This window comes from Schistocerca piceifrons, chromosome 4 (genome assembly GCF_021461385.2).
Source record: "Schistocerca piceifrons isolate TAMUIC-IGC-003096 chromosome 4, iqSchPice1.1, whole genome shotgun sequence".
Lineage (NCBI taxonomy): Eukaryota > Metazoa > Arthropoda > Insecta > Orthoptera > Acrididae > Schistocerca > Schistocerca piceifrons.
In genome coordinates this window covers 531,007,615-531,079,703 of record NC_060141.1, presented here as the reverse complement: position 1 = coordinate 531,079,703, position 72,089 = coordinate 531,007,615, and positions in this window count along the sequence as shown.

Genomic DNA, 72,089 nt, shown 5'->3' with positions numbered 1-72,089 from the left:
TTGCTATAAAACGAACACATCAGAGGTAATACCCTAATTAGCCAGGTGAGGCTTGTCATACAACAAAGGCTGAAAAAACGATCTGAAGACATCACAAGTAAATATTATTTCGTGGCTACCGCTTTAGACCCACGCTTTAAAATGAATGGTTTCGCCAATCAGCTCCAAAGAGAAAAACTGAGACAGTATATTTTGATCTATAGCCTAAAGATGAACTGTGAAATAAGCAGTGACGATAGCGCCAATTCGTCTCCTATTCGGGCCAAGAGGATGAGAACCGAAGAGCAGAGTTTAAGGCAGATTATCCACACATGTTTTATGGATTACTTCGAAGAGGTGGTTGCAGAAAAAAAAAACACAGCTCACATCGCGACACCGAAAGAAAAAAAAAATGCAGTGTAGCTGAAATAGACCTCCATTTATCACGTTATGACAATCCATAAGATAAATTTCCGTGTTTAGCAAATCTTGCAGCAAAATATTTGTCGCCGCCAGGAAGTACGGTTTAGAGTGTCTTTTTTCTGAAGCTGGGATGTCCACGAGAGGAAAAGGAGTAAACTACTGCCTAAAAATGAAGAGAGAGTAGCCTTCCTGCATCATAATCTTACACTTCTAAATTTTAATAACGAGAATTCAAGTGTATAGGTATTTATTTTGTTTTAAAATGTACCCGCAGAATACATGAATTTATTTTATTTGATACTTAGCTTACTTACGTACATAATCTATAAACCGATGTTTTCATTTTACCAATACCTGACTATTCGGGCCAATAGCAGACAGATATTCAGTATTCGGCCGAATAGGACAAAAGTAACTGAACAGACCCAATACCGAATAATAGACGTGTATCCGTCTCAAGCCTACTAATTAAGTTCAGCGACCTGTTAATTAATTAACTGAGCGGTCTGAGTTTAGTATCGGATAACTCGGAATTTCATCAGGTTTCGAATTTGCGTCAGAAATTAAATAACAAATTTTATTTCTCTCTCTTTCTTTGTGGCAGGGACTGGCCTGGACAGCGGACTCGCCTTGTGTGATATCTGCGCCCCTGTCAATCATGGCGCTACAAGACCTTTCAGAAGATGTTGATTTTACGTCACACGGTTTCCTTGTTTGCTGCCTTTGAAACTTAACTCTTGCATTTTGTTCGACCGTGTTCATACCGACGAATCTATTTTGCAGGGAAGGTGTTTGAAAGGAATTCATGACTTTCTGCTGCATTTGTATTTTAATAGTTGCTAGAAACTGTGTGACATTTTCCTCTATGCGATGGTCCTCCACCTGTTTCGGAATTTGTCTGTCACTGCAGTCTGTGTCTGTTGAACAATAGTATTTATTTTTCGCTCATTGGTTTGCGTACGTTCGGTACTGGCCACAATCTGTTCGATCTCTTTCTCTCTGCCTTAACATTTGGTAAGTTAGGCATTTATTTTCCAAGAGTCTGACATGTTTTCCTTGTGGGTGTACATGGGCTGCACTTCGGCGGTTTATCCAATTTCGTGCAGTTTCCCTTTTGGTAAGTGTGCTCACATCAGTGTACTCCCGCTGCTGCTCATTGTCTGCAGTTTCAGATTCGTCCTCAATTTTGTAAATAAGTTTAAACAGCCGGTAAGAATATTTCACTACCACAAGAAGGACCTAAGCTCGACTTCCGTTGTCGCTAACAATATTCACTTCATGGGAAGACTGAAGTTGGGCACAATCAAAATTGACAGTACCATTGCAGTACAACTTAAAGAGGTGTCCATTCCGATTAGAGGAAGCTGACATTAACGGTTGCGCTAGCCTCCACACCGACGGTCCACCATTTCCAGAGCGAGTGATAGGAGTGCGCGAACTCGAGACCTGTCCTTAGAGCACCCCTTTCATTATTCCCATAACATTCAATGTATGGGAGATTCATGAAGAAGGCAAGTTCTGCAAGGTTCGCAGGAGAGCTTCTGTAAAGTTTGGAAGGTAGGAGACGAGGTACTGGCAGAAGTAAAGCTGTGAGTAGCGGCGTGAGTCGTGCTTCGGTAGCTCAGATGGTAGAGCACTTGCCCGCGAAAGGCAAAGGTCCCGAGTTCGAGTCTCGGTCGGGCACACAGTTTTAATCTGCCAGGAAGTTTCATATCAGCGCACACTCCGCTGCAGAGTGAAAATCTCATTCTGGAAACATCCCTCAGGCTCTGGCTAAGCCATGTCTCCGCAATATCCTTTCTTTCAGGAGTGCTAGTTCTGCAAGGTTCGCAGGAGAGCTTCTGTAAAGTTTGGAAGGTAGGAGACGAGGTACTGGCAGAAGTACAGCTGCGAGTACCGGGCGTGAGTCGTGCTTCGGTAGCGCAGATGGTAGAGCACTTGCCCGCGAAAGGCAAAGGTCCCGAGTTCGAGTCTCGGTCGGGCGCACAGTTTTAATCTGCCAGGAAGTTTCACAGTTTTATTTTAGTTATAATGTCTCCTATCTCCAAGCGAAGGATATCGATACGGTGAGTTCCGCAGGTCCGCGATGAGTGGCAGTAAAGGCATACGAGGTCAGTTAGAAAAGTATCCGACCTTTGTTGAGGGGAAAAAAACTGGATTACCGAGAGTACTGGACACCTAATCACCCTGAAAGTAGTTCCCTTGGGACTGCACACACTTCTCCCAGCGATGCTACCATTGTTGGAAGCATGCAGAAAAAGCCTATTTTGGAATGGAGTTTAGCTCGGTGGTCGTTGGTGCCTTAATGTCCTTTTTTGTCTGAAGTGACGTTCCTGTCAATGGTTTCTTGAGTTTGTGGAATAGCCAGAAGTCGTAGGGTGCCAAATCAGGAGCGTAAGGAGCCTGTTGAAGTTTAGGAATCTGATTTTTCGCCAAAAGGAGTCTGAATAGAGTGCGAGGAATGTGCTGAAGCATTGTCGTGATGGAGGCGCCAATTTCCTTTTGACCGCAAGCCCGGTCTTTTACGCCACACAGCATCACGTAGGCGATGAAAGACACACTGTAGTATTCTTTGGTGATTGACACTGTGATGCTTACTCATGGTCTACGATACCAAGGGAGTCAGAAAGCAATCAGCATCACTGTGGCATTGATACATACTTGGTAGGCTTTCTTTGGCCTTTATGACGAGGAATGGTTCCACTGTGACAACTGGAATTTCGTTTCCAGGTCGTACCCCTACACCCAGGACTCGTCATCAGTGATTATGGTGTTGACAAAGTCAGGGTCACGGTTTGTGGAGTCCAGCATGTCCTGTGACACTTCAACAGGAAGTTGCTTTTGCTCCGTCGATAGCAGCTTCGGCACGAATTTCACCGACGCTCACCTTCGGTCACAATAGAGTTGCCGAAATAATGCTGATGCCCACCTCTTCCACTGAAAGTCACACTATGGTTCCGCTCCACCACGGCCTTCACTTTGGCAGTGACTTGGTCTTTCGACATGTTGGTAGCCGACCAGAGCGTGGCTCAATCTCCACCAAGGTGCAGCTGTCTTTAAACCGGTTGTACCACTCCTTAATCTGTGTGATGCCCATAGCATCGTCACTGAAAGCCGTCTGCATCATCCAAATGGTTTCCACCCGGCTGTCGCCCAGTTTCTGGCAAAATTTGATGCAGTAGCGCTGCTCCGATCGTTCCGTCACTTCCCTCGCAATGGAAAACCGACCCCAGCATTACGCAGCACCTCACTCAACTGCTGCTTGCCAGCAACTGACGCTGTCGAAAGATGAAAAGAAATTCACATATGAACATGAAGGTTCAATGTCGGCCCATGCAAGCGCATTAGATTCAGATCCATCACGTGTTCCCCCTCCCCCTCAAAAAATAAATAAAAAATAATAATAAAAATAAAGAAATAAAATTAAAAAAATAAAATAAAGTCAAGCACTTTTGTAACAGACTTCGTATCTTTACCACTGGCGACATCAACTGGCTGCAAGGAAAACTACAGAAGGACAATGTAACAATCTGCTGAAATGAGCTAAGAGATTTAATTACGCGCGGTCCCTCCCGCCGGAGGTTCGAGTCCTCCCTCGGCAGTGGGTGTGTGTGTTGTTCTTAGCGTAAGTTAGTTTAAATAGTGTGTAAGTGTAGGGGCCGATGACCTCAGCAGTTTCATCCCTTAGGAATTCCCACACATTTGAACATTTGATTTAGTTACAGCAGCAGGAAGTCAGATTTTATTGTCGTTGGGTGTTCTGTTTTTCCCGTTCTGGACGTACGCTCGGGATACTTCTGGCACTAGGTTTCTGAGGCACATTGTGCACTTAATTTTGAGGTTATACGATGCTGAAATCGGATGTACATGAATCGCACACCAAAATAAATTCCGTGCTTCCGCTGAATGAAGAAACTGTAATTGTTACCGAAACTAATTAAATACGAGTATTATCAAGACTTGATGCACATTGTGCACTTAATTGTGAGGTTATACGATGGTGACGTACATGAATCGCACACCAAAATAAATTCCGTGCTTCCGCTGAATAAAGAAACTGTAATTGTTACCGGAACTAATTAAATACGAGTATTATCAAGACTAGATGCAAAGGTTGAGAGCTAACTTTAAAAACAGCCAAATGTAATGTAAGGCGGACAAAAAGACGAACACAACTTTAATTGAAACTTCTTGTCAATGAACACCATGTACCCAAAAAGGAATTCGAATCCATGCCTCTGACTTTCACAATGATCTTTCGGACGAAATATGAGATACGACTTACGATCCATCTTCGGCATTTTAATTCCGGCAATAGGTCTCTCCAATTTACCAAACATACATTCTACATACTAAATGGTTTAACAATACAAATACCTTAAGTAATTTGCCTAGCACTGCACTGCACTGCAACGTCGGACGAAGCGACAACCTAAACGTCTTTCCACATTACAGGGTACTCATTAGCAGCATTAACGTAAGAGACAAGGGAGAATTAAATACGAGAACACAATTTCGGTGTAACACAGTAAAGCAAAGACAATGTGCCAGAAGGAGACGAGATACTGGCAGAAGTAAAGCTGTGAGTACCGGGCGTGAGTCGTGCTTCGGTAGCTCAGATGGTAGAGCACTTGCCCGCGAAAGGCAAAGGTCCCGAGTTCGAGTCTCGGTCGGGCACACAGTTTTAATTTGCCAGGAAGTTTCAAAGACAATGTGCATCAGGCAAAAAGGGCCTGCTCTTAAAATTAGGGGATTCTGAGAGGTGTAAGTGAATCTACCACTCATATACAAAGAATTAAAGGATTACATCTAAAGCTCTTCACATCATATGAGTCTGGTACTGACATAGGACACGTGCAGCCATATAAGTCGGAAAAATATATTAACGTTGTAAACAGACGAATGACTCTTTACTTGTTTATTATTTTTGACCGACGGACTTGTGAAATAGGGAGGCACAGCCAGTCAACATGTTTCCCAAATGCTTGTTTCAGGCTCACGGTACATTAAATGCTGTTGTCGCAAGTTGAAATCGTTTTACTTCCGTTCCTTGAAAGTGTATGGCGTTGTCATAAAGTTTGAGACGCATTTCGAGACGATAGGTACGTGTATATATTAAAAGTTTTCTTGATTCTTTATTTTAATATTGTTATTATTATTATTATTATTATTATTATTATTAGTATTGTTACAGGGTTAATTATTACAAAGGTCAATTAACAACAACATTCTGCTGTAGTCCCGTTATCTTTATATTTAATTAAGAAACAAAATGCTTTGAAATATAAATTTACTATACCATCTGATTTCTACATAATTAGCAATGAATATTTTTCAAAAGTCCTCTACAGTGGTACGAATAAATTCAAAATTTTGTCTATAACACTTCGTAAGGAGCTTTCAAAAGTAAAAATATATACGTAGAAACAGTTTTATACATGCACGGTTAAAATGGGTTCAATCCATTTCTTGATGTTCCCCTATTAACCATTCAGGAATTGAATGACGCTCACTTCCCAGATAAATTTGCTATGATGATTAAAAGTGTACGAGCCCTTACACAGGTGAAACATGAACTTTTTATTCACTCATTGAAGAATTGTCTTTTACTGTCTTCAGTGTTTGGAAATATCGGGTCGATATAACGAATTGGCTGTGGGAAATTTTTGCTGCAGACGATTGTCAGCTAAGCAGTTTATAGGATGGCAACGCCATTAACAAAATTTTCTGAAGGGAAAGTAAGAACAGGTTTGGGGGCTAACAGTAAGAAACGCATTTATGAGAGCACGATTAAAGCGGCGGTCGGAACTTTAAGCCTATCACATCGGCGAAGCCAAGAGCAAACTCTCTAAGAAAACTGCAAGAAGTTTAGCCCCTCGTGAAAGACGCTGGCAATCTTAAAAAGTAGCTGGAAGACGGTAGACGAAAGAAAGCTAACACTTTATGTTATGTTTTCTCAAGTTCATTGTAACTCAAGTCGGCAGCAGAAATCCCCGTAACGCAGCAGTCTCTGGCTAAGGGGCTCACACCAGAAAGACACATTTCTAAGAAGAGTAAAATCCTGGATCAGACTAAAGTAAGAAGTGACTAAATGGTAAAGTTTCCTTTTTCCAAAAAAAACAAAAAAAAAAAACAAAAAAAAAGAAAGTTGACAGCGCCACTGCGATGTAGCGATAGCAATACTTTTTTCTTTGGTCTGTCCAGCTGAGTACCACATGAAATATGTTATGTCTTCTGTCTCTTCGTCTCTTCTCTTTTCTTTCTTTCCAGTAGTTCTTCATTCTTTCATTTGGTTTTTATCTTCTTTCTTCTGTCCATGCTGTGCCTGTCTCTTTTCTCCTGAAAGCCCTTGAAACTTATTAATTTTGTTCTGAGCTTTTCTCTTTCTGCTATTTCATTTTCCGTTACTTCCATTTCCTAAGGTCTGCTTTAACTTCTTTGATCCACGTCACTGACGTTTCTGGGTATTTGTCAAAAAAAGTTAAAAATGAGTTTTGTTATTCTTCTTTCATCTAGCCTCTTTAACTATCCACTGAATAGGTCCACAACTCTTCTTTTCATGAATGTGTATAATATTCTCTCTATTATTTCAGAAACTAATTTATTACATCTCTTTTTCCATTTCCCATTGTATTTTAGTCCCAAAGTTTTCCTCATATTTTACTTTATTCCTTTTTCCATATCAAGCAGTTGTTTGGCTGTATTCAACGAAAGGTATTCTGAAGTATTATGGTAGATCTAACGACAGTGTTGTAGTGCCGAAGATTTAAGTTTATGTAAATAGATTTCTTCTTGCAGAGATCTTTGGCGAAAGACACTACCATTTTCATTTCACTTGCTGAGTAAGCTTGTTTGTCTAAAGAACTTAGTTGTGTAATTTCGGCTTTCTTTATTCTTCCATGGTCAGTTTCCGTCTATTTCGGTGCCTCTCTCGCATCTATCATGTGCTCTGTTTGTTTTTATTTTTTCCAAGATATACAGGGTGAGTCACCTAACGTTACCGCTGGATATATTTCGTAAACCACATCAAATACTGACGAACCGATTCCACAGACCGAACGTGAGGAGAGGGGCTAGTGTAATTGTTTAATACAAACCATACAAAAATGCATGTTTTTTAACACAAACCTAAGTTTTTTTTTTAATGGAACCACGTTAGTTTTGTTAGCACATCTGAACATATAAACAAATACGTAATCAGTGCCGTTTGTTGCATTGAAAATGTTAATTACATCCGGAGATATTGTAACCTAAAGTTGGCGCTTGAAACATTGTCCTCACTTCATTGCAGGGGCCCAAACAGCTGCAATATACATCGCGTTTCTACAGAATGATCTGCCAACGTTGCTCGAAAATGTCCCACTGGAAACGCGTCGACGTATGTGGTATCAGTATGATGGTGCGCCTGCACATTCCGCAATTAACACTAGGCTGACCCTTGACAGGATGTTCGACGGGCGTTTCATAGGACGTGGAGGACGCATAAATTGACCAGCCCGTTCTCCTGATCTTACACCTCTGGACTTCTTTCTGTGGGGTATGTTAAAGGAGAATGTGTACCGTGATGTGCCTACAACCCCAGAGGATATGAAACAACGTATTGTGGCAGCCTGCGGCGACATTACACCAGATGTACTGCAGCGTGTACGACATTCATTACGCCAGAGATTGCAGTTGTGTGCAGCAAATGATGGCCACCACATTGAACATCTATTGGCCTGACATGTCAGGACACACTCTATTCCACTCCGTAATTGAAAACGGAAACCACGTGTGTACGTGTACCTCACCCCTCATGGTAATGTACATGTGCGTCAGTGAAAAAGACCAATAAAAATGTGTTAGCATGTGGACGTAATGTGCTGTTCCAGTCTCTTCTGTACCTAAGGTCCATCACCGTTCCCTTTGGATCCCTACGTAATTCGGTGCTCTCCGATACACACGATCGAACAGCGGAGGAGTGGTACTCAAGCGTCAACTTTAGGTTACAATATCTCCGGATGTAATTAACGTTTTACAATGCAACAAACGGCACTGATTACGTATTTGTTTATATGTTCAGATGTGCTAACAAAACTAACGGGGTTCCATTTAAAAAAACGTAGGTTTGTGTTAAAAAACATACTTCCGTGCATTTTTTGTGGTTTGTAGTAACCAATTACACTAGCCCCTATCCTCACGTAAGGTCTGTGGAATCGATTCGTCAGTATTTGATGTTGTTTACGAAATATATCCAGCGGTAACGTTAGGTGACTCACCCTGTATACATACGCCTGCTTTTGAATCTGTCAGTTGGAGAAGATTTATCCGCATTTTGCGTCTTCTGAAGATTCAGCTAGGATGATAAGATCTTCCGCAAAAGCCAAACAATCAGTTCTCAGATTATTCAGTTACCTCGCAAAAATGAGTTTTAAAAATTACTTCTCTTCCGTTATTTTCCTCCATTCCCTGATTACTTTTTCTAGTACACAATTGAACAGCACTGGTGACAATCCATCACCTTATCTTACAATAGTTTTGATCTCAAAAAAAGTTGGAAATTTCAACTAAAAATTTAATTTTGCATTTTGTACTTATTAGAATATTTTATATGATTACCACTGATTTTTTGTCAGTTCCAGACTCTTTTAACGTGTTGAATAACATTTCCCTGCAAGAACTCATAAGCTTTTATGAATTCTACAAATGTTATATAAATGCTTTGGCTTCTCATTCTTCTATGTCTGATTATAAATTTCAGATTAAAAAATTGCTCCACGCAGGGTCGTTGTTTTATAAACTATTATTGGTACACTTTCTCAATGCCTTATGTATTGTCATCAGTTATAAAATTGAGGAACACGCAATGAAAAAACAAATAATATTTATCAAAGTGTGAAACACAACTATACGTCTGACTTTGCAAGAGTGAACATTGTATTGCTCACATAAAATGTTTGGCTACCAATAGCAAACTGCAAAATTTGGTATTGATTAGTGTTTCACACGGTTGTAAGGGTTTTTCATTTTCTTGTCGGGCCTACTCCTATTCTTCGTTTTTTCTTTTTTTTTAGATTTGATGATGGTACGCTAGGCACTGAAACCGTGATCGGTGTTATTAAAGCCAGCGGCCTGGCCGCAGTGATAACACCGCTTCCTGTGAGATCACAGAAGTTAGGTGCTGTCGGGCTTGGCTAGCACTTGGATGGGTGACAGTCTGGGTCCGCCAAGTACTATTGGCAAGTGGGGTGCACTCAAACCCTGTGACGCCACTTGAGGAGCTACTTGATTGAGAAGTCATGAAAACTGATAACGGCCGAGGGAGTGGTGTGCTGACCACACGCTCTTCCATAACTGCACCCAGTTAAGCATATCGGCTGAGGTTGACACGGCTGTCGGTCGGTACCGTTGGGCTTTCCGAGACCTGTTCAGACGGATAGGAAGAAAGAAACAGAGAGAGATATGTTAAAAATTAATGTAGACTGGAGACAGAAAAAAATGCATGTCTAGAAATTTCTTTGATTCGAATACAAGCGTGCGTGGAATTTTGTACCCGACAACGATGCAAGCAAAAGGTGTAAAACGGCAATACTGAGAAAAGATTAAACAGAACAACCTGTGTTCGAAACCACTTTCCGCTAAATACGGTTTTTAAAAATGCTGTTCGTACTACAGAAATAAATTTTAACAGGGGACCATTTTGTTACTAGGCTCAGAAAGTACCTGGAAAGAAAATATCTGGGAAGAAAACTCCTGAATTTAAATACGTTATATCGTTCTTTGGGGCATGATAATTTAGCCAACAGTACATATAACTTCGTTTTCTGCAGGCAATTTTCTACCAACTGCTAGTAGATCTTTTCACTGCAATACAATGTTTCAGTTTCTGGGGCAGAGTTAGTACTAACTTTAAATCTCTAAAGAGGTTTCATAACAGCGTGCTCTCCACTATAGACTGTAAGTTTAATCCGTATTTCATCGACGTCAAGAAATCTGTGTTTTAGGCCTAATCGAAGTAGCTTTCCTGCCTTCATCTAAGGTTTTCATTTTGTATGTCAAAGAATAATAGTAATACAAAGAAGAAAGCGTTATTACAGCACAAGTCCAATAGGCATTTCGTAGTAGCTGTCACTATGCTCTCAGTATAAATAACTTTGAAAGAACTGTATGTCAACAGTGCAAGTATCCTACAGGTGCGAGTCAGGAACTGGAGATAATCGCTTGAGCAAAAAACCTAAAACAATCGTTTCAAGCATTAAAATACTATTTATGCATATGTTTGTTTAGCCTGGTGACTTTAGAGAACTCAGGACATCTTTTAATGCAAACCGAGGACTTTTGCCTTAAAGTTTGCTTAATTAACTGGTGATCATGAGAGTAATGTCATAAATAATAACATCATTACAATAACATTTGTGCAAAGATTGTTTGAACCTTTTTTGACATATCCAAAGCAGAGACAATTCTAATAACTGTCATACTAAAAGCTCAGGTACGAAATAAGTGTTCACCTTTAATGGGGATCAAGGGTGAGTTCACTGTCAAGGGAAGACTTTATTGTCTTTTTAGGAGATAAGCATCAACTGTCCTTTAAAGTCAATCATGTAACAGTTGCATAATATTCTGAGGTAAAGGGCTTAAAAAAGTGGCTATATGATGAAATGGTACAGAAAGGGCTCTTCTCTGACAAACGTGTGTTACTGCAGAGCTTTCTAGGTAAGAGTGTTGTTTAGCAGATGTAGAAGAAGTTGATTATACGATAAAGAAGGCAGATTTTATGGAAATCTCACTGAATGGATGGAAAAACTAGTTCGTAGAACATTGTCACTAACAGAGGTGAACCAAGTTGTTGACGTGCAGTACCAGGTCCATGAATTCATCATCATCTTCGTTGCCCCTCCATCCAACATCTGGTCAGGTTGGGGTATCAATGGTACTTCGCCACTTTTCTCGGTCTTTCCACCATTCTTCTTCCACAATTTGGTTCCATAGCAGCTTCCCGCCAGAGCCAGTCCCAAACCTCGGGCTTCATCTTGCAAGTGGTGAGGAAGGAGGAGGGGGAGGAGTAGCAACCTCGTTAGAAAACCTGGGTCCATCTGGCTACGAATGGTAGTACCCCGTAAGGGCGCCTCGCCTGGGTAACAGGTGAAGACAGACAACGGCTGGAAAGCGAAAGAGGATTTTACAAGTCCCAACGGTGGAAAAGCGGAAGAATTGTCTTCGTATCTTACTTCTCGTAGCGTCTGTATTCCAGAGGGGCGGCTACAAACGGCGTCTGTTCTCCATGTTAGGAGCAGTCTAAACATACGCTGGCAGCAGCTCTAAAATGCCTTTGGGAGTGGCGACCCAATCGTAATAATAGCCTATATATGAAATGGTACTTCAAAACCAGGTCCATGAACTTAGCTGAGTTGATTAGCGAGATAATAAACTACCAGTCCCAGTAAAACCGAATACAGATACGTTTAAAATGTCACTCTTCCTGCTCTCCGTACATTGTGACGGCTTAGAACACAGCCACAGGTCAGAATCTTAACCAGTCTGCAGGCAACACCAGCAGCTGCGGTCAGTGAGCTGCCTGCACAACAACCCCAACAGTAGAGAGAAGTTTCCATGCCAAACTTACACGACTTAGGGGCCGGGCCTGGATACTGACCAACTTTCAGGAAGCTTCTGTGATTTCACCCACCACCGTGTGGCAACCACTGGACCTCAGTCGCTGGCCCTATTCGAGATGCTCCTGCGTGATATAGAAACCTGACACCTCCCACATAGTCATCACCCTATAGCTGTATCTAAACCCCTAGAGCCAGTCAGTCATCGTTCCAGGCAATTGTAATGTCATGGCGCCCAGTCTGTGCTGGACGCAGTTATGAGGCTGACACCACACTTTTGATGCAGCCACTATCGCCGCCACCAGACTCTCAACTTCTGACCGATGCCTGCCCGCACAGGAAGTAAATAGGAATATAGAAAAAGGGAGGAAGGCTTATCTGTTGAGCAAGAGTAATAGGAGGCAGATTTCAGACTACTACCTAACAGATCTAAACGAAAATTACTGTTCCGACACTGACAATGTTGAGTGTTTATGGAAAAAGTTCAAGGCAATTGTAAAATGCGTTCTAGACAGGTACGTGCCGAGTAAAACTGTGAGGGACGGGAAAAACCCACCGTGGTTCAACATCAAAGTTAGGAAATTACTGCGAAAACAAAGAGAGCTTCACTGCAAATTTAAACGCAGCCACAACCTCTCAGACAAACAGAAGATGTCAAAGTTAGCGTAAGGAGGGCTATGCGTGAAGCGTTCAGTAAATTCGAAGGTAAAATTCTATGTAGCGACTTGACAGAAAATCCTAGGAAATTCTGGTCTTACGTTAAATCAGTAAGTGGTTCGAAACAGCATATCCAGACACTCTGTGATGATAATGGCATTGAAACAGAGGATGACACGCGTAAAGCTGAAATACTAAACTCCTTTTTCCAAAGCTGTTTCACAGAGGAAGACCACTCTGCTGTTCCTTCTCTAAATCCTCGCACAAACGAAAAAATGGCTGACATCGAAATGAGTATTCAAGGAGTAGAAAAGCAACTGGAATCACTCAACAGAGGAAAGTCCATTGGATCTGACGGGATACCAGTTCGATTCTACACAGAGTAGGCGAAAGAACTTGTCCCCGTTCTAACAGCCGTGTACTGCAAGTCTCTAGAGGAACGGAAGGTTCCAAATGATTGGAAAAGAACACAGGTAGTTCCAGTTTTCAAGAAGGGTCGTCAAGCAGATGCGCAAAACTATACACCTATATCTCTGACATCGATCTGTTGTAGAATTTTAGAACATGTTTTTTGCTCGCGTATCATGTCATTTCAGGAAACCCAGAATCTACTCTGTAGGAATCAACATGGATTCCGGAAACAGCGATCGTGTGAGACCCAACTCGCTTTATTTGTTCATGAGACACAGAAAATATTAGATAGAGGCTCCCAGGTAGATGTCATTTTCCTTGACTTCCGGAAGGCGTTCGATACAGTTCCGCGCTGTCGCCTGATAAACAAAGTAAGACGCTACGATATATCAGACCAGCTGTGTGGCTGGATTGAAGAGTTTTTAGCAAACAGAATACAGCATGTTGTTCTCAATGGAGAGACGTCACAATATATATAAATGACGTAGTAGATAGTGTCGGAAGTTCCATGCGGCTTTTCGCGGATGATGCTGTAGTATACAGAGAAGTTGCAGCATTAGAAAATTGCAGCGAAATGCAGGAAGATCTGCAGCGGATAGGCACTTGGTGCACGGAGTGGCAACAGACCCTTAACATAGACAAATGTAATGTATTGCGAATACATAGAAATAAGGATCCATCATTGTATGATTACATGATAGCGGAACAAACACTGGTAGCAATTACTTCTGTGAAATGTCTGGGATTATGCGTACGGAACGATTTGATCAAATAAAATTAATTGTTGGTAAGGCGGGTGCCAGGTTGAGATTCATTGGGAGAGTCCTTAGAAAATGTAGTCCATCAACAAGGGAGGTGGATTACAAAACACTCGTTCGACCTATACTTGAGTATTGCTCATCAGTGTGGGATCCGTACCAGGTCGGGTTGACAGAGGAGATAGAGAAGATCCAAAGAAGAGCGGTGTGTTTCGTCACAGGGTTATTTGGTAAGCGTGATAGCGTTACGGAGATATTTAGCAAACTCAAGTGGCAGTCTCTGCAAGAGAGGCGCTCTGCATTGCGGTGTCGTTTGCAGTCCAGGTTTCGAGGGGGTGCGTTTGTGGATGAGGTATCGAATATATTGCTTCCCTCTACTTATACCTCCCGAGAAGATCACGAATGTAAAATTTGAGAGATTCGAGCGCGCACAGAGGCTTTCCGGCAGTCGTTCTTCCCGCGAACCATACGCGACTGGAACAGGAAAGGGAGGTAATGACAGTGGCACGTGAAGGCCCTCCGCCACACACCAATGGGTGGCTTGTGGAGTATAAATGTAGATGTAGATGTAGGCCTTCACTCCACCGCCATCTCTGTGAGACCTATCGCCGATGTCCCTGCCACTGCCTATGGCTTAGACATGAACGGAAGACCGCCCCGCTCTGGGCCACTTGTCCGCCGCTGCTTGATGCAGCGCTGCAGCCAGTGGTCCAGGATTCATCTCACTAGGCGTCTCTGCCTCGTGTCGCGCCACTGGGACCCCCAGCCACAAGTAAGGAGACATCGTCTCCTGCCGCGGACCGCTAGTTCCCGCATGGGGACCGTGCCCGACATGACACAGTACTCCGTGTCAGTAACAGGGTTACCAGGTTTTTTTCTGAACAAAAAGCAGGATTTTTTACGAAACCTAGACAAAAGACACATAGGCATGAAATTCAAAATACAGTGTAACAACGCTCTGTATTTTATCTTGTTGATCTTTGTGATCGCTTTTCAGTCTCTTTACAAGGGAAACTCCTCATCGCACTCGCTTCAGACTCAGTGGTAACAAGTCCCAGTGGACAGCTCGTCAGAAACTGAACACACATGCAGCATGAAAACAGGTAGAATGTGTACTGGACTACGAAAAAAAAGCAAAATAGGAACAGTGCATGGTCACTGGTTGCGGTGTTGGACCGCCAACCGAGAGAGCGCGTTCAAATCTCTCTCATGCCAGTTTTTGTTTCTTTCTTTTCTATTCGCTTTATTCAAATTTGTATCTGCGTCGTGGTGTAACGTCCGTTTGCGACAGCAGGGTGTGAGGCAGAGACCTATAATGTCAGTTGATTCTGGAAACTACTCTATTAGAAGCCGAAAGGAAGTGGCTTTCGAATGGAAACCGCAAACGCTTGATGAAAGGCGACAAGTCAACTGAATCCTCCACCGGAAAACACGGAATGCACGGCATTAGTGGCGGTACGTGTATGGTATGATACGAATCTCTTACCGACGCACCTGATTTGTACCACTGACAAGTGAGTGAGATATGCCTCCTTGTCCGATATAGGTGTTCGCATGAATATGAATGTGATCACTCCCAAGGAAATGATGAAAACATGATAAATTGTCACATAAGCTGCAACAAATGGATGCAACATTTTCGAAACACAATTTCTCTGTGCTCTGTCAAAACACATGTTTCTAACGTTTCTGAAGTTGCGTTATCTTTTGGATGTCTTAACTTTTGAATTCCTTTGTTGTAACATAGTTCATACACATTTATTTGTAGTTTATATTTCAGTGAGACGTCTATGTGGTATCTCGCCTACTCTCACTATTCATCACATTTACTTGCGATGGTAACCACATGACTCATAGTCTAGAACTAACGTATACTATGACAAATGCCAAGACTACAGAAACAGAATAAACATTTCAAAATGCTGTGGAAAGAAGCTGTACATGCCACGCCGAAGCTTTGAACACGAGTCGCCCGCCTTGCAGTCCAACACCATGAACACGCATCCTCGACGCCTTTTCTCAGACGGATTGCTCTTCATCGCACTTCTTTTTTCGAACCGTTCCCTGTTTTTATTTTCCTTTTGTTTCACTTTTCAGTATACCTTCTTCCTTTTTTCATGCTTGATCTGTGTTCAGTTTTTGATGGACTATTCACTGGGCCATCTTACCACTAAATCTGAGGGGTTTGCGATGGGGAGTTCCCCTTGTTAGTAGGATCTTCCTTTCTTCACCGTCAAGAAAACGACAAAACTGCAGCCGTGTAAATGAATAATTCACCTTCATCATTGATGTAGCCATTGACAAATGGTTTCGGTCAGCTCACGATGTTTTTCTCATGAGATTACAAATTCTTTGTCGAGCAATTTTGGAATGAGTTATAAACACGAAACAGACAACTCTGAAGATGTTTTCACAGTTTTCATAACGACGAAGATATTTCATCCACTTATCATCAGACTTAAGCTTTGTAAAGTTCTCCTCTTCTTCCAGGAGAAAGAAACATGCTCTTCGAAAATGAAATCCTGAGCTACACGAAGTTCATATGGGGAAGTCACTTCTATGAATTCTGGAAGAGTGCTGTTTCAGAATTCATAGAAGTGACTTCTCCGTATGAATTGAGCACTGTTTCCCTGTTAACGAAAATAATTTGAACGCTTTGTACACGCTATCTTCAAAGTGAAATCGTTTGTCAAGATAGTCGATACCACGCTGCAAGTAACCGGCAGCTTCTCTTTTGTGGGTTTTACATAATCATCATTTCCTGACTTCAAAACGACTGAGGATGAGCAGAGCCATGAAACTGATCTCCCGTTCTTGGTTTCAGAAAGGTTCTAAAGTAGTTCATGAGGTCAAATAAGACCGTTACTACACTGAAGAGCAAAGGAAACTGGTACACCTGATTAATATCGTGTCGGGCCCCCGCGAGCACAAAGAAGCGCCGCAATACGACGTGGCATGGACTCGATTAATGTCTGAAGTAGTGATGGAGGGAATTGACACCATGAATGCCGCAGGCCTGTCCATAAATCCGTAAGAGTATGAGGGGGTGAAGATCTCTTCTGAACAGCATATTGCAAGGCATCCCAGATATGCTCAATAATGTTCATGTCTGGGGAGATCGGTGGCCAGCGGAAGTGTTTAAACTGAGAAGAGTGTTGCTGGAGCCACTCTGTAGTAATTCTGGACGTGTGGGGTGTCGCATTGTCCTGCTGGAATTGCCCAAGTCCGTCGGAAAGCACAATGGACATGAACGGATGCACGTGCTCAAACAGGGTGCTTACTACGTGTTACCTGTCAGCGTCGTATCTATACATACAAGAGGTCCCGGATCATTCCAACTGCACACGCCTCACACCATTGCAGAGCGTCCACCAGGTTGAATAACACTCTGCTGACATCCAGTGTCCACGCTTTCATGAGGTTGTCTACGTACCCGTACACGTCCATCCGCTCGATACAAATTCAAATCAGACTCGTCCTACCAGGCAATGTGTTTCCAGTCATCAATAGTCCAGTGTCGGTGTTGACGGGCCCAGGTGAGGCGTAAAGCTTTGTGTCGTACAGTCATCAAGTGTACACGAGTGGGCCTGCGGCTCCGAAAGCCCATATCGATGATGTTTCGCTGAATGGTTCGTTCGCTGACACTTCTGTGATGGCCCAGCAGTGAAATCTGCAGCAATTTCCGGAAGGTTTGCACTTCTATCACGCTGAAAGATTCTCTTCAGTCGTCGTTGGTCCCGTTTTTGCACGATCTTTTTCCGGGCGCAGCGATGTCGGAGATTACATGTTTCACCGGAATCCTGATATTCACGGTAAACTCGTGAAATCCCCATAGCAACCGATCTAACTACTGCGCCAGACACTTGTCTTATATAGGAGTTGCCTACCGCAGCGCCGTATTCTGCTTCTTTACATTTCTCTGTATTTGAAACGCGTTCCTATAGCAGATTCTTTGGCGCTTCAGTGTATATGGGTACACGAGTGGGCCTACGGCTCCGGAAGCCCATGGCGCTTCAGTGTATAAGAGCATCATCCGATTGAAGTTTTGGATTTAATGATTCAAAATAGCAATCAATGGTCATTAAAAGCGCAAATATGCCAAAGATAATTCATCTTCGAAGAAGTCTCTGCATGTCTTTGGTGTGTACTTCTGCGAGAGGAGTACGATTTGATTGGTTAAAAGTTCTCACTGATTGCTCTGTGGATGGAGAGAGAGATAGCCAGTGTGTTGGTGCGTGTTTTAAAATCTCTTGCCATTCAGCGTCCATCCAAGCAAGAAAATCCTTTAGCCCACTGACTCATTTAGTAGAATAATAGAATTCACTATATCTTAATAACAATGGCTTCTACATCAGTTCGAAGTGCATTTGCTTCGTGCTTTGCTGCGTTAGTTACATGCCATTCCAGTCAAGTTTGGGTTTTCTTTGCGTAGCTCGACGTATATACTTTTATGCTTTCCAAAATTGACAGAGGCGTTTTTATCAGAAAAACTGGTGATATTTTTTAGCGGTAAAGATACTTTGCTGAGCCCACTTTTGATTCCTGCCGTAATTGAGTGAGACATTTCACTGTCACTACTATATAATATGTCAATACTATATAACCTCACTAGAGAAACGATGTACTACTACCAGTAAAAGGTTTTAATGTGTCCTTTGTTGGATGTATGCGAATAAATAGAATAATAGAGTTGTCCGACAGCCTGATTGTTCGCTCTTTTGAATACGGATCCAGTACTGATGAAATCATTCTCGGTGCCTTTGGAATATATCTCAGGTATTTTTGAATCTGGACCAACTGCGGGAAAAAAACTGCTGCAGCAGTCCACAGGTACATAACTATGGCTATGTTTAATTACTGCGGAATGGTTTGGAGCTCTGTAATCCCACCCGTTCGCGGGTTTACACTATGCGAAATAGTGTCATTGAAGCTACTGTTCAGCGTTTTAGTGTTGAATAGAAGTTCTGTGTGTTGCAGTGTTTGCATGTTTCTTAACGTCATTTTCGCCTCCATGGGAAACACTGAAATATGAGGAACACACGGTACAGTGAGAATTATGATCGTCTTTACCTTATGGAAGTCACGAGTAAACTTTACTCCATTCACTATGAAACTTCGTTTTTAATTTTTGTTTCTTTTTCGGTACTGACACTTATTTAGTTTCTCTGTCTCAAGAGGAATCCATATTTTTAAATACGTTTCACGAAGGAAACAGGAAAACACTACTTAGTTGCTCTCGCAGACCATGACTAAGCACTGTTACGATCGACTTCTGACTCACTACTCAAAAACAACGGCTGTTGAGTCAAGTTCGCCACCTTAGCTCTCTGACATTAAACTAAAGGTAGAATTTTAAATTTTAGTAACTTTTACAAGATTGTACCTCAGTTGGAAACCCATAATGAACAATTTAAAGTGGAGGCCAAAATATTACATGAAATACTGTCCATTTATGTGTTATCGATTTTTTTATCTGTCCTGAGAAATTCGGGACAATCCTGCCTAAATCGGGATACCTAGCAACTTTAGATAGTAACACCAAGTCAGCACGCTGCCTTCCGGGCAGCGTCTCTTTATCTCATACTGCACACTACATCTGCAATGCTCACTGCGGTGAGTGGAAATATTACAAGACAATGCCAAGCTATGCCTAAGATAAGGGTACAAGCATATAATTGTCCAGATCAGACGGAATAATAAAGAACTGTTATCACCACCTGCTACGTACTCCTGTCTCCCCTGCCATCACATGGACCCATGATGACCCAGGTGGGAATCAGCACCACCGTACAAATTGCAAGACGGCTCTCGCCCCCAGCAGTAGTCATTGCTCTCTCAACCCACTGTAACCTGCAGTCAGAAGTGGGACGAGTTCGAAACAAAGAAGAAGGTATGCTTCATTCTGTAACAGAAGCAGTTGGAGACTACAGTGTTTATTCAATTGGAATCGCAACATATGTAAGTTACAGATAGGATTTAGGACTTTCGCTTGTCAGATTGTTGTATCCTGTATTCCTAACGTTCTGATGTCCGGTTTTTCGTTGTCGGGGTTGGACATTGTCGTTGTGTTTGGTAAGGTCCTTAGGGCCGCACAATTAACTCCAGTGACATGCGCTCAGTATAATTTATCTGGGAAACAAGTCTCGCGTTGTGACTTGCCAGGTATACTAACGAAAAGGGCATCACGTGAGCCAGTGCTGCGAGTGCGACTAGCTCGTACGTGGAAAACGGTGTGTGCCAAGAAAGCTTAGGAATAGACCAGTGTAATCATAAGATTTTCCTTGTGAATAGGAATTTTGTAAAGTAGAGTGAGTATTTAAATGGATGATAAATTAAAATAACTTTTAGGCGAGACTGTTTCAAGTGCGGTTGCATTGTGAATTGCTGAAATTTAGCGTTTTTTTTTTAATTTAGTGAAAAACACTGATGTCTTGTAGAGCGAAACTTCGAATATTTAGTAGAGTTTGTACTAGAAAACTGGAAAAACTGATAGTATGACGACCACCAGGGCAATAGTTAGTGAATACTGTTTAGCTCCATGTTTTAAGATGGGTGTAAACAGTGGCAGTACAGCGCTGACAAAGTACAACGTGGTCTAAGTGTCGCAAGTCTCAGATGGTTATGATTTCCTATCCTTCCATAATGCGACGTTGATTAAAGCAGCAATGCGCTGAAGCACCACAAGGATGCGAGATGATCACTAGTTGTAACGTCTTCATGAAACCGCTCCAGATCTGCCTGGATACTGTAAAAATGATAACAGAAAATTTGCCTGCGATATCTGTCCAGGCTACAGATCTGACATTTCGGGAGAACGAGTCATGCATTGGGAAGTATGACGAAGTATAAAATGTGAACTGATGGCACAGGAGAGGAGCTGAAAAAGCAGCTAGGACCCAGGAAGTGACTCTGTGGTTTGGGAGTACTTCACGGAGTGGGGCCACTGAACTTCTCTGTACGTGTAAGAGGAAATTATGTGTGCTGTATTAAATTTTTTTATGAAGTATTGGGGACTGTATTGTGAAGATGATGAGTTAAAGTTACCGTTATGTTGTATTAAGGCAGATGACAAAGTACACTGAGGCGACAAAAGTCATGGATGCGTGCTAATGTCGTGTAGGACTTCCCCCTGTGCGGTGGTGTGCGGAAGCTCGACGTGGCATGGATTCAACAAGTCATTGGAAGTCCCCTGCAGAAATATTGAGCCATGCTGCCTCTTCAGCCGCTCATAACTGCAAATATTTTTACACGAAATGACCTCTCGATTATATCTCAAGCCTGTTCGATGGGTGGGTAAATCATGCGCTCGAATTGTTCAGAATGTTCTTCAAAGATAAAAGTTCAATCGCTGTTTGGGAACACGAAGTCCATAAGTGGCTGCAACTGGTCTCCAAGTAGCCGGACCTAATCATTTCCAGTCAATGATCGGTTTAGTTTGACCAGAAGACTCAATCCATTCCATGTAAACACAGCCACAACACCCTGGAGCAACCACCAGCTTGCACAGTAGCTTTTTGATGACCTGTTGTCTATGGCTTCGTGGTGTCTGAGCCACACTCAAACCTTACCATCAGCTATTATGACTTGAAATAGGGACTCATCCGACTAGGCCACCATTTCCAGTAGTCTGGGGCCGAATCAATATGCTCACGAGCCCTGGAGAGGCGCCGCAGGTGATGTGCTGGTAGCAAAGGCACTCGCGTCGATCGTATGCCGCCATAGCCCACTGACTGCTGTCCTGTCGTTCGTTCAATATTGATTTCTAAGATTATTTCAAGCAGTGTTGCTTGTCTGTTAGCACTCTCTACGCAAACGCCGCAGCTCTTGGTAGTTAAGTGAAGGCCGTCGGCCACTACGTTGTCCGTAGTGAGAGGTAATGCCTGAAATGTGATATTCTCGGTACCCTCTTGACATTGGAATCTCGGAATATTGAATTCCCTAGCGATTTCAGAGGCGAACGTCCCACACTTCTAGCTGCAACTACCATTCTGCGTTCAAAATCTGTTAATTCTCGTCGTGCTGCCATAATCACTTAGGAAACCATTTCACATGTATCAATGCATAGCCCTTTTATACCTTGTGTACGCGATACTGCCTCAATCTGTATATGAGCATGTCTATAGCCCATGACTTTTGTCACCTCGGTGTGCTGTGTGCGTTACTGAAGTATTACGAGGATCAAATTGGTGTTATGGGGACGTAATGGACCCATTAAATGATGGAACAATGGTGTTTTTGCAGATCGGTAGGTCTGAGAATGCGACCATAGCAACGCTGTCACTGTTTTTTCTTTTGTAAATTCTTGATTAGTTATGTCATAGCGATAGGGCATTCTGTCGATTAACGAATATGAGTCTGAAAGTTGTATGTGTTTTTGCTCAGATGTAACTTTTCAGCTTTATAAATGTAAATTTTCTAAAGAGACTAATATTCAGTATAAGCTTTATGCATTATAACTTCCTATATGTATTATTTTTCAAAAGAGAATTCTAGCTTTCACATCTCAGTGAAACCTTTAGACTTTAATCTGACTACGTGTATAATATAACTTTATGCTCTCAAGCGGCTGTATGTGATTATTACTTGCACCGTATATGAAACTTCCATGTCGTAAGTACCTAGGTGCTTTGTTATATACACTGTATGCCGCCCTCAAGAACAAAGCGCATCTGACTTGCCTTATGTAATAATCTCACTAAATATTTATATAGCCACTGAATTAAATAACATCAGAAAGTAAATGTAATCCGAATAGACAATCACTGCACCCTAAGTGCAGAACAAAGTTTAATGCTGGCCCTAATGATCACGTTGGCGTACCCGTGTGCAAACGGACGAACAGCTTTACCTTACGATTGCTTGCCTATAATAAATCACCCTGGTTGTTATCAATTAAATAATCTTTCCAACTGCAGTGCCAGATTTGCACCAACTAAACAAACAGTTAACAGCTGGAATGATAATTAAATCATGACCCTACGCTGTCGACAGGCGTTGATATATATCAACGGGGACAGTTGAAAATGTGTGCCCCGACCTGGACTCCAACCCGGGATCTCCTGCTTACATGGCAGACGCTCTATCCATCTGAGCCACCGAGAGCACAGATGATAGTGCGACTGCAGAGATTTATCCCTTGCACGCTCCTCGTGAGACCCACATTCCCAACTTGATGTCCACACACTACATTCGTAGTGTCCCTGCCCACTACACTCATTACTCGTGGCAGACAATCTGGCCGAGCCCTGTAAGAGTTCGGACAATGCGTTAGCATCCGCGCAGAAGAAGGTCATGGCCGGTTAGCCTGAACTATGTATGGAGATGGTATCTGCGTGTATGAGGGAGGTTCTCTGGATTTCAAACTGTACGCCGGCCGTTGTGGCCGAAGGAACAGATACCATCTCATTATATAGTTAACAGCTGGATCTCGTGAACCACAATGCTAGTCCGAAACACTGTTCTTTCACGACTTTTGGATAGCAAGTGGGATGTGGAGCCTCTGTCGAATAATTTGACACTAATTTCACTTCAGTTTTGTGTTGATCAGTGTAAACCAAATATAAATAGAATTGCGTCATTGTACATCGTTATTAATAAATAGTTTGAAACGTGGAAATGGTAGATTTACAAAATCAGCTCTTCGACCAAAACTTACATGAAACATAGTTCTTTAAACAAAATTTATATTTAGCATTAAAAACAGAATGGGGTAAAGAGTGGTGTATTCTCTTTCATAGTTGATATATTCACGAGATAGCTAAATAATGGTAGCGTAATAGACAATTACGAAACTTACAAGCCAAAATTAAAAATGTTTCCTAATACATCCCATTTTCTGCAAAGCTACCGCATGCTGCTGGATATTCCCTTATTTTATAAATTCCAGTTTACAGTAACAGCATTCCGAAATTAGGCCTTCGCATCAGTATTCATTTCTGCTTCCTAACTATAGCAACAGCATTCCGAAATTGGCTTTCGCATTAGTACTCACATCTACTTTCAACCACGCCTGGCAACAAAGTTTTTCTCTCTCTCGCGGGCAGAGTGAAACGGGTCTATTGAGAGTTAGTTATTTGCATTTCTGGAATTTGCACGTAATATAGATGTCTCAAACGCTCAACATTAGTGAGAGTAAGAATTTATTATCGATGTTGCCCTTCTTCGATGTTAATGAGTGTTATAATATGAATTTCTTACAAGTAATAATGTGTCAGATAATTTAAAAACAGTTTGTTAAAGAAATATTTCACCTAAGAGCATTCTCCACATCCTCGATCCAAATCAGTTTTTATTTAAGGGAGTGTCTCACTCAATGATGTGTATAAAATAGCTTACTTGTTGCCTGGAGATTTGCACTAAGCTCTCAGCGACTGTAGACAGAAATTTGCAGCTGGCTCACAGAGAGCAGCAAGCAACGCGTTTCCAAGCAATAACATTACGAGGTAAGACATTTTCATTTCAAATTAGTTTGCTATGAAAATTATCAGCGCACAGGGACCATTTCAAGAACAGCATTATAAGGCAGACCATGAAAGCACAGGAACCACTTTGTTTACTTAAAGAGATTAATAGTAGAGTTCAGGATTTAATCAGTTTGCACATATTTTTATAAAGATTATAAAACGGGACAAAATTCGTGTTGTATTCTCGCAGGCAGATATATTTGGTTTCTCTCGCATCTGGGAATGCGCAGTCACCAAAGCAAAGTTACAACCAAACAAGCCAATTCAAAATGAAACAAAAAAGCTAACGAAAACCATTTAAAGAAAACTTTTAATGGTACTTGAAAATAGCGTACAGTTTGTAAAAAATGGTTCAAATGACTCTGAGCACTACGGGACTTAACATCTGAGGTCATGAGTCCCCTAGTACTTACTCAGAACTACTTAAACCTAGCTAACCTAAGGACACACACACATCCATGCCCCAGGCAGGATTCGAACCTGCGACCGTAGCGGTCGCTCGGTTCCAGACTGAAGCACCTAGAACCGCTCGGCCACAAAGGCCGGCGTACAGTTTGAAATCCAGAGAACCTCCCTCATACACGCACTCCATGATGCACTCTGGGAATGTTTAATCTGTGGTCAGTATCGCATACGAAACTGCTACATCAACAGCTTTCAAGTTCATATAGATCAAGAGGTACCTGGTTTTTTTTATTTTGAGCGCCGGCGAGCAGATTGCCATCCTTGTGTAGGTTAACACAAGGCGTGAATTAACGAGATATACAAGAATCTTTTACTAGTTATGAAAGGAATACAGTGTACATATCATGATGGTGTGGGAGAGTCGAATTTTCCTGTGACATGCATTTATGTTCTGGTAGAAGCCGACCTCGGGGAAGATCAGTTTGGATTCCGTAGAAATATGGGAACACGTGAGGCAATACTGACCCTACGACTTATTTTAGAAGCTAGATTAAGAAAAGGCAAACCTACGTTTCAAGCATTTGTAGACTTGGAGAAAGCTTTTGACAATGTTGACTGGAATACTCTCTTTCAAATTCTGAAGGTGGCAGGTGTAAAATACAGGGAGCGAAAGGCTATTTACAATTTATACAGAAACCAGATGGCAGTTATAAGAGTCAAGGGACATGAAAGGGAAGCAGTGGTTGGGAAGGGAGTGAGACAGGGTTGTAGCCTCTCCCCGATGTTGTTCAATCTGTATATCGAGCAAGCAGTAAAAGAAACAAAAGAAAAATTCGGAGTAGCTATTAAAATCCATGGAGAAGAAATAAAAACTTTGAGGTTCGCCGATGACATTGTAATTCTGTCAGAGACAGCAAAGGACTTGGAAGAGCAGTTGAACGGAATGGACAGTGTCTTGAAAGGAGGATATAAGATGAACATCAACAAAATCAAAACGAGGATAATGGAGTGTAGTCGAATTAAGTCGGGTGATGCTGAGCGAATTAGATTAGGAAATGAGACACTTTAAGTAGTAAAGAAGTTTTGCTATTTGGGGAGCAAAAAAAATTGATGCTGGTCGAAATAGAGAGGATATAAAATGTAGACTGGCAATGGCAAGGAAAGTGTTCCTGACGAAGAGAAATTTGTTAACATCGAATATTGATTTAAGCGTCAGGAAGTCGTTTCTGAAAGTATTCGTATGGAGTGTAGCCTTGTATGGAAGTGAAACGTGGACGATAAATAGTTTATACAAGAAGAGAATAGAAGCTTTCGAAATGTGGTGCTACAGAAGAATGCTGAAGATAAGATGGATAGATCACATAACTAATGAGGAGGTATTGAATAGAATTGGGGAGAAGAGGAGTTTGTGGCACAACTTGACTAGAAGAAGGGATAGGTTGGTAGGACATCTTCTGAGGCATCAAGGGATCACCAATTTAGTATTGGAGGGCAGAGTGGAGGGTAAAAATCGTAGAGGGAGACCAAGAGATGACTACACTAAGCAGATTCAGAAGGATGTAGGCTGCAGTACGTACTGGGAGATGAAGAAGCTTGCACAGGATAGAGTAGCATGGAGAGCTGCATCAAACCAGTCTCAGGACTGAAGACCACGACAACAACAACATGCATTTATGTAAAAGCCTTTGGTAGGCAATCCCAACGAATTTGGGGACAAAAATTAGTAACATTACCGTGCAAACATTAAGCGGGAAGACTAGCGAGCTTACGACGATAGTATACATTGCTGATCCCCATTCCATTCACGCAATGTGGAACGATATAACTGCTAAATGGACTGAAAAGTGAAAGTTGAAGAAAAATAGTGCAAGACAAGAACCTACAGACTCTGTGTTTTGAAATAGTAAACTGTAAAAAGGGGACACCGTGAGGTGAAAATTACGATGGAAGTGTTTACTCGAAATTCTTGCAGGAGAATGTAAATTTTTTAAACAATGATAGTTACGTTGGTGTGTCTGTTGCAGCTCGACTTTCAAGTAGCAGGGCGGTGCGCTAGACTGACTAAGCAGGTGGAAACGTAACGGCGAAGGATACCGCCACAGCCAAGTGTCGTAAACAGGGCACGATCACCGCCAGCTGCAGGGTCAACGACCTACCTGCACAATAATTATAGTAGCAGCGAGACGTTTCCACACGAACTTGTACGAGTCAACGGCTGGGTCTGGACACTGATCAACTTTCAGGAAGCTTCTGCCTACCGTGTTCCAGCAGCCAACCCTCAGTCATTGGCCCTATTCGAGATGCTTCCAAGTGACACAAAACATATCTTCTAAGGGTCAATGATCGACAGCTGCATTTAAACCCGAGGATCAGCCAGTCATTCGGTATGTTGTGGCGCACAGTTTGTATGAGACGCAGCAGTTAATCCGACCCCGTGCTTATGATGCAGTCGCCACCAGCCTGCACTGCGCCACCATCTGTGTGAGACCGCTCGCCCGCTGCCTTAGGCCGGTATTACACTATCAAATTTCTTTGTCAAAGATTTGATCAAAGATGTGATCCAATATTCCGTCCAATATATTTGACAAAGATCTTTGACGTAGCGCTACAAGGGGTATTACACTGTCATCAAATTTTTCGTCAAAGTTCAACATGGCTGACAACAACTTGCCGCAGCAGTTCTACGTACTCCAATTGCATTGTGTGCACATGCGGAAAAGAAGTGGGGGGAAAAAATGGAACCATACATACGAGGTTGACAGTCTTAAAAGTCCTGGGATTACAACTTGATAATAAATTCAGTTGGGAGGAGCACAGCATGAACTGCAGAAACGCCTTAACAAATCTGTATTTGCAATTCGAGTGTTAGCAGACATAGGCAACATAAAAATGAAAAAGCTTGCATACTTTCATTCCATAATGTCATATGGGATAATATTTTGGGGTAAATCTTGAAGTCAAACAAAAGTTTTCAAGGTCCAAAAGCGTGTAATACGTATTATTTGCGGAGTAAATTCACGGACCTCCTGCAGAAACCTCTTCAAAGAACTGGGTATACTAACTACTGCCTCTCAGTATATTTACTTCTTAATAAAATTTGTCGTGAATAATATATCTCTTTTTCCAACAAACAACTCAGTTCATACATACAATACCAGGAACAAAAATGATCTGCACAAGGACTTAAAAGCACTTACTTTAGTTCAAAAAGGGGTCCACTACTCAGGAACACTCATCTTCAATAATTTGCCAGGAAACATAAAAAATTTAGTTAGAAATAAAGATCAGTTTATCAGTTTAAAAGGAGCCTGAAAGACTTACTACTGGCCAACTCCTTCTACTCCATTGGCGAAATTTTTAATAGAAACAAATGATGTATTGTATTTATTCATACTATTAGTATTTTTATTTCAGCTTAAAAAAAATCGACATGTTCCACATCCACGAGGATCTCCTCAGCACGGATCTATGGAACGAAAAACTAATCTAATCTGGGTGGAGCCGTGGGTTTTACGACGACGCGATAAAAGCATTCAACAAAACTTGTTACGTGAGCTTACAGTGGACGACGTCAAGTCGTACATCTATTACTTAAGAATGGATGAGCATACATTTCTGTATGTGCTCAATGAAGTGTATCCTCATATCACAAAGCACAATTTTCACTTAAGAACTGCTACATCTTCAGAAGACAGGCTCACTATAACACTCCGATTCCTTGCTACAGGAGAGGGTTATGTTAGGTTAGGTCAGGTCAGGTTAGGTCCCCAATCTTCTTCATCTATTTTTGTATTCAGGGTGCCTCACGTTGTAAAGCGCCTCATCAGCTTCAGACATCTCTATTAATTCTGTAGCTGTCGGCACACACCAATTGTATTTACCGGCAATGGTTATAAAAACACTACAGACGACAGAACGCTGCAGCGATGCTAGCGCTCCGCGTGGTAACATATCGCATTGCAGTGAACAGAAGACAAGCGATTTCTTTGATCAAATATACAGCCTCGGCCTAGATTTGATCAAATATTGGACGACATTTGTCAAAGATCCCAATTACACTATCAAATATCTTTGACAAAGATATTGGACAAAGATATTGGACAAAGAAATTTGATAGTGTAATACCGGCCTTATGGCTAGAGCACAAACGGAAGACCACAGGGCTCCGTGCAAGCCAATAGTCCAGGGTTCATCTCCCTGGGCAGTTCTACCCATTGTAGCATCACCGGGACCTCGAGCTACAATGTAGGAAGATGTCGCTGTTAACACCAAGTCAACACGCTGTATCCTAAGCAGCGGGTGAATGTCACAGACTGCACGCTACGACTGTGACGTCTGCCAAGCCAATATTATGGAAATATTAAGAGACAACACCAAGCCATACCCAACACAGGGGCACATTCAAACCATTGTCACAAACACATGGAATAATAAAGAACTTTTCCACACCAATTGTCTCTCTGTAGTCACCTGGTACGTGTTCCTATCTCCCTCGCCATCACACGAACCAAGGACGCAAAAGGTGGTAGTCGAGTGCCTCCTGAAAATCCTCCTCCGATCATCCACATTCAGGCTTTTTGTGATTCCCTTAAAACGCTCAAGGCAAATGTTGGAATGATTCCTTCGAAAAGGGTACCACTGAGTTACATCCCCATCCTTCCATAACCCGTGCTTGTGCTCCGTCTCTAAAGACAACGCTGTCGACATGACTTTAAACCCTAATCTTTTTTCTTTCCTTCAGTCATTACCTTCACTCAGTGCAGTCGTAGTAATGTATGATTGTGATCTTAGCGGACATATGTATAAGTAAGGTACAAAACACACAATTTATTGGTTTTTTAGACTGTCCTAACTTTAGTTATTACTAGCTCTGAGACTTCAGATAACATTTTGGAAGTGACTAACTATGTTTAGGTTGGATAAAAATACTCTCAGTATTCACTGCAACGAAAAAGTCTTATCGATGATGATACGGTTTGCCTAGGTTATCAAAGCTGAAAGGGGGCCGTGTGTACCGTATGATGGAAGTGCCGTGTGTGAGTGGAGGGTGAGGCTCAGAGTTTTTCTCCAGGCTCTTTCTTTTGCGGCAGGGGTTGTTATAGTCATCGTGAGTCACCACGTGGATATTTCTCATTACGTAAACGTTGCACAGCTGGAATGGAGCAGCTGTTGACGCAGCTGTCGATCGTGATGGCACCCCTCCAGGAGGTTTCTATTAGGAACAGATGACGCGCAGCTGCTGCTCGTTGATCGACGGCCGAGGGGATCACGTTGTTAAGACTGCTTCTGCTGCGCAAGCGTTTACATACGGAGCTTGTACTACAAATAAGAAGCAAAGAGAAGGAGTCTTGAGCTTATCCTCCTTTCAGTATTACAGTGTTAGGGACACAGTCGGGGAAAGTACGAAGGAAGGACTCTACTATGGCATATTTTAAGAAACATGCAATGATTCAAGGAAGCTACAGAGAATCTGAATGACGTTGGCTGGACAAGATTTTGAATATCACGCCATTCTAAGATCCGGACCTTGATTGCTGTATCAAAATGCAGTGTTGACAATAAGGTGAAAGATATTGGTGACTATCGTATATAATCGTTCCATGACTACAATAACGGACCGGGTACGTCCAATATTTTGCTTGCACCTTTGCATAATAATTAATCTCTCTATACCTCCTTCGCCATTTTACCCATGCCCATACGAATACCCTGTAACGTGCGTCTTTCCCAAAATCACTCTGTATTCAAGAGGAGATTATAGCTTTATCTGTTATCAGCGTAGCTTCCGTTTCAGCATATCCCAGCTGTACTCTTTCCCCTCAATAGAGAAGCAGTATCTCCGTCATATGGTAAACTCTGTAAGTCTTTCTCACCCCTTTCTGTGTGTTTTCTTCCCTCCATCTCATGCGCTACCCTCGTATTATTTTTCGCTCTTGCTCTGCCCAGTCAATTTCTTCTCCATTATCTTTTAAACTGTTGTGACGCGTTTCTTTTAGTTGTCACTATTTATGTTCGACAAGAATGTTGAAGAAATTGCTTAATATTAATGAGACTGAAAATTCTTCAATTCCATTGATTCATTGCTACAGATATTGTCATTGTTATTATAATATACTGCTCACATTCTTTACCAAATATGATGTCTGTTGGTGAAATAAATACATAAATGAATAATAAATAAATATGTCAGACTGTGGGCTAAGAATTCGTAAAAAACCTATCTATATCACAAACTAGTGCTATGAGCTACACAAAGATTTAACTCCTCTAAGGTCCTCAGTCCATGAAACCCCAGTCACACGCAGTCTTTAAAAATCATTTTTTAGTAGCTAGGCTCACCACTGATGCATTCGCAAATCTCTGCACAGGCTGCAGAGATTTGCGTGGATGCCCGTTTCCATTCTTGTATAGGAGAATCCAGACCATCTTATCTTTGAGTATCCCGTACAGTATGAGTTTATGGTAGTTCTCTTCCTCGAAGTTGAACTGGTTTTTTTTTTTTATGCAAACGTGTGAGAACACTCTAGTAGCAATGCGAGATCAAGCAAGTTATAGCGTTTTATGCAGTTATACTGTAACGTTGCAGACATCCAAACCCTACAACAATACGGACCATGTCTGTACAAAATGCCCGACAATGGAATGATCTGCTACATTAATGAATTACCTATACGAATTAGCTGACTTTATAGAGCAAGCTACATAAACTAAAAAATGACTTGTCTGAAGTTTTTGTCTGTTGCTAAACGTGTTAGTGACATCCTGGTAGCCTGTTCTGAGTGGACCACTCTTTGTAAATAGGCAGACGGTCGAAATAGCTATTTTATTCTCGCGGAAAGACAGATATTTATGCGATATGTTTTTATTAGACAAGCACAGACTCTGGATATGGCTTCAATAACAAAAGTCCTTCACATCCCGTAATGTCGCTATAGCTGAAATCGTTAGAAAAAGATTAAACAAAAACCAGTGAAAAAACATTATTTATGTTGTGAAGAAAGGAAAGAAAATGTTCTCAAAGTAGTTCTGTCTGGTTTTTCCTGTCATAGGACGTTTCCAAGTGATTATAGGCTACTAAATGATCCGTACCTAAGCATTCTCAAGTATTATAAACATGGATGAACGTATGTATGTTCCACATCTCCTCCTAAACAACTGGACCGACTTTAACCAAACGTAGTACACATATCACTTACTGTCTGCAAAGAATCGGTGTGAGGGTAAGAACACCCTACATATCAAAGACCGTTTTAATGTATTACTTCTTTACTGATAACTGTATTCATGGAAAGTTTTTCTGACAGTAGTCACACATACCGCTGAATGTACCTGCAAAACAATATCACGGTACCAAACATGTTTCAGAAGATGTGACGCTGTAACCGCTGAGATGCGTGAAAAACTGTTGCAACCTTAGTGACTTTTAAACTTATTACTTCTTTGCTACTAACTCTATCCAAAACGCACTTCGCAGACAGTATTCACATATACCGCTGAATCTGCCTACAAAATTATGTCATATCACGAAACAAAGTTCAAAGATATGGACTCATAAACATTGATAAGCGTGAAAACGAAACTGCAAGGCAAAATTTGCTAGAAATACATGTGAAATAAACGTACTAATTATTTGAAATATATTAAATATATACAAAATATGTGTGAGGTACCTGTATGTCGGCAAAGCCGAAGGCTAAAACTACTTCCAAACCCCTAGTCGATTTCAACAAAACTCGGTGCACATATTACTTACTGTGTGGAAAGAATTATTCTGAGGGTAAGAACCAGCAACCTGCTATTAGTGTCGGGAGGATAACGTGGAGAGAGAAAGTAGAGGAAGAGATGGACGAAGAGGGGGAAGGAGGACATGGACGGATGTGGGGAAGGAGGAGAAAGAGATAAGAAGTAACAGATGGAAAGAGAGAGAGTCAGGGTGTTAGAATCAAAGGAGAAAATGCCAAGAAAGGTGTGTCCAAAAATATATACATAAATATATATATGTAAATAAAACAGTAATCAAAATGAAGATCATTTGTTAGAAAGTGTATATCTTTCCACGTACATGAAATCAAAATGTGCTACCAGCTAATATTTAATTTCGTGATTCATCACCGCGTACATCGTGGCATGCTATCCACTAGATGGAAGAGCCACTGCTGCTCAAGGCTGTCCTGCCCCTCAGCGCTGGCAGACACCAGGTGGCTGTGTAGGGTTCCTGCGACGAAGCATTGAAAATTTTCATCTGAACCAATGTGTGTTAAATCGGGTTCACGTAATAGTTACTGCAGACCTTTGTCCCAGGCTATGGGAAGATCCTGACATACCGCCGCAAAACATGATAATCTCGCCATTGAGCGCCCATAAGCTCCAAAAGATGACTGATCCACTTCCTCTTTTGCCTGCGCTCCTGACACATGCATTGGTACTTGTTCGCCTCCACCACCCCTCTTCGACGATTATCAAGCGACAAATAAACAAATAAACTCTGCGTTCATCGGTGAAGAGTATACATTTAGGTTCGACTTTAGATGTTTCCTTGCCCCCCCCCCCCCCCCCCCTTCCCACTTCTCCCACCGCTGTGTTTGGAGGATTGTACTGCTGTTCGTAATTCTACCTAGAGTCCAAAGTGATCCTCTGGAGATGGTTGTGTACTGTACGGTTCGATGCTGCCCTCCTGGCAGTCTCCAAAACGGGAGAGTAGAGTTAAGCTATCTCCTAGAAGTACCTGCTACCTATGATTTATGAGTTTCTGTCGGGAACTGTTGACCAAGGGCGTCCACTATGTGACAGCTCTTAAATATTCTGAGTCTCAGTTGTTAAATTTTCTAATGACGTCGCAGAGGTGTCCACAACTCGGCGGGAAGCTTCCCGTAGTGATAGTCCTTCTTGCCGTAAAGTGACGATGCGCACACTGTAAAAGATGATCCTTCAAGACTGACAGACATGTACACAAGTGACATTGTCCCGTTCAAGACGGGATACACACAGTGGTACACTGAGTTGCACTGGCAATGTAGGATTCTTCCTGCGACTCCTACGCAAGTGGCAGCATATAGCGATTTCTTGTGGTTCAAAGAACGTTGCAAAACAAGTTTCCGATAAAAATAAAATAATCTTTGTGGGTCATGAGTTTACAGCAAACTTTTGTGAGCGTCTTGCATCTCCAGTAAACTGTACTGCCACCGGAAGCCATTAATGTGCACAATTACCTACAATGGAAGATGTGCGTTTTAGCTGTCATTTCTAAAGTTGTAGTTACTGCATAGCTTCAGCATATGGAAACATATCAGTCTCTCCTTATTCCATTGCATCTGATAAATTATCGACTGATTCACTCGCGAATATTGCTATACATATTGTCTTCCCGTATTCCGTATTTTGTTTTATAGCTCTATCTTATACCTACATCCCCAATAACTATGTGCAGCCTGTTATTGTGATTATTTAGCTGCTAGTATGACAAAAGGAAATATTGGTCCTGCTTTTTTCTATAGATGACCAGCGCCTTAATACAAAATGGCGTTGTTACACAGATATTGTACTTATGTTTCTCTTGATGGGTCGTCCACAACTGTTGTATGAACTACTTACAATTAAGAACATCCGTGTGCAGTTGTATTAGATTTTATTTTCCAATAAGAGGAGAGCACAGTCCGATTTCAGGACAACAATTCCATCTTCAGGTGCATATAACGTGCATAAGGCCCAGCTAAACGGCGATAATTGAGTTGAATCATATGGATATTTCTAAGCACATGAAAATGGGACTCTTGTCTTGAAACCTGGTTGTACTCCCCTTTTATTGAAAAATTTAATACAGTTATGTGGTTGTCGCAGTCGAGAATAACAGACATTTTAGTCTGTGTTTCGCCATTTGGTAACTTGTGGTTTTTTGTTTTAAATGCAACGGTCACGGTCTAGTATTGGGAATTTAATTTCTTTTCAGATCCAAAGACGAGGATTATTTCACGAAACCAGTAATCATTTGAAGAAAGGTGCTTAATCTGTGGCGGAGAAATAAAAAAAATTGTACTATTTACTTTCGTTTGCTATTGCGTCAGTGTCCTTGGGCGCGCTTGTAATCTGGAATGGCACCCCAGTTTCTCGCCCGCCTTTTTAGTGGTAGGCAATGTCTGTGTGAGTGCTTGGAAACAAACATATATTCAGAAAACTGCAGAAACGCGCAGATGTGAATAGAATGTTTCGTATTGACGGTCAAAATGTGGTACAACGTGAGGTAGGGAACAATGGTTTTTCCGTGCTCGGAAAAGTATTGTCTTGTAACGTATGTGTAATTACGGAATCTGTCATCAACTATGCAAGTTACGTTTTCTAGTGCTGTTTGGAAGCTATGAAGGCACATTATTATTATACTCGTTGGCCCAATTGCACGTGACGTACCACAAAGACAGTTTAAAGACTTTATTTTATTCTTTGTGAACGTATTATTCTCTCAGAATTGTCTCTTTTCCTCACGCCTAATTTTTCCTGTATTCTTCGCTATTTCTATCTTGCCAGTCATCCAATTGTGAATACCATTTTTAATGAAACCGATGCGCCACTTCTAATTACACACACAGTTTTCTATCTTGCCGAATGAAGAACTGCGATCGACGGAGAGGAAGAAACTGGCTCATCACTTCTGGAAGACAGCAGGTGAGCGGATATAACCCCAATCCACCTAATAAGCTGACGGAGACATACTCTGGAAAGTGTATTATGTTTTTGCAAACCTCCCTGCAGGTTAGTTGCTCGAGAGAATTAGTGGTGTATAGAAGTGTTAACAGACGTTTTTGGCCTTCTTAGGGGAAAAACAATAGAAGTACCAATACGTCATGACGATAGCTCACATATTAGTTTGACAGAATACATATAGGCCATTATCGTCAAAAGACGTGAAAAGTCGATAAAATAAGAAGTTAATTTCTGAGGCAGATCGAGTTTATTTTCAAGACGAAATACACCGCGTCTCTGAACAAATTCCACTGTAATGCTAATCAACCTGAAAAATTCGTGTCAGGCTTCACTGATACTCGCAATTTAACCACTTTGATGGGTCAAGAAATCATATTAACTTACAGGTAAATTTTGTGTCTATCAATATTTATTGTCATGTTCATGTGTTTTGCGATGTGCTAGTTCTCCATTCTCACACAGTTCTTCACTCGGACAAAATACGTTTAGCTGTGCAGAAGCTACGCCAATAATCGTACAAAGCACTGAAAATTCTTTCGAGGCAGGAACGGACGCAGGCCGAAATATAGCTTTCAGAGTTTCGAAGTTCCTTTTGATCAGTACCAGTGAATATTAATGAGTGTTTTGACAGTTCTCAAATTGCATCAGTTGCCGATATGGTAACTGTGTGGTGTGGATACATTGCACGGCTGTCTACTCTGCGTCACGCCTGACAAGAGCAGTGAAAACGCTTGTGATATCTCATGTGAGACGTAATTGGATCGAAACAGAATCATAACTCTGTGATGTGTTACACACTGCTATGTGGTCGTTCCTCCTCATATGGAAGCCTTCCTCGGCTTGTTGGTAACGATGGCTTATATGTTACTTTCATCACAAATAAAATCTTCATAATTTGTCGAATGTAAATAATTTTTTTTTTTTTAGATTTGGTTGTAACATGGCATGAATCGGAAATAAACGTTGCCTCTTTCTATCGAATGCAAATTTCTTTCAAAAAGTAGGATAGACATGAATCAGAAATCAACACTGCTTTCTATTTTTCATTTCCGTATGCTCCATAGGTTTCAGTTCATTGTTATTCATGTTGGTTCTATGCAATAATCTCGATTAAAAAGTTGTGATCTCTTTCCCATTCTTACTTGTCAAATACAGCTGATACAGAATATTTACAAGGAGCATTTCTTTTTTTAATCGTATTTACTTTTAGGATCAATCAAAACTAAATATTTAAAAACAAATCAAACTCTCATCAGATCAGCGTCGCCATTTTGGAAAATACTTCTTCCTTTCTGTAAATGCGAAAAACGGATGGAAAGAGCGCTACATGGAGACGAGACATGCAATGATTAAACGTTAACCGAATTGTTCGCAGGACATTCCAACTATTCCGAAGGTGTCTTATTCCAGGAAGTACAAAGCGTTACCTGTTGTATGGTTGTCTTTAGGTAAATCCATTAAAGAACCTCTGCAGAACTCCAAAGTAGTAGAACAAGAATGATTAGCATAGTACAGATGACAAAAATGTTATTGTTTCCTCATCAACTATTCAGAAAGCGTACCTAGTTATTTAAATAGCATACACATGGGATACATGGCACTCATTGAGAAGCAACGAATAATTTTATAGTGTTTCTCTAATTAAATGACAACGGTAATAAGAGATTTGTTAGAAGAAAAATAAATCTATTGGCTCTACAAAACATTATTAAGGACGTTACTGAAAGAAATTAAAGTTCATCGAATATTTCGACAGTGTTCCCATGAGAATACCACACGGTTATCAATTTTTGTGTGTTTATGGTATGTGAAGTTCAAAACTCGGATATGGATCTCGCAAATGAGATCGATGAAACTCTCATATTCTCTATAAACTCGACTTTTAAGTTATCCTAGCATTTTTAATATTTTTTTATTTCTCTTTCATATGGGGGGTCCTGTTGCAAGTTGCTACTCCTTTTAGTTGATACCATTTAGGCGTGTCGATTTAACACGCTAAGGCAAAGTTGTCCTTTCGACTGTCCACGTGGCTATATAGTAGAAAATTCGTTTACCACGTCGGTGACATGGGTTCGATTCCTGGCTATGGTGAATTTTTAAACAAAGGTGCATGATCCATGAACATTTCTGTGAAACGAAAAATAATTATAGTATGAAAAAAATTTCATGCTTTTTTAAATTTAAACCAGTTTCATTAACAGTCCATTATAAAGTACCAGAAATTAAGAAATTATATTGGTAATGAAAATTGGAGTTTTTTAAGTCATATGTATTTAGAAATAAGAAAACATGCATTCATCATGAAAATGACGATTATGTACGTGTTAATTAGCCTTTATCTGATGCAGTTTATGTTTAAAGCAAATAGGTATTCGAACTGAATGTAAAAAACGAAAAAAAAACAATGTGCGAAACGAGACTCGAACCAGGGTCCTGCTATTACCAATATCGAGAGCTACTGATTTTTTCCATCTTTACGTACTTTACGCTTCACGTAGAGCATGCAGCTTTATTTAAATATACTGCTTCGATCGGTAATGGAAACGAGTGCCTTTTCATGACAGGCGAGTATTCTACCGCCGAGCCATAAACCCTGTACGATGTACAACCCTTACTTTAGGTTATTAAAGAGCATCGGCAATCTGCGAAGTCTAATTTCTCGAAAACTTTAAAAAAGGTTACGAAAATCCGACTGCCGTATGGTCTCCTTGTCATATAAGATACAGATAAAACAACATACAAGTGTATAAATACCCAGTAATATTTCAATTAAGTATACAACTGATATACTTCATTTTGTTTTAAAAACATTTTTGAGACTCTTCGTACGTGTTCGATGTTCAGAGTACATCAGTGGCACAATGTTGGCGTACTGCTACATTGAATACCTATTTATACTGTTCACAACTCAACAGAAACCAAAAAGAGTTAGTGATGAGAGGTCACCCAGAATTCGGTAAGGAAGAAGTGTATTACATTTTGTTGTTGGGTATATATGCACAGTACATTCACATTAAGATGGCAACAGTCTGTGTTCGACGTCAACGTGCAGTAACCATTCAAAAACGGACAATGGAAGATCTACACTACTGGCCATTAAAATTGCTACACCAAGAAGAAATGCAGATGATAAACGGGTATTCATTGGACAAATATATTACAGTAGAACTGACATGTGATTACATTTTCCCGCAATTTGGGTGCATAGATCCTGAGAAATCAGTACCAAGAACAACTACCTCTGCCCGTAATAACGGCCTTCATACGCCTGGGCATTGAGTCAAACAGAGCTTGGATGGCGTGTACGGGTACAGCTGCCCACGCAGCTTCAACACGGTACCACAGTTCATCAAGAGTAGTGACTGGAGAATGTGCTGGCCAGGACAGCAGTCGAACATTTTCTGTATCCAGAAAGGCTCGTACAGCACCTGCAACATGCGGTCGTGCATTATCCTGCTGAAATGTAGGGTTTCGCAGGGATCGAATCAAGATTAGAGCCACGGGTCGTAACACATCTGAAATGTAACGTCCACTGTTCAAAGTGCCGTCAATGCGGGCAAGAGGTGACCGAGACGTGTAACCAATGGCACCCCATACCATCACACCGGGTGATACGCCAGTGTGGCGATGACAAATACACGCTTCCAATGTGCTTTCACCGCAATGTCGCCAATCACGGATGCGACCATCATGATGCTGTAAAGAGAACCTGGATTTATCCGAAAAAATGACGTTTTGCCATTCGTACCCTCAGGTTCGTCGTTGAGTACACCATCGCTGGCGCTCCTGCCTGTCATGCAGCGTCAAGGCTAACTGCAGCCATGGTCTCCGAGCTGATAGTCGATGCTGCTGCAAACGTCGTCGAACTGTTCGTGCAGATGGTTGTTGTCTTGCAAACGCCCCCATCTGTTGACTCATGGATCGAGACGTGGCTGCACGATCCGTTACAGGCATGCGGATAAAATGCCTGTCATCTCGACTGCTAGTGATGCGAGACTGTTGGGATCCAGCACGGCGCTCCGTATTACCCTCTTGAATCCACCGATTCTATATTCTGCTAACAGTCATTGGATCTCGACCAACGCTAGCAGCAATATCGCGATACGATAGACCGCATTCGCGAATGCTACAATCCGACCTTTATCAAAGTCGGAAACGTGATGGTACGCATTTCTCCTCCTTATACGAGACATCACAACAACGTTTCACCAGGCAACGCCGGTCAACTGCTGTTAGTGTATGAGAAATCGGTTGTAAACTTTCCTCATGTCAGCACGTTGTAGGTGTCGCCACCGGCGCCAACCTTGTGTGAATGCTCTGAAAATCTAATCATTTGCATATCACAGCATCTTCTTCCTGTCGGTTAAATTTAGCGTCTGTAGCACGTCATCTTAGTGGTGTGGCAATTTTAATGGCCAGTAGTGTAGCAGTGAGGGTATACACTGAGGTGACAAAAGTCATGGGACTCCTCCTAATATAGTTTCGGACCTACTTTTCCTGGCGTAGAGCAGCAGATCGACTTGGGGTTGATTTATCAAGTCCTTGGAAGTCCCCTGCAGAAATATTGAGCCGCGCTGGCTCTATAACCATCCGTTATTGCGAAAACTTTGCCGGTGCAGAATTTTGTTCACGAACTGACTTGTCGATTATATCCCATAAATTTTCGGTGGGATTAATGTCGCTCGATGTGGGTGGATAAACCATTCGCTAGAACTGTCCAGAATGTTGTTCAAACCAGTCGCTAACAACTGTTTCCCGATGACGTGGCACATTGTCATCCGCAAAAATTCCACCGTTGTTTGGAAACATGAAATCCATGAATGGCTGCAAATTGTCGTCAAGTAGCCGACCATAAAACCATTTCCAGTGATGAGCCGCCCACCTGGACCCGATTACCCAGTTCATTCCATCCAAACAGCCACTACCAGCTTGCACAGTACCTTTGCCACACTCGAATCATTTCATGAGCGCTTACCAACTGAAACCAGAACTTATCTGACCAGTCTGTGATTTTCCAGTCGCCTAGGGTCCAACCAACTTAGTCATGAGTCCAGGGGAGGCTCTTCAGGTGATGTCGCACTGTTAGCAGACGCACTCACTTTGGCCGTCTGCTGCCATAGCCTGCTAAGGCCAAATTTCGTCTCACTGTGCCGCGCGGTGTAGCCACGCGGTCTAGGTTGTCAAGTCACGGTCCATACGGCTCCTCTCGTCGGAGGTTCGAATCCTCCCTCATGACCTGAGCAGTTTGGTCCCATAAGACCTTACCACAAATTTCCAATTTTTTTTTTTTCGCCTCACTGTCCTAGCATATACCTTAGTCGTACCTTCCACATTGATTTCTGCGGTTATTTAACGCAGTGTTGCTTGTCTGTTAGCACCGACAACTCTACGCAAACGGCGCTGCTCTTGTTCGTTAAGTTAAGGCCGGCGGCCACCGTCTTGTCATGGTGACATGTAATACCTCAAACGTGAAATTCTCGGCACACACTTGACACTATTGGTCACAGAATATTGAATTAACTGGCGTTCTCCGAAACACAATGTGCCATGCGTCTACCTCCAACCACCAATCAGCGTTCAAAGTCGGTTAATTCCCGTAGTGCGTCCATAATCATGTCGGAAACCTTTTCACATGAGTCAAAAAAATGTTCAAATGTGTGTGAAATCTTATGGGACGTAACTGCTAAGGTCATCAGTCCCTAAGCTTACACACTACTTAGCCTAAATTATCCTAAGGACAAACACACACACACCCATGCCCGAGGGAGGACTCGAACCTTCGCCGGGATCACATGAGTTACCTGATTATAAATGACAGCTCTGCCAATGCACTAACTATGATCAGTTCCGTGGTTATTGTATTAGTATGATTACTTTCGGTGCTGACCTTAGACAGCTGATGCTGCCAGTCGTTTCTTGCTATGTTATATCGGTTCTGACCCATCCGGATAGCCGGGCGTGTTAGCACACCTTTTTTTGGTCTTCTGGGAGGCACGCCAGCCCCATGTCGAATCTGACCGGTGGATTATCGACGAAAACTGCTGCGCCAACCAGCCTGGATGTAGTTCTGCCTAGGACCCACGTTCCAACTGCGTAACAACTATCACCAACATTTAGAAAACGTCCACACAGTTTCACATGGGAGAACAGTAGATGCAGACAGATGGAGCACACAGATTCAATTCCGCGGGCTAGAGGGTGGCGACACGAAGGGCAACCGGCCACCCACGCCCGACGAGAGGGCGGGGGTTTCAACGTCAATGGGACCCGAGCCTCATCGGGGGCCCAAGTCTCTCTAAGATTCAGACCCCCCCCCCCCCCTAGGTGCTAAGTTGACAAAAATCAACCTGCTATTGTAAAATAATTTTTATATCATATTATGAATAAAAGAACATTACCCCAGCACCAGCATAACCAACTGAGCTCTTCAGTTTCCACTTCAGTTTTATGAGTCATACTGTACAACTGCATACAGTTCTCTTTCATGTTTAATCTTGAATGCACTATATTTTCTTGAAACATCGTGCACTATCGTGTGATGGATTCGAAAATGAGCTTTCTTTAAATGTTGTTGGGAATCCTATCAAAACATTTCCCCAACCAATGTACACGGCAACAGCTGTGAAACGTCTTTATAATTTGTTTGGTTTGCGGACAACATCCAAAGACTCCACCATATGGTGACACAGAAAATATTTTGCGTTCAAGAGTAAACACAAAATAAAACATTTCTATTTGTATGTAGTTCTCCTGGACGAAACAGGAAACTGAGGAAATGAAGTAACCGGTAATTCTCTTTTGTGTAATTCTCTTTTGTTTATCTGTAGAACACCCAACTTACATAGGTAACCTCAAGTGACTTCATGTGACATTATTTTTTGTTCAAAAAGACTTGGCCATCAGAGGTTCAGCCCAGAAAATTTGAGATCCAAATAAAGAAAATTTCCTCGGAATGTTAGAGCTCTTTAGCCACTATGAACGAGTTTTTGCCAAGTGCATTAGCAAAGTCAAGAGACCGACAAGATCTGGAAAGCGTTTACAAGTGCAGTATCTGTCAAGTGATATTAAGAATGAATTTATTTCTAGTTGTGCCTATCGTGTCAGGGGTTCCATCCTGGAACCGCGAGAAAATGAGAAGTATTACTCAGTTACTGTTGGTACAAATCCTGACTTAAATCACAGTGAACAAACAACATTCATCCTGAATTATATTTGCTTTAAGAAAGAAATTGACAAATATGAAATAAATGAACGGGTCTTGGAATTCGTAGATTGTAATCAGAAAACGAGAGTAACTGTTGCATATTTAATTCGATCAACACTTATGAAACAAGCAGTTCCAATCAGTGAAAGCCGCTGACAAGTTTATGATAACCAAAGTAATATTAGACGACCTTATAAAGGAGCACCGCCACATTTTCTTCAGTGAAGTCCTGTCACAAAATTTTCTCTTTGTGGTTGTTATAGCCTTACGTGGAGTACCTGCAATCGAGTGTTGTCATGAAGCAGATTATTTTTTCGGTGTGATTCAGCTTACCTACAACTCATTCAGTAGCAGTTCGTCTCTTCTGAAAAGTTTTGGAAGTTCTTTGTTTTCCATGTCTGATAGCCGCTGGAATGCTCAGTTTGACGCTGCAATACCAATTGCAAATTTGGATAAGATCACAGTTGCTGTTGAAACTCTCAGTAAGTTAGACTGGCGGCTGAAACACGATCTGTGGTACGGGGTGTTTTGGGTTATGTGATGTCATTCAAGTGTTTAATCGTGACATCAGTATAGCTAAAGTTGTTGGTACCAACTGATTACCGAAGCATACTACTATAAACTCGAAATATTACCATTGGTGCTGAGGTAAGTCACATTGAGAGCTTACCGGAGGACTTAAAATATCGTCCCGAGAATTGGGACGCCATTTTCCCTGATCTATAGTTGTCGCCAGTGCAGTTAATATCTATCTTGAGTTTCTGGAGATGGGCGTTAAGAAGAGGAAATAATTTCATTTTGAAGCCAAAGATTAAGTGGCAGAAGTGAGTTCAGAAGATTTATTCAAGAAATGTGTTTTATGTCACAATTGACAATATGGCATCTAACTTGAAAACTCAATTAGAAACAGTGTAGGTTTTATATGAAGCTTTTGGGTTCTGGGGAAGTATTTAAAGACAAGTGACGATCATGTCGCTGACGGATGCAAGTTATTTGTCAATTAATACCATTACGAAGCCACAAGAGATTTGTAAGAATACATTAGGTTCAAATACCATTAGAACTCTTGAATAAGATACACGAGCTTAAAATTTTAACCTTGTTTCCGAATTTATGCGTATGTATGCGCATTTTTTACACTCTTCCAGTGACTGTAGCTGAAGCAGAAAGGTCTTTCAGCACTTTGGATGTGTTGAAAGTTGTCCCAGTCAACTATGCATCAACAATACGTCAAAGATTTGGGAACCTTGGAAACGGAATATAAATTGGAAAGGCAACTAGACTTCGATGCCATGATTCAATGATTTCCTGATCTAAAGGCTCGCAAAGAGTCGTTGACATTTTTCTAGGGAACTAGATTATAATACACTCCTGGAAATTGAAATAAGAACACCGTGAATTCATTGTCCCAGGAAGGGGAAACTTTATTGACACATTCCTGGGGTCAGATACATCACATGATCACACTGACAGAACCACAGGCACATAGACACAGGCAACAGAGCATGCACAATGTCGGCACTAGTACAGTGTATATCCACCTTTCGCAGCAATGCAGGCTGCTATTCTCCCATGGAGACGATCGTAGAGATGCTGGATGTAGTCCTGTGGAACGGCTTGCCATGCCATTTCCGCCTGGCGCCTCAGTTGGACCAGCGTTCGTGCTGGACGTGCAGACCGCGTGAGACGACGCTTCATCCAGTCCCAAACATGCTCAATGGGGGACAGATCCGGAGATCTTGCTGGCCAGGGTAGTTGACTTACACCTTCTAGAGCACATTGGGTGGCACGGGATACACGCGGACGTGCAGTGTCCTGTTGGAACAGCAAGTTCCCTTGCCGGTCTAGGAATGGTAGAACGATGGGTTCGATGACGGTTTGGATGTACCGTGCACTATTCAGTGTCCCCTCGACGATCACCAGTGGTGTACGGCCAGTGTAGGAGATCGCTCCCCACACCATGATGCCGGGTGTTGGCCCTGTGTGCCTCGGTCGTATGCAGTCCTGATTGTGGCGCTCACCTGCACGGCGCCAAACACGCATACGATCATCATTGGCACCAAGGCAGAAGCGACTCTCATCGCTGAAGACGACACGTCTCCATTCGTCCCTCCATTCACGCCTGTCGCGACACCACTGGAGGTGGGCTGCACGATGCTGGGGCGTGAGCGGAAGACGGCCTAACGGTGTGCGGGACCGTAGCCCAGCTTCATGGAGACGGTTGCGAATGGTCCTCGCCGATACCCCAGGAGCAACAGTGTCCCTAATTTGCTGGGAAGTGGCGGTGCGGTCCCCTACGGCACTGCGTAGGATCCTACGGTCTTGGCGTGCATCCGTGCGTCGCTGCGGTCCGGTCCCAGGTCGACGGGCACGTGCACCTTCCGCCTACCACTGGCGACAACATCGATGTACTGTGGAGACCTCACGCCCCACGTGTTGAGCAATTCGGCGGTACGTCCACCCGGCCTCCCGCATGCCCACTATACGCCCTCGCTCAAAGTCCGTCAACTGCACATACGGTTCACGTCCACGCTGTCGCGGCATGCTACCAGTGTTAAAGACTGCGATGGAGCTCCGTATGCCACGGCAAACTGGCTGACACTGACGGCGGCGGTGCACAAATGCTGCGCAGCTAGCGCCATTCGACGGCCAACACCGCGGTTCCTGGTGTGTCCGCTGTGCCGTGCGTGTGATCATTGCTTGTACAGCCCTCTCGCAGTGTCCGGAGCAAGTATGGTGGGTCTGACACACCGGTGTCAATGTGTTCTTTTTTCCATTTCCAGGAGTGTATGTCCCCCGCTGCACGACTCACGGCGGTTTACGTGTGAGTGCTCTGATGTCTATTTACCGAAATGTATGGGCACGCTATGTAACGAGTGGGGAATTAACACGATATCGCAGCGTTACTGGCACCAGATCTCTCGTAAATGTACAATTCAGTATAATACTTGGCCTTTTCTTTTAAAGTGAACTGAAAGTAAATTAAACCCATACAACAAATAAAATTAAATGGAGCGTACACTCATTTTCCAGTAATTAATTATGGAGTCATACCTGAAGCCGAACTTTTAAGTTTATGTCATATCAATTTTCTGCTTCGCGACTGCTGTTGTCTCCTCTCTTACTTAGACTGTCGCTTTTTGTTTTGTTTTGTCACTGCCACTGTGTACACCGTACCTTGGCAGCTCAAAAATTATGGTGACGGATGGAGGGCGCCACTTACCTTTTCCTCTACACCCACATGCTTAAAATTTCGGTCCAAAACGCACATCCCCTATCCCCATGTGTTAAAGTTCGTCAGTCTCGGAGGGTCCAGACTCCCAAAGCCTATGTATGGTGTCCACTCATTTCTTTTTTTCGTTTTCACTGTCTCCCCTCTCTTTTCCTCCCACTCCCCCTGTCTCCATGCATTTCTCTTCACTTACCATCAATGTTTTCTTTCTCTTTGGCTGCCACTGTTATTGCCTTCATCCATCTCACTTTCCCTTTCACTGACACTTCCTCTCTGTACCACCATCAATGACTCCTCTCTCTTTCTCTCCCACTGGCGCTATCTCCTCTCTCTTCCACCGTTACAGTGTCTCTATTATTCTCTTTCAGAGCAAAAAGCGCGAATATGTTCGAATGCCAAAATATTTGGGGAGGAAGGCGGAATGAGAATTGAGGCAGCTGTTTCCCCACTAATCTGTCAGATTCTATACAGATTCGTTAAAAGAGGAATATATTCACCCTTTTGTGCTCCAGGAGGAGCATTATTCCGCTACTTCGCCTACAGCATGTATGCAGCTTATATAAAAAGAATTCTATAGGTCAGTAAAGTTTTGACAGTTTATTTACATACACTGAAGCGCCAAAGAAACTGGTATAGGCAGGGGTATACAAATACAGAGATACGTAAACATGCAGAATACAGTGCTGCGGCCAGCAACTCCAATATACGAAAACGAGTATCTGGCGCAGTTCTTAGATCGGTTACTGCTGCTACCATGGCATGTTATCAATATTTAAGTGAGTTTGAACGTGATGTTATAGTCGGCGCACGAGCGATAGGACACAGCATCTCTGGGGTAGCGATGAAGTGGGGATTTTCCCCTATGACCATTTCATGAGTGTACCGTGAATATCAGAAACCTGGTAAAATATCAGATCTGCAAGCATGGGATCACGACGACTGAAGAGAATCGTTCAACGTGATAAAAGTGCAACCCTTCCGTAAATCGCTGTTGATTTCATTGTTGGGCCATCAACAAGTGTCAGCGTGCGTACTATTCAACGAAACATCAACGATGTGGGCTTTCGGGGCCGAAGGCTCACTCGTGTATCCTTGATGGCTGCACGACGTAAAGCTTTAAGCCTCGTCTAGGACCGTCAGCACCGATACTGAACTGTTGATGACTGGAAACATGTTCCCTGGTCGGGCAAGACTCGTTTCAAATTGTATATAGCGTATGGGCGTGTACGGGTATGGAGGAAACCTCACGAATCCATGGACCCTGCATGTCAGCAGGGGACTGTTCAAGCTGCTGTGGGCTTTGTAATGGTGTCGGGCGCTTGCAGTTGGAGTGCTGTGGGACACCTGATACGTCTAGATACGACTCTCACGGATGAAACGTACGTAGGCATCCTGTCTGATCATCTCTATCCATTCGTGTCCACTGTGCATTCCGCCGGCCTCGGGCAATTCCAACAGGATAATGAGACATCCCACCCGTCCGGAATTGCTACAGAGTGGCTCCAGGAACACTCTTCTGAATTTAAACACTTCCTCTGGCCACCAGACTCCCCAGACATGAACGATATTCAGTATATCTGGCATGCATTGCAACGTGTTGTTCAGAAGAGACCTCCAACCTCTCGTACTGTTACGGATTTATGGACAGCCCTGCAAGATGCATGGTGTCAGTTCCCTCCAGCACTACTTCAGACATTAGTCGAGTCAATGCCACGTCGTGTGGCGACGCTTCTGCGTGCAAGCGGGGGCCCTACACGGTATTAGACAGGTGTACCAGTTTCTTTGGATCTTCAGCGTACTTCGACATATTTACATACGTTGACATTTGTTATAAAAAAACAAATAAGTTTGCTCATCGATCACAGTACATCTAAAACGCCCGGTTTATAATCAGCGTAATAAACGAGTGAGAAAGTTATTAGAAACATTTTACTGAATTTGCAGCCTTTGCAGTTTTATATAATTTTTGACAGTTTTAAGGTTTTTGTCGGCACGTTGAGGCAATTTTTAGCCCATTTTTCTGCGGTTCCACTTTGAGCACATTTGTATAGGCGTGAAGGGCCCATTATACAGAGACAGTGCATCATGAACTTTTATTGGTGAAAAATGCTGACGAAAAACCTAGGTTGGTGACGTCAGAATCTTTGCGGTGACTTTAGAAACCTTGCCATGTGCCTTTAAAAGATGTTGTGATGTTGGGTTGTCTCCGAAACGCGTAAAAAAGCAAATTTACAATAGCAAGTGGACCGTTATTATTGGCTACCGAATGAAGCAGTGAAGAAAGTGCTCAGTATTAACTATTACAGCATGGGACAGTGGTATGTCGATGTTCAAACATTGTTCAGGAAGTCTGAGTAATAATCCGTTTGACAATGAATACTGTTAGTGAATCCTGATATTTTAACATATTACAATAACAGCTCCTAGGTAGTCTGTACACATTCTGACACCGTCTGCACTTTTATGCCGTTCCATCGGATCCACAGAGACTACTGTAGGTCTCCGGCTATAAACTCAACTCCATGATACTCATTTATTTTTTTTAAAATTTAAGGACTTGCTATCATTGAGCCCTTCATTAGAATACGAACTAGTTATTGCCCCAAGTAAACTTGACTTAGTAGTCGATTTTAATAATTACTCCTTGACAACTCTCATATGACCACTCTGATAATCTACACACTAGAACTGAAATTCTAGAATAACGACAACTATGAAGAGGAAGGCCATCCATTTCATTTCCCCTGCGTTTATTTCAGTCCCCCTGCTCTTAATGTGTGTTGTTTCTGTTGAATTACACACGTTTGCTTACACCATTCATGTTTCATGTATCTGCCAATTTGAAACGTGCTTCCTCTGTGTCTTTAAAATGCAAGCTTCACATCTGGCTCAATAGGTTGCTCAAGAAACTCATCGGCTTTGGAAATGTATTCCTTGCTGCTGCGAGGATGATTAGGACTTGGCAACTCTGCAGATTAAGTATGACAACACTGTGAAAGTACCGATACTTCCTGGAGTAGCACAATAGTAGCCTTCTAAATTCACTTGATATTTTTTCCGTATTTCAATTAAATACAATGAACCATTTTCACTTATGGTGTGTCACCTACCTATCAAATGTATGTTTTTAGCCCAGGAAGGTCTTTCACGCAGAAACTACAACCTTCATTGCGAATTATCTCTCTTAGCTATCAGTAGCCTTAAGAGAGAGGAGTCAACACTGTGCATGTCGGTAGGTCACTCTGTGTTGTTATGCGAAATCCAAGACATGTTGATTCTAGGTTCTAATTTCGCAAGGAACCAATGTTTCAACTCTCTATGTGACAGAGCAACAGCGGTTCGGCTTGCTGAAAAATTATTCACGTTAAAAATCTCCTGGATGACACGAGTAAGGTGTCGTCCGACTTATTTCTTCGAGCCGGCCTCTGTAGCCGAGCGGTTCTAGGCGCTTCAGTCTAGAACCGCGTGACCGCTACGGTCGCAGGTTCGAATCCTGCCTCGGGTATGGATGTGTGTGATGTTGTTAGGTTAGTTAGGTTTAAGTAGTTCTAAGTTCTAGGGGCCTGATGACCTTAGATGTTAAGTCCCATAGTGCTCAGAGCCATTTGAACCATTTTATTTCTTCGATAACGCTCACCCCGTACAGGGCACTGACGTTCGAGCTTCCTATCTGTCACCTTCTATCAAGTCCAAAATTGCCACAAACCGAAGCACCAACCTCTCTTTTCCTGTAAAGTCCGCCCACAATGGTTGATTACATACTTAGTATTCGTCATGTCATATGCTGCGAGAATACGGCTTACTGTGTTGTTGTCACTGCTTGGTGTTGACACTGTTTACAGAAAATAATTAACGCTGAAGGCCAAACTAATGCATTAAATAATCCTATGTTTGCCAGTGTGAGTGTACAAAAGTCCACAGTAGATCGCAGGCTCAAGCCGCGATCTTCGCGACAACATGGGCTAACGACGGCTATCGTCAGGCGTCCCTAGGCTGCTGGAGCAGAAATACTATTCTGATCAGGACAGGCAGACACGAGTTCTTCTCGGAAACGTTTTCCCATTGTTTCTCGGTTACTGGCGGATTATAAAATGTAGTAAATTATTTCTGAGCTTCCAACGTATTGATAGTGGTGGCAGACCGACGAGTTGTAGTTTACTAAATTACGGAAGATTCGGGTTCCGTAAGTCTTTTTTTCTTTTGCACTGTGCGACGTTTATCACAGACAGTACCGTAAGCGGAAGCAACTCTTCGTATGGAAACCTCAGCATCCTACAGTGTTGGCAGTGTGTGTAGATGACTAGATGACAGTTATGTGATCTTATTGCAGTGATTACAAGATTAAGTAATTCACTCCAGGGAGTCAGTAAGCCAGATTTTTCATCCAGTCTGGCGTATCAGTGCTAGGACAACGTCATCACCCAGCCAAACGTGCAATTTCGTGGTCTGAGGGATAGATACTAAGTTGCTGTACGTGGGGTCAGGGTTAAATTCCCACCTCAGGCGGAGGTTTCTTTTTTTTTTTTATTCGCACTAGAAGATGCTATTTACCCGTGATTATGCCAAATAAACATACGATTCCACTGCGGTTCCAGATTCGCATTAAACGTGATGTCCCTTCGCTACCGACAACAGGTTGCGTTAGGCGACGATGAAGGGGTAGGTGGCGGCGTGGAGAAATTCTGTCACCAGTAATTTTGTTTTATTTAAAGAAACAAACGTCATATAAGGTCACAGGGCACTTATTCCGTCTCTTATTTTAGACCGAGGTGTTAAATATATTGGTTCTCGTTTCGAGGCGTTTGATTCCTTCGTGGTCACATAGCGCCATCAGTTCGTTGTTTGTTCAAGGTTCCAGACTCCTCAGATTTTCCAAGTAAAGCGCGTGTCAGGGTTCGACTCCTGGTTCGGCATAAAAAACTCGTAGTGAAACGTTTTAGCATGAACACACGTATCTGTTGATGGAAATTTATTTTGATTTTTAACTTCTCTTCATTCATTGTATGTAACGATATGTGACGGTTTCGACTCCCAGAGAGACATGGATCTTTACCGTCCCAACTTTAAACATAGCTATGTGAAGCAACCGTGAAAATATTTTTTTTTTTTTTTTTTTTAGCAAAGACAGCCCACTGGTTGCAATGGTCAAATTGACCATGGTTTCGACTCCTAAACTAAGGGAGTCTTCATCAGAATTTAAACTACCTGTATAAAGGGGGTTCAAAGTTAGTCATTAATAAGAAAAATACAGGACAGTAATAATTAATATTCGTATACAGGGTGTTACAAAAAGGAATGGCCAAACTTTCAGGAAACATTCCTCACACACAAAGAAAGAAAATATGTTATGTGGACATGTGTCCGGAAACGCTTACTTTCCATGTTAGAGCTCATTTTATTACTTCGCTTCAAATCACATTAATCATGGAATGGAAACACACAGCAACAGAACGTACCAGCTTGATTTCAAACATTTTGTTACAGGAAATGTTCAAAATGTCCTCCGTTAGCGAGGATACATGCATCCACCCTCCGTCACATGGAATCCCTAATGCGCTGTTGCAGCCCTGGAGAATGGCGTATTGTATCACAGCTCACAATACGAGCACGAAGAGTCTCTGCATTTGGTAGCGGGGTTGCGTAGACAAGAGCTTTAAAATGCCCCATAAATGAAAGTCAAGAGGGTTGAGGTCGGGAGAGCGTGGAGGCCATGGAATTGGTCCGCCTCTACCAATCCATCGGTCACCGAATCTGTTGTTGAGAAGCGTACGAACACTTCGACTGAAATGTGCAGGAGCTCCATCGTGCATGAACCACATGTTGTGTCGTACTTGTAAAGGCACATGTTCTAGCAGCACAGGTAGAGTATCCCGTATGAAATCATGACAACGTGCTCCATTGAGCGTAGGTGGAAGAACATGGTGCCCAATAAAGACATCACCAACAATGCCTGCCCAAACGTTCACGGAAAATCTGTGTTGATGACGTGATTGCACGATTGCGTGCCGATTCTCGTCAGCCCCCACATGTTGATTGTGAAAATTTATAATTTGATCACGTTGGAATGAAGCCTCATCCGTAAAGAGAACATTTGCACTGAAATGAGGATTGACACATTGTTGGATGAACCATTCGCAGAAGTGTACCCGTGGAGGCCAATCAGCAGCTGATAGTGTCTGCACACGCTGTACATGGTACGGAAACAACTGGTTCTCCCGTAGCACTCTCCATACAGTGACGTGGTCAACGTTACCTTGTACAGCAGCAACTTCTCTGACGCTGACATTAGGGTTATCGTCAACTGCACGAAGAATTGCCTCGTCCATTGCAGGTGTCCTTGTCGCTCTAGGTCTTCCCCAGTCGCGAGTCATAGGCTGGAACGTTTCGTGCTCCCTAAGACGCCGATCAATTGCTTCGAAGGTCTTCCTGTCGGGACACCTTCGTTCTGGAAATCTGTCTCGATACAAACGTACCGCGCCACGGCTATTGCCCCGTGCTAATCCATACATCAAATGGGCATCTGCCAACTCCGCATTTGTAAACATTGCACTGACTGTAAAACCGTGATAAACACTAACATGTTGATGCTACGTACTGATGTGCTTGATGCTAGTACTGTAGAGCAATGAGTCGTATGTCAACACAAGCACCGAAGTCAACATTACCTTCCTTCAATTGGGCCAACTGGCGGTGAATCGAGGAAGTACAGTATATACTGACGAAACTAAAATGAGCTCTAACATGGAAATTAAGCGTTTCCGGACACATGTCCAGATAACACCTTTTCTTTATTTGTGTGCGAGGAATGTTTCCTGAAAGTTTGGCCGTACCTTTTTGTAACACCCTGTATAAATATGTACTTACATATGTAAAACGTTGAGCATTGCAGCTCTCGTCATACAATTTTAACACCAAAAAGGCCACTTCACATAATAAAGCATCCGACGTTAAAGTTTTACTGTCATTTCTAGGTAAAAATTAAAGATTGCCGCTAAGGGCTGCTTGTGTATACTGAAACAGGTGGCATCAGACTGCGTGGCGCGTGCGCGGGCAAACTACGATGTGGACATGAGGTATCACGCCATCTAGTGATGAAAATTGGTAACATCTGCTTTACGTGATAGAAAGGTTACAGCAGTTTGTATAGCGGATGTGTCTACAACTTTTAAACATTTTATAGTATGAAGACATATTATAGTTTAAACGCAGTAAGAAATTATGAAAATTTTTTTTCTCAGTAATTTGTTACAGTAAAATACAGTAAGTGATTAAACTGCAATAAGAGTATGGGGAGGAAAGCAACATTTCAGAAGAAACACGAGGAAAAAGTGACATAGACGAAAAATATCTTTTAAGGATCCTTCAGTAATGGTTTGAAGCCATTGAAAAAATTGTTGTTAGGTAACTGTAGCTGTTAATTAAGAATAAGGTTATTATTGAGAGAGAAGTGTTTGAATATGTCCATTTCCACAAGAACATCAAATCTACCACCTTTTTTTCTCTGTGTCCAGAATATTAATTTCATTGATTTCCTTAGGTTTGTGGCCTGTGATCAGCAAATGATCAGCGAAAGAAGAATTATGAATGTTAGTGCCTTTTTTCCCCAATAGATGCTCTTTATAACTGACGGAAAAAGCTCGCCCTGTTTGTCCTATATAATATGAAGGACATGTGTCGCAAATGATTTTATAGACTCCTGAATGTAACAAAGGGGAACGTACTGATTTTAAATTATGAAGGAGATTGGTTTTCAGGTTATTATTAGTGGAGAACGTAACATTGCAGTTATATCTGTTTTTAAGGAGGCGTTGGATTCTGAAAGAGATGGGCCCTAAAAACGGAATGGAAAAACATTTCTTTCCTTGCTGTTCGGTATTTCAGGAACTGAGAGTAGTAACTCTGTTGTTAGTTTTCTGCTTGAAGATATCATCTACTATAGTGGGTTCGTATCCATTATTAACTGCGATAGTTTTAATCAAATTTATCTCAGCATTGAGGTTTTCAACAGATAAGGGCGTAGAAACAGCTCTGTGTATGGAGGAATGAAAAAAGACATATTTGTGAGATTGTGGATGTGTAGAACTAGCTGGTACGATTTGATCTGTGCAAGTTTCTTTTCAGTAAATGTTGAAAGAAATTTTATTGTCGATTACAGTTGGTTAAATCCAGATAATTTAATTGACCGTGTTCATTTCCTAGTTCAACTGTAAAACTGATTTTCTTGTGAAGTTCATTGAAGAGCTTAACTATATTGTCTATACCATTAATAGGTCCTTTGTAAAGAATCAAATTGTCATCGACGTATCGGGAATATGAAAGGACACCTAAGGTTGCAGCAAAGCAATTTTTAAAAACTTTTTCTGCTAAGGAGTTAATGAAGATGTCTGCAAGGATACCAGCTGGTGGGTTACCCATAGCTGATACAGTTGTCCATTAAACTTCCGACACTATCTACTAGGTCATTTATATATATTGCCACAAGGTTTATTGACACAATTATGTCAAATGATGCTTATATTTCTTCACCTTTGCGATGTTAGCCGATCACGAACTTAATATGTTACTGAGGATGTAATAAATATATCAGCTTAGGACATGAGTGCACACCCAGGTAAGAGAAGTCTTCTAGTATGAAACGTAGACCTCGATTCTAGGAAGAAATTTGTAATAATGTACATCTGGAGAAAAGTATAGAGTGTGGAAGAAAAATAAAGATTCTCGGCGTTCGAAATATGGTGTTACAGAAGGTTGCTGAAAATTGATTAGAGTGATAACATAAGAACTGAAAATGTTCCCCTTAGAATCAACGAAGGAAATATCGGATAATACTACATGCGTCAAAACTTCGGAATAACTTCGGTGGCGTTAGGGAAAGGACTGACGTAGGAATATATTCAAGAAATAACTAAGAACGTTGGGAGTAGGTTCTAGTATGAGATGAAGAGGTTTTCAAGGGCAGAGGAGATGGTAGTGATCCGCATCAAACCAGAAGACTAATGACAAAAGTACTATGCAAATCGTCCAGGAAAGAAAAATTTCCTGTGAGATAATTCATAATTTATAGTTTCTGAGACGACGGACATTGAAGAAGTAACTTGTCTTACAGGAACAGAGACACATAAACAATAAGGCAATAAGAAAATATAGGCCCAAAAAGGCTACAGCCGTATGAAATTACCTTCTTCTCTTCGTGAATGGTGCTGTAAACTAGTTCTGTCTTAACAACTCGGCTGCCTATCACTGTCATGTAAATGTAACGTGCAGTGGAGAGGCAACAGTATGCATACCTTTTACAATTCTAACGTCCCTCAAAAGACGCAAAATAACCTACACTGCTCTTGGTCTGTGACTGTGAAAAGACGTCTCTACTCTTCACCAACACCAGCCACGTAAATAAACAATTCTTCACCTACAGATGATGGTATGAACCATCGAGACGCGTAATGGCATAATAAACAAGTGACTGACGAAGATTTTTTTTTTTGTATTGATCAACAGTCGCAGCAATCATAATTCCGTCCCTTATGGACCAAATATTCATTATCTCTGCTTAAGTTTTGGTACATGTCTGTCATCAGGCGTTTCATCGGTTGTTAATGTCCGGTACTGAAGCAAGGAGAATAATCGATGAATTATAGATGTGTGAAAACTGTTTAAAATTCAAAGCATAACCACCACGAGAGAAGTAGTCAGAGAGCACGTTAAATTTATTTTCTTAGATTTTAGCAAGAAGAACATACACGCATTTGTGACGCGTTGAATGACATTTAAAGAATGAGATACCAGAGGTGATACGCCACATCTCAGAGTACAGCTACGGTAAGCGACAACGGAAGATTGGTCTTTCATAGAATCGAGTGGGGCGAAAGGCGGCTACAGTGGATGGTCGCGTTGTTTGAGAAGCGCGGTTCAGCCGCGCTCGCCAATCTCTCGGAGTGGTTCCCCTTCGTTTTTTGTTCCGTTTGCGCCTTGCAGCATCAGCCTTCTTCACCAAATCGATGGAGCACAAGAGGGCTCGAAACGTTTCTAATGGAAGTTATCGCCATGACTGCCATATTCTTCAGAACATGAGATCGCATCACACCAGCCTAGACGTCTTTCCGATACTTCTGCACGAATGCGTATGCACGAGTCTGGAATGTAAAGTTATTAGCGTAATGTCATTTCCGGCTGACCGTGATAATACTGTTGTAAGTAGGCTGTTTATGTTTTCTCAGGCTGTTTATGTTTTCTCTATGTAAGTAGGCTGTTTATGTTTTCTCTATGTAAGTAGGCTGTTTATGTTTTCTCTATGTAAGTAGGCTGTTTATGTTTTCTTATGGGCAACGTTACGTAGCGCTCAATATGAAAATCACTGGCTGTGCTGTGTGCAGTCTGTGGCTGCTTTGCATTGTTGTAATGCTCGCCATTGTAGTGTTAGGCAGCTGGCTGTGAACAGCGCGTAGCGTTGGGCAGTTGGAGGTGAGCCGCCAGCAGTGGTGGATGTGGGGAGAGAGATGGCGGAGGTTTGTAATTTGTCATGAACTGATATATATATTTATACATGATGATATCAAGGTAAATACATTGTTCGTTCTCTATTAATATCTTTCATTTGCTAACTATCCCTATCAGTAGTTAGTGCCTTCCATAGTTTGAATCTTTTATTTAGCTGGCAGTAGTGGCGCTCACTGTATTGCAGTAGCTTGAGCAGCGAAGATTTTTGTGAGGTAAGTGATTTGTGAAAGGTATAGTTAAATGTTAGTCAGGGCCATTGTTTTGTAGGGAATTTTGAAAGTCAGATTGCGTTGCGCTAAAAATATTGTGTGTCAGGTTTAGCACAGTCCTGTATAAATTGTTCAAAGGGGACGTTTCATATGTCGACCCTTAGCCTAGGATACCTCACTGGAATCTTCTGATTTTTCTTGTAGTTTGTGTATTTAGTGTAGCTTTTGTTTATTGCTAGCGCGTAATTGTAGAGAGAATCTCCTTTGTAGTTGTAGCCTTTCATTGTTGTACAGTAAAACAGTTGTGGCATGCATATAGATTTGCACCAAGTATTTCGCAGCTGTAATTAACAAGATATTATTTTCAGTGTTATGTTAATGTGTTCTCTTATTTTTGCTCTTCAAATTGTGTTTTTCTGTGTTGTCGTGTGAAATACTGTGACAATAATGGCGTGTGAAAAACGTAATACTAGGCTCCAAAGTAAACTGAGAAATGACAGTGAAAATGAGAGCAGTGTGTTAGCGCCACCGAGTTATGAATTAACTGATGTTCAAAGTAGTAATTTGGTAATTGTGCATAGGGAAATGGAGCGGGCGGCAAACAATGGCGTGGACAGTGAAACAATTAGTGAAGAGGGAAGCATTATCGATCGATCGGTCGGCAACAGCTCGCCTCAGGAATCCGAAATGACAGGACACAATTTCGCAAATACTGTAGATTCAGGTTTTGGGTCATCACCGTTTTCTCAAATAAGTCAAGACACATTTTCTGCTTGTCAAAATGTGAATGTTGTCGGTGCAAATGCACTGCCGAAAAGCGTAGAGAAACAGATTCCAGACACTAATACATTATTATTGCAATTAATGCAACAAATGGAACAAAATCAGAGACAAACACAGCAACAGTTAGACACAGTGGAACAAAATCTCAAAAAGTTAGACACAATGGAACAAAATCTTCAAAAGTTAGACACCACACTTGAACAAACACGTGAAGATTTAACTAGTGAGTTACATAACATTGAATCGAAATGTCAAAAAGTCTGTAATGACGTAAAATCACAAATTTGTGAGCATTTCCAACCTATTTTTTCGCGGCATGAAAATGCATTACAGAATCATGAAGCAGCCATAAAAGAACTGCAAACTATTTTTCATGAAAATCACAACACCTTGCAAGCTAAAATTGACTCAGTTGCATCTACCGATTCGGTTACGCAACTTGCAAAAACTCAGGAAAACTTAAAGGTCACAGTAGAGACGATTGCAACACAAATGGACACTCTGAAACTTGGTTCAGAAAAACATACAGAGGAAATGATTTCACTATCGGACAAAGTAGCCGAACTTTCAGATCAGTTCACTAACTTATCTACAAAGGTAGATGATGATCTGAATGACACAACACCTGTAGCCTTCACTGACACAGAAGAGTATGAACAAATTAGAAAATTCAAACAAAATCAAAATCAAATCAATACACAGTACAAAAGAGAAATCCGGGAAGTGCAAGATCAGTTGGCACAAGTAGTACAAGAATTACGTATTTTAGAGGACACTCGCGCCCCAATACGGGAAGAGGGACATACAAATACGGAACAGACACAAAATAACAACACAGGGCACTTCGGAAATTGTGAAAGAAATTGGCAAGGCGCATTGGATTTTGAGATGGAACCGCCGAAACGAAGTAACAATGACCGAGATGCTACTCGCAGACACGATGATTTTGACTATAAGCTGTTCATTACTACACGTAAATTCAAAACGTTTAAGAATTCTGCCAACGACATTCATCCACAAGCGTGGCTCCATCAATTCTCTCATTGTTTCCCTCCCAACTGGTCATTGGAGCACAGGTTAGAATTTATGTGTGGCTACTTAGAGAATGAACCAGGTGTAAGAATGCGATCGGTCATTCACGATTGTCACAGTGAAGGAGATTTTTATCATGCCTTCCTCTCAGCGTATTGGTCTCAAGCTACACAAGACCGTGTAAAACATAGCATCATGATGATGAAACACTTTGAACAATCTGAATTTTCCAGTCTTGTCAAATATTTTGAAGACATGTTGCATAAGAATCAATATCTATCAAACCCATACAGCCCCTCAGAACTCATCCGCATTTGCTTACTCAAATTGCCTGAACATTTACGACATATTATTTTAGCAGGACGCTGCAAAGATGACATTGAAGCATTTCAGGGTCTGTTACAAGAACTGGAAATTGACACTGACAATCGGGGAACGCGGAAACAGGAGCACAACAATTACAGGTCACATCTGTCACAATTCCACGATGAAAGAAATAATAACTGGACACGACAAGGCTATTCTCACAACACATATCGTGACCAAAACAGACACCACCCGTATGACAACCATTGGCAGAGTAGTAATAATTACAGGGAAAGATCACCTCTCCGCTGTAATGACTATCACAGAGACAATCAGAGAAACAGACAATATGGGAACCAGAACAATTATTATCAAGGGAGACAGAATAACTTCAGACGCAACGGTCCAGCGCGCAGTTACGATTCAGGGAGAAATTCTCCACCACGTGACCGACAAGAAAGATACTATCAAATCTACCGACATGACGACAGACGATGTGATCGTAACGACAGACCTGAATTGCATCAGAACTGGCGGGATTCAAACAGAGCAGGGCCCTCTCGAAGAGGTGAATTTGTAGAAGTCAGGTCTCCAAACCCCAATAACGACGCGCGCCAACAAAGGGACAGACAATGACTCACACCGCATGCAGCAGGCAGCCGCGTGCGCCCGCTAGCTCCGAGAAAAATAACATAAGACGTTAGCCTTGAGAAAAATTTTAGCATTCTTTACCGACGTATACAACATGATAATTGCTTTGAAGTTGAAACTCTGTGTACTAGGAAGAGTAAAGGTTTACACCACATTTCACATGTAAAACCATTTATTGACAGATAATCTGCCTTTTAACTTTGTCTTTGCCATAAAACGTTTCACTTCACGTTACTAGTATGCTTTAGAAACTGTTACCATGCAACAATGTTTGAAGTTCAATATCCAGCCAAGAACCAAGAGAAATTATTTAAACAGAAATTACGAATGCATTGTTATTGCGAACAGACGACACAGTGTAATTGTGTGTGTACATTCTTGCTTGTTAGTTGTACGATTAGAACATTTACCAGTACTGCTAATGAGATTTTAATGCAACATTTTGGTTTACTTGAAAATACATTCCGGATTTAAAGTACTTTCTGAGAGATACCAGATGACACAGAGGTTAGTTTATGTGACAGCTACACGATTTTTATCACGACGCTACTCATGAGTGACAATTTACAATGTTGCTTTTGCAGTGTATCTGTTTTATATCTGCACAGTTTTCTGAATTCTTCTAGGAAGAAAAACATGTTTTAGTAGTAACTTTTGTGGTATAGCAACAATGAGACAGCCTTTTTCGTGGCATAACAATACGTTACTGTACAGTACTTTCCTCATCACGGCAATAAGCGTAATAACTAAGATATCTATACGTAAAGCATTTCACTTTTGTGTATCATGAGGTAAGTACATTGACTTTAGCAGAACTTTGCTTACAGAGGACGATAACTACGACAGTTCCACAGAATTATCTTACAGCAAGACGCGCATTTAGCGCTACAGGACACGCATTTGAGTGATTAATCTTATACTTAAAACACTTATTTTCAAAGATTTTTTAATTACAAAGAAAGCTTTCCGTGATACATTTCATTCCATTGCTGTAATTTGTAACACCTGAGGGTATAATTACATTTATCCTCAGGGGGGTACACGCTTACTTTGTATACCATGTGTGTGGCAAGCACAAGGAGCCCTAGCTAATATGGTATTTGCTTATACAACTTTACACATCGGTACCATATTTCTCTAACACACAGATTACACAGCTATCTGATCATGTAACTGAGAGATAGACTTTTTTTATTACATCAGTGACATATGTTTACGCAATTACAGAGTTGGATTACTTCACACTTACGAAATTGTATTTTGTCTGTACTGTGTGATCTGTTCATATTTTTTCGGAACCATTGTGATGCTGTGAGAGCTTTGAATGATGTATTTGGTAAGGGAGCATGATTTTAAAGTACGTTTGAGGCAGATGACACTTTTGACATGAGCAGAGAATTTTTTTAATTATTGGAGGAAGCTACGACGATTTTGAGATTTGACTAAGGTGTTATGATGTTATTTTTACGACGACGATGTGTATTATGCTGCTGAGGTATGTTTACGATTAATAGGCTGAGGCTACTATATGAGTTATTTGATTATGCTTCATATTTATAATGACGAAATATTGACGAGTGTCGATGGATACGTATATGTGTAATAAGGTAAGGAGTAATGAATAGTGGGTAGGGACTCTTGACTTGTGAAAAAGGATGTTGGAAACCAAGAATCGTACTTTAAGAGTTATGACATGTGTGAATCATGTGTGAATGTATCACAATGCCACTGAACATTTTTTGGACACTGTTATATCAATAGCATTTTGTTTCTACAGATTTGCAACGCTAATTCTTGACCTGTGAAATATTTTTATGTGAGGCTGTCACTGTAGCGGTAAATATTTCCGTAAGAAAGTTAAGTGACCACCTGCACGTAATGCGTCGCGGGCACCCAGCTGTGTCAGACGCCTGGAGAAAAAGCCATTATTGCGAGCCCTTTTCAGCGGCACAGGTAGAAAAAAAAGGGGACGTGGGACGTGTCAAACACCTGGAGAACAAGCCATTAGGGTGTGCCTTTCATCGCTAATGCGACACCCTCGTTACTTGAAAACATATGATTACTCGCACTTTGTGCTAATTACTGAAATGCTTATGAATTGATGGGAAATATTCGTACATCTGCACACCTGATTATGACAAGTGTCTTTCTACGAGAGTTGAGAGAATTTCTACTAACTTATGAAATGTCACATGACTACTGAATGATATTTTTATGCTTTGCTTTTCATAGTTGCTTATTTCATTTGATACCTGTTTTCCAGCTGTGTTGCAGCATTGCTTTTATAAAATAAAATGCATTTGCTAATGTGAACACTTTCTGTCAACAGATCTATTAAATCATTATTTTATGATCCACATTCTTTAAAAAAGGAGCACTTGGAAAGGAAAGAACAATAAGAAGGAACTAGTAACTGCATTCATAATTTTCTTTTCAAGTAATTGGTAACTTTTTGGTAGAATAACTTCTTGTTGTGCACCACTTTAATTACATAGACATTAAGATGTGATTATACATTTCCCTTATCTGCATTGTTATCTCTAGTGTACTATTTTTTCTGCTTGCGCTATGTCATGTTTAGGTATAAGTTGCTGCTGTTTGCCAGGCATAGTGTTATTGAATTTGACTTTTGCTAATTTATACTGTAGCTTGCTTTGCAATTTTCCATTTTTTTCATTGCTGTTTATAATAATTGTTTTACGTGCTGCTGCATTGCCTCGTCCCTTAGTTTAGCATCTGAGCTCAGTAGATTTAAGTTAGCTTAAGAGGGGGTAGCCTCTAAGAGAATGAGTTGCGATGAATTGGAAGAAATGCATTGAGAAAACAGGTTTAGGTAGGATTTTCTTGGAAATAAATGTTGAGGTAAGAAATGTGTGAACATATAAATACAGAAAGCATGCTTAGATAGAATTTTTTTTGGTGGAAACAAAGGATGAAATAAGAGGAAAGATATATGAAGTTTTGGGTTGGACTGCAGTACCAAATGTTACACTGAAAACGAACCCTGTCCTTTCCTATTGGTGTTATCCCACTATGTGTTTGTGTACCCTTGTGTATTTGTTTTCTTCCTGTCTCTGTGTACTGTTTCATAGAATTTTTTTCTCTTCTAATACTAAGCTATATTCACTATGAGGAGGAATACTGTTATCCTCAAATATAAGTTGCATTAATAATATGTTATTTACTTTGTAAAGCTGTTAGACATTATTAATTCTGTTTTGTTTTAATGCTCATGTGTAAATATGATGTTTCAAAAGTTATTCTGATATTTTATGTATTTACTTATGTCATAATTCCTGTAACACTGATGTATATGTTTATTTCTATTCTTTTGTAAAGCCCCTATTACTACAAATGTTATCTGTATTATTATGTTTTTAATGATGTGTTTTGTACCTTTGTTATTGTATTCTTATGTTATAAAATTGTAATTGTCACCAGTTCATGATATTATTAACTTGTAAGTTACATTTCACAGCACACGTTTCTGTTGGTCATAGTATATGGACAATATGTGAGAAGTTGGGACTGTGAGTGTTTGCACGTGTGTTAATAACTCAGCAAGGGACTGGATAACAGCATTGCTATCTAAGGACAATTCCAGAAACTTTGTGAGTGCACAAGTGGTGGTTTATGGACTTGCTATATTCTCCGCAAGACTCTTCGATGGTGAATGTGCACCTGCACAATCGCAACAGATGGCTGCTGGCCATTTCTACAAGGACTGCAGTGGGTCTGCACCTCTGGTGGCCCACCAATACCACAATCTCTACCAGGACTACAGTGGGTCTGCTCTGTGATGACCTACCTACCAATATTCTTCCAAACTACGACTGACTCTGCTGTGGGTTTGCTCTGTTGTGGCCCATTACCTGCATGCATGTCGAGAGTCAGCACTGTCTTTCCATTGGAAGGACAACACTACTTCTTCAAGACTGCATGGAAATCCACTACTTCTGTGTGCATTTTCTTTTACTGCTCAGACTTTGAGAAAAACACTGCTATTCTCCTGTTATGTACGATTAGGACTGTCTTTATGGACTGTGAGACAATTTTAGCTTTTGACCAAGATTGTATCAATAAGTGTGTGCATTTGATTTCTTTGTTATTGTAATTATGAAAAGAAAAATTTTTGTCAAATCTGTATTGGCCAGTGCCCAACACCATTTGTAAAAATTTTTTGTGGGGAGCATGGGGGCTATGTAAGTAGGCTGTTTATGTTTTCTCAGGCTGTTTATGTTTTCTCTATGTAAGTAGGCTGTTTATGTTTTCTCTATGTAAGTAGGCTGTTTATGTTTTCTCTATGTAAGTAGGCTGTTTATGTTTTCTTATGGGCAACGTTACGTAGCGCTCAATATGAAAATCACTGGCTGTGCTGTGTGCAGTCTGTGGCTGCTTTGCATTGTTGTAATACTCGCCATTGTAGTGTTAGGCAGCTGGCTGTGAACAGCGCGTAGCGTTGGGCAGTTGGAGGTGAGCCGCCAGCAGTGGTGGATGTGGGGAGAGAGATGGCGGAGGTTTGTAATTTGTCATGAACTGATATATATATTTATACATGATGATATCAAGGTAAATACATTGTTCGTTCTCTATTAATATCTTTCATTTGCTAACTATCCCTATCAGTAGTTAGTGCCTTCCATAGTTTGAATCTTTTATTTAGCTGGCAGTAGTGGCGCTCGCTGTATTGCAGTAGCTTGAGCAGCGAAGATTTTTGTGAGGTAAGTGATTTGTGAAAGGTATAGTTAAATGTTAGTCAGGGCCATTGTTTAGTAGGGAATTTTGAAAGTCAGATTGCGTTGCGCTAAAAATATTGTGTGTCAGGTTTAGCACAGTCCTGTATAAATTGTTCAAAGGGTACGTTTCACTGTTCAAGTGCCTAATTTTCCTACTAAGTTTTCCCTTTCATTTCTATTTTTCCGGCGCAGTGGCAGGTCTGAGCAAATACACTCCTGGAAATTGAAATAAGAACACCGTGAATTCATTGTCCCAGGAAGGGGAAACTTTATTGACACATTCCTGGGGTCAGATACATCACATGATTACACTGACAGAACCACAGGCACATAGACACAGGCAACAGAGCAGGCACAATGTCGGCACTAGTACAGTGTATATCCACCTTTCGCAGCAATGCAGGCTGCTATCCTCCCATGGAGACGATCGTAGAGATGCTGGATGTAGTCCTGTGGAACGGCTTGCCATGCCATTTCCACCTGGCGCCTCAGTTGGACCAGCGTTCGTGCTGGACGTGCAGACCGCGTGAGACGACACTTCATCCAGTCCCGAATATGCTCAATGGGGGACAGATCCAGAGATCTTGCTGGCCAGGGTAGTTGACTTACACCTTCTAGAGCACGTTGGGTGGCACGGGATACATGTGGACGTGCATTGTCCTGTTGGAACAGCAAGTTCCCTTGCCGGTCTAGGAATGGTAGAACGATGGGTTCGATGACGGTTTGGATGTACCGTGCACTATTCAGTGTCCCCTCGACGATCACCAGTGGTGTACGGCCAGTGTAGGAGATCGCTCCCCACACCATGATGCCGGGTGTTGGCCCTGTGTGCCTCGGTCGTATGCAGTCCTGATTGTGGCGCTCACCTGCACGGCGCCAAACACGCATACGACCATCATTGGCACCAAGGCAGAAGCGACTCTCATCGCTGAAGACGACACGTCTCCATTTGTCCCTCCATTCACGCCTGTCGCGACACCACTGGAGGTGGGCTGCACGATGTTGGGGCGTGAGCGGAAGACGGCCTAACGGTGTGCGGGACCGTAGCCCAGCTTCATGGAGACGGTTGCGAATGGTCCTCGCCGATACCCCAGGAGCAACAGTGTTCCTAATTTGCTGGGAAGTGGCGGTGCGGTCGCCTACGGCACTGCGTAGGATCCTACGGTCTTGGCGTGCATCCGTGCGTCGCTGCGGTCCGGTCCCAGGTCGACGGGCACGTGCACCTTCCGCCGACCACTGGCGACAACATCGATGTACTGTGGAGACCTCACGCCCCACGTGTTGAGCAATTCGGCGGTACGTCCACCTGGCCTCCCGCATGCCCACTATACGCCCTCGCTCAAAGTCCGTCAACTGCACATACGGTTCACGTCCACGCTGTCGCGGCATGCAACCAGTGTTAAAGACTGCGATGGAGCTCCGTATGCCACGGCAAACTGACTGACACTGACGGCGGCGGTGCACAAATGCTGCGCAGCTAGCGCCATTCGACGGCCAACACCGCGGTTCCTGGTGTGTCCGCTGTGCCGTGCGTGTGATCATTGCTTGTACAGCCCTCTCGCAGTGTCCGGAGCAAGTATGGTGGGTCTGACACACCTGTGTCAATGTGTTCTTTTTTCCATTTCCAGGAGTGTATTTTACAGCGGCGTATTTTCCTCCCATTAGCAAATATTTTTGAATTTTCATTAAAAATCTGAGTGGGTAATAAACGTTATCCAGTGTGGATTCCTCCACAGAGAAATTGATTTCAGTATCAAATGCTTCTTAGAGACCAGATTTCCGAGCCGATAATAAATCGTCCTGAGGTTAAGAGACGGAGCTTGAAACTAGACTTAAACACTACTTAAACTAACTTATGCTAAGAACAACACACACACTCATGCCCGAGGGAGGACTCGAACCTCCGGCGGGAGAGGCCGCGCAATTCATGTATGGCGCCTCAAACCAAGTGGGCCACTCCGCGCGGCTCTTTGCCACAGAATTGTTGTATAATTTACACTGTCAGTGACTAGCAAACCATCAATTGATAACAACGGTTCTCTTGCACTACAAAATGCAACACTTCCGAAAGTAAATCATGATCATCACCATTATCTTCAAAGATTAGTCTGAATCGTACACGCCATATCGTTAAGTTACGCCCAATGTTCTTCTGCCTGTTGGGATGTACTGCATTGCTCCTTCAGTTATTCCATCATTAGGCATACGTTGGACGTGGTCTTTCCAGTTCAGTGGGTATTTTTCAGTTATATTTGTAAGAGGTTCAACATTTCATTCCTGTCTAATATCGGTAGTTATTTTATGGTCCAACATGGAATATCTCACTACAAAGAGGAGGAACTTAATCTCCGCTGATTCGATTCGTCGTAATGGATCAGATGTTAAGGACGGAACATTCGCTACCATACAGCAGGAAAGGTAACGCTATTACTTTTTAGAGTTTTATTAACGTCTATTTCCGTACGTTATGCTGTAATGTACTTTGTATATTTCTACAGAGATGTCTGAACCTGGCCAATTTTAGGAAAATTTTTGGACCTGTATACGACGAAAATAACGTGGAATGGAGAATAAGAAGAAATGAAGAATTAAGAGGGCTGTACAAACACCGTCACATCGTCGAAGTGCTCAAGAGGAGAAGGTTGAATTGGGCAGGCCATATAGCAAGAATGGCAGAGAATAGACTACCTAGAATGGCATCCAGCAGAACAATAGAAGGAACGAGAGGAAGAGGGAGACCCAGAATCAGATGGCGGGATAACATTCGGGAGGACACAACGAGGATGAACAGCAGCAGCAACTGGACAAACAGCGCATTGGACAGGCAGAAGTGGAAGAGGCTCATAGATAAGGCCCTTGCCACATGTAAAGTAAAGTAAAAGTAAAGTAAAGTATCATCTGACTTGTAAAACTTAAAATTGCGCCGTAAATATTTAAACTCTCTTCAATTACTTGTCCGTCTATAACAATTTTGGCTCTTACGGGTTCCAGTCCTTGAAATGCCATCACTTTTATCTTTTGATATTCTCATTTCGTATTTAGTGACAGTTTGACTCAGTTTTTGTACAGAAATTTGATCTTTTTCAGATTCTCTTGTTGTAATCTGATCATCAGCGAATAGCATCCCCATAAAACTGGAATTATCACTTCTTAATTTGTCACTTAGTGAAGTCAATCATTTACGAATAATACCGTCGACGTAAAAATTGCAAAGGGTTGGGGGGGGCGGGGGGGGGGGGGGACAATGGGCAGCCTTATCTGACTCCTTGATTGATATCGGCCGATTCTGTCTCGTTTCTCAATAGGGATCCTTATTTTATTCTTTTTGTATAATGACTGAATTGCCATAATCAGATGCGCTAGAACTCCAAATTCCTTAGTTGATTCCTATAGCATTTTCTGCTTTACTTTGTCAAACGCCTTTTCACAGTCGATAAAAACGTAGTAAGTCGGAAATTTAAATTCTCTTTTTCTCTCGGTTATTTGTGCCAAAGTGAAAAGACAATCAGAACATGATCTACCTTTTCTATAACTACTTTGCACCTTTTGGTACGAAAGTACGTTTCATCAGAAACTTTATCAGTCACTGTCCCACATGATGATGTGGAATGCTGCAGGTTAGGTCACACTACCTGGACTCAGCCCTTGCATGCTTGATACTATACTGACCTCAGAGCGAGGGCGCTACTATGCTGAGACGGAGCTGTAGTCTTCTGAATTGCCTGACATTGGTTGTTGCGGATTGCAGCTAGTCCTCACTAATGTCTGTGGTTTCAATTCGCGTTGCCGACTTTGATAAGGCACCTTGATAGCTGGACAGCACCACAATAAGTATATCTAGGTTACAGAGAATTTTATTAAAATAATCATGATGCGAACCGCAACATGTTATGAGTAGCTTATCATGAGACAGTCAAGTCTTAAATCACCTGACTGATGTTCGACAACAGCTGCACAAGCGAGTGGGATGGTGTTGGCTGAGACAGCACAAAAGTCATAGAGATGCGGGCGAAGCAGCGGCGTCTGGAGAGCTTAAGGCTGGCAGACAGATACGATCTATGTGATAAACAAAAGTATTGCATAGTTTCCAGAAGCGGACATCCCTTATTTCCAATCGGATGTACGAGTCCAGAGTGACATAAGAAGTCATAGAGAAAATAGGGCCTGATAAAGTTAACGATTGTAATAGTTAGGATTGGTTGGTTGGTTGTTTTTGGGGGAGGGGACGAAACAACGAGGTCATCGGTCTCATCGGAGTAGAGAAGGATTGGGAAGGAAGTCGACCGTGCCCTTTCAGAAGAACCATCCCGGCCCGTCTGAAGCGATTTATGGAAATCGCGGAAACCTAAATCAGGATGGCCGGAAGATGGTTTGAACCGTCGCCCTCCCTAATGAGTGTCCAATGTGACAGCCACTACCCCACCTCGCTCGGTGTAATAGCAGAGAGATAAAATTCTGACAGTCTCATTCCGCTCACTTGGAGCTTTCGGCGACATAAATAATGTATTTGCAGAAAAAAATGGTTCAAATGACTTTGAGCACTATGGGACTTACCTTCTAAGGTCATCAGTCCCCTAGAACTTAGAACTACTTAAACCTAACTAACCTAAGGACATCACACACATCCATGCCCGAGGCAGGATTCGAACATGCGACTGTAGCGGTCGCGCGGTTCCTGACTGTAGCGTCTAGAACAGCTCGGCCACCCCGGCCGGCTATGTATTTGCAAGTTGTACAGGAAGTGCATTTGTTTGGTGCTTATAGGTGTGTTTAATTGGTGAGCAATTCCCAGACGTAAATGATGTCAGACAGCGCGCAAGGCTTATGCTAGCCGCAACGCCATTACTACAATGAATGTAATAAGTTTGTCGTTTTAACTGTTGGAATGTGTACTATTTCGGTGTTATGAATTTATCGTCGCTGATAACCATTTCGTTGCGCCAGAGAGAGAATTCCGTTATTTTGTGTTGAGAAATTTCCTAAACCATCCTGGTAGGTGTTTGCAAGACCCATGTGACAGGTACAATTTTCAGAGTATATGGTGGGATATCATTATTCTTCCTTCAGGTCTAAATAACCTTGCGTACCGGTTGTGTCGGGTGGGGAGGCTAAAGTTACGTTCGCGGGCATGCTGTGAATTCTGATCGATGCAGCTGGAACTTTGTGCAATTGCAGTAACGAATACACACCTACGAAAATGGAGGAAACTGGGCCTAGGCAGTACATGAAGCTTTTACCAGGTGTACCAACTTTCAAAAAATATTTCATTCTTGGCACGCCCCTTCTCAGAGTTCATACACAGGTGCTTTTCGCTGTCCTGCAGGTAAGTCAGGTGAGTTTGACACGTGTGGATGGAGCAGTTGGACTTCAAAGATGGAGAACCCGAAAAGGTATGTCTGTTAAGCGCAAGATCCACGCACCCCTGTTAGAATACAGTTTGCTGGCACAGTCAGTTTGCATGTCATACGTCGTTAGTAGGAGTTCGATAGTCGTTATTTGCTCTCGGAGCCTACCAACATGTTTTGTTTTATTTTATTTTACGTAAAAAAGGTAACCTGTCACATTCAAATAAAATGCGAGAGAGAAGACCAAGTAGGTTACAAGCTGCGTCAAACCAGTTTTTGAACTCAGAACCACAAAACTTTTACTTCTTTTCATGACCATTGTCTCAATACACAATATAAACCAATATCTTGGGTGTTACGTGGCTGTTCTAAAAGAATGTGGTTGCTTCATGAACTGACATCCCTATTGACTTCTAACACCTGGTCGCCTCTTACTAGCGAGGACAATCAGAAGACAGACTGGGCTACGGTGCGATTCTAAATTACAACAGCTCGTGCCCCTGTCATCAGAGCGGGTTACATACTCATATATTTGCCCTGTTGTTGTTGTAGCTCAAAATACAACTGGTTCCAGAAGTGATCTTGTTTTAATTGTGCCTTTGTTCCACACGCCGCGGGATCGGCACATTTACGAGCGGATTTGGCATGGTTCCTATACGGGTTGGTCAGTAGTCCTTCCTGTTGCCACCCCTGCGTTAGCTCTATTTGAACACACATTTTCTTCTTTGTACATATGCTAATCATATAGGCCTAGTTCTCTCTGCGGTATACATAAATACAAACTTCAACACACACGAACATGTTACAAGGCAAAAAAGGTGTTCCTTGTCCAGTCAGTAAGGACATTAGCTTACAGAATTTAATTACAATAGCGCGATAAAAGTTTAGAATAGTTTTGAACACAAGATAAAAATTGTTTCATAATTCTCACTTTTTAGTAAAACCTCAAAGTCATTGTTACTTGACCACTGTTTCTATTCAGGAGCGGGAACTTTTAGAACTTGTAAATACAAGACTTGAAACAAGAAAGTGCAAAATATCTTCTTGCAAGTAGTGCAAGCTCTCTTGGCCCTTCTGTTTACTTAACGTCCAGTATTACAACATGTGCTTCAGTTCAGTTAATAACAAAGTCCCAGACACTTTTATAAAACGCGAAGGCGAACAAAACGACCCGATTTAGCGGTACACAAAACATATGCACACCACACACACCGTTTCGTAACTGCACGTTTCTATTCGCTACACTGCGCTGAACTTCCGTAAAATGCGACCGTGTCTTGTATGTTAACATATCCAGAAGACTTCAGTTGCCGATATGCTACTAAATGACATTTAATTCTACGGAATCATACCAAGAACGACGCGTTTTGATGGATCTTCAATGTACCAATGTCTTGGAAAGTATACTTTACTAAGTTATAATGCGAACACATCTAAATACAAAAAATTTTACTCTATATCTGCGTGAAAAATGTGTTAACTGTGGCTGCTCTGAATACACTCAGCTCCTCATTCTTTTATACCGGCGGAAATTTACTAAGTGCTCCATGAACTGATGTGCCAGAGATACTGAGATGATGATGTTTGGTTTGTGGGGCGCTCAACTGCTCGGTTATCAGCGCCTGTATAAAGTGACAATTTTTACACAGACCAATTTTTTACACAGTCCAGTCCTGCCACTGTCACGAATCATGATGACGATGATGATGATAATTAAACGATGAGGACAACACAAACACCCTGTCCCCGGGCAGAGGAAATCTCCAATCCGGCCGGGAATTGAAACCGGGACCCCGTGATCCAGAGGCAGCAACACTAGCCACTAGACCACGAGCTGTGGACGATACTGAGGTCAGGTTACTTTAAATGAAATTTCATGAAGAGGTTCACATACACACCCTCGAGAAATAAATTTCGATACAAACAATAAGAATTTTTGATAAGAGGGTAATCCCAAAAGTAAGGTCTCCTATTTTTTTTATAAGTACAGAACTCTGTTTGTGTGGCAGTTGGCCTCACTGTTATAAAGAGAGCTTCACACGCTGTGTTTAAACATGCGCACGCCGCGCTGAGGCGCTCAGTCTTGGCTTGGCAGCCATTGAGAATGGAGCTCCCGCTGGATGTTACCGCCAAGTGCGAATTACCCGCAGTTATTCGGTTTTTGAAGACAAAGGGCACTGCGCCGATTGAAATACATCGCCAGTTGACGGAAGTGTACGGTGAGTCGTGCATGGATGTCAAAAATGTTCGTAAATGGTGTAGAGAGCTTGCAGCTGGTCGGACCGAAAATCACGTCGAGCAAAAGAGCGGGAGACCGTCAATTTCCGAGGAGACAGTGTTGAAGGTTGAGCAAAGCATTCGTGAATATAGGCGGATCACCCTGGATGATTTTTGCACGTTGGTTCCTGAGGTTTCCCGAAGCACCGCTCGCAGAATTTTAACGGAAACATTGAACTACCGGAAGGTGTGCGCAAGATGGGTGCCACGCATGCTGACTGAGGATCACATGCGGTAAAGAGTTGATGCTTCCCGCGCATTTCTTCACCGCCTTGCAGCTGAACAGGACAACTTTCTGGACTCAATTGTGACGGGTGGCGAAACCTGGGCATATCACTTTACACCTGAGACCGAGCAACAATCACGCCAGTGGCGCCATCCCTCTTCGCCAAAGCCACGGAAATTCAAACAAACAAAGTCTGCCGGTAAAGT